Raw genomic sequence first — 72,089 nt, 5'->3', positions numbered from 1 at the left:
ACCAGAGTAATGTTTATGAAATTTGTAATTAAATACTTTATGATTTACAATCTAAAATCTTAATTTTAGTTTAGAAAGAAAAAAGAGGATAACTATTCTGAATAATAAATCTGGAAGGACAAGTGGGCACAAACTGGAGACAGTGAGTGGATGATCTGGGGTAAAGTAAGGAATATTTTCTCACATGTAGGGAAATGTGAGCTGTATAGACACACCTAGTAGCATTTGATGCCATGAGCTTTAATATTAACAATACATTTCCTACAAAAAATCTCATAATGTCTAGTATTTAAGTTGATAGTTCATTGTAAGTTCTAGGGTGATGATAAAATAATCTGATTCTTCATCAACAGATGTGCAAATTGTTTTTTTTTTTTCCTGAGGCCAAAAAACAGATTTACAAACAAAATTTAACTCTATGATTATTAGTGGCTAATGAAAACAGTGAAACATAAATAAGGATCAGCTGCATTGTTATTTTTTTCTGACTGTGACAGAGTCACTAAGGGAGAATCCAGAAATAAAGCAGATGAATCTGCACTTGAATTTAAGGATGTTTTTGAATTGGTTCTGGGTTGTTAGACACACACAGAAACACACACACACACACACTCACACACACACACACACACACACACACACACACACGCACGCACGCACGCACGCACGCACACACGCACACACACACACACACACACACACACACACACACACACACACACACACACAGACGTGCACTCACAAAGACTGGAACTAGTTTTGTTACTGGATTGAAATCCTAAAGAATTAAGTGACTGATGAAAAGGTATGGTTGCTCTGTATAAAAGAGCCTGCTGGATGTGCTGAATGCATTATTAGAAGTAAAGGAAGTGGAACTGTGGAAAAAGGACAGTGGTGGAGAATGGTAAATGAATAACATCAGGAAGGGAGATGGTATTGGGCATATGAGACTCAATGGTACTTCATGCAGAGAGGGTGAAAGACCTAGAATGCATTGCACAAGGCAGCTGTACAGTATAAGGCATTAATGATGGCTTCAAAGATGCTGAAGATATAACAAGGTAAAGATGGACCTTTAGCACAGGAAAGTCAGACTGTATTAGGTATGTAGACTTGATGGAAGAGAAGCCTTCTACTGTTAGCATTTTTATAAGTATGTTCATCACTTGAAATATATCAGTGAAGCATGTAGACTCTTGTGGCAAATCCTTACTCAAAGCTTTCAGAGCTTTAAGGTGACATACTGGCATCTCAGGCATCCTTGGTGTTATAATGTACTTATCAATTACTCTGGACAAGCACCTGATATTGAAACTGGTACACAGAGTAAAATGTTATTAATTGGCAGTCTAGAGGCCTGCATTTCTTTAGAGATACCCTTTGTCGTTCCAGACATATTAGGATTTCTAAGTTGTTCTTGGACTCTTACAGTTACTAGTAATAGCTCACAAAATAATATTATTCTCCGGTCTGTTAGGCATCCCTCACATCCTCTGCCACCAACAGTTCTGTAAATTACAACACAGATCCAACTTCAAGAGTCTGTAGAAGTGGAAAAATGGCAAATGGAAAGAAATAAACTGAAACGAAAGGATCTAGAGCTCTGTGAAATTTAAAAATAATGTTATTTTAGTGTGTTGTAGGCTTCAGTATAATGGTGTACCTAGTTTAAAAGCTACTACAAAATATAAAAATTATGACTGAGTCACCGATCATAACCTACTTATTATGTGTTAAGACATGGAGAAATAGAAGTTCACATAGAGAGCGAAGAGAACTTTGTTTTTAATGTAAAACTGGCACACTTTGATTTTTTTGGCACAAAACATTAGGAAAATGAAAAACAGAGCAGTTGATTCCACAATATGACAATAAAATCCCTTTGTTCTCAATACCTTAACCAGCAAGTACTTTCATCTGTAACGTTAAGACTTATTCTTAAACACTGTCTTAAAATTGATGTGATCATTTAGACCTGGTAGTACAGAGGCATTTAACAAAACTTGACAATAATAGTCTGTACAATCCAAATGGTTGATCAAATGGCTATCTCACTTAAGAGAAGAGAAAAAGAAATTCCCTTCACCCATATTCCTTAGACTATAAGTTAAAAGGGGAAGACCTGACCTACTTCTTGTAGATTACCACAGGCTAACCACATACAAAGCAAAGAAAAGAAAATGCATCTTACTGAGTGAGTGCATATAAAGTGTTTTTTTTTAACATATGCAAACAGAATATACATTTTCATAAATATGTTTCTTAGTAGCATAATTGTTTACCTATGTCAGTGTCTCAGTGATAATGGCTGATATATTTTCTGTGTTTTTTTATTGGTTCCATAAAACATCATGTCTCAAAGCTATGTAATTCCATTAAATATATCAGCCAGTTCATTAAGCAATAGATAACTAATTAAGCAAGTCTGTCACTATTATCAGCAAAATACACTGCTATTGTACTGCTAACCTTACCATAAGATGATGTCCTGCATTGTCTAAGACCTATCATATGAAGATGAAAACTTTCATTCTGATGTATTAGAGTGATATAACTTTATCGAACTCTCCTTATGATTCTTTTTTTCTTTTGCCACCTACAAGCTCAAATATTTCTTAATATAACTGAGTCTGGAATGTCATTTTATAGTTTTTTTTAAATGCATGGCATAGAGAAATTGCTTACATTTTCTGTATAGCAGTGTCAAGACATCAAAACCTGGACTTACACCTGAATGGTGGTATGTTTTGTGTAATCACTTCCTTGAGCACAATGGACTGGACAAATCTATTTTATCTTCTGTGTATCATTCTCATTCAACAAACAAAAACAATGCTTGATATTCATCATTGTTTTGTAGAAAACATCTAAGATACTGCAACATAAAATTCTTTGCAACTATGTGCGCGTGCGCGCGAGTGTGTGTTTGTGTGTGTCTGCATGCACTTTCGCAGTGCACTAAAGGGTTTCCAATGGTTACCAGTTCATAGTAGAACTAAAATATTACTCAACATGCTGCTATTTAGAATTGTAATATTTAGGTAATACTCAACACTAATGTCTTCTTTGTCCATGACAGATCTATCCTACTCTCTCAAGGAGACTCAAGACGGTGGCATTACTCTGGTTAGACAAGGTTTTTGGCACAGTAGTAGGTGAGGGGTATTCATTAAACGTGCTATAGCACCGTAGAATCATATTCCAATAATAAGATCCCAGAAAACATTAGACTGCATCAAGACAAAAACTGAAAATATATCTTCAAGAAGAGGTTAGTTGTTTTTTGCTTTCATGATGCCAGATAATTTCCATGACGCCACATCTATTCTGCTAAACCACTTTGATAATTGCATGCTTAGAACTGTTTAGCTGAAATTCTAATAATTCTTTTGAATATTGTAGATGTCTTCTCCTATTATACAGTTTATATATATTATTGTTTATACAATGAATATAAAAAGTTTACACACCCCTGTTAAAAATGCCAGGTTTTTGTGCTATAAAAAAACGAGACCACAATAAATCATTTCAAAACTTTTCCCACCTTTAATGTGACCTATAACCTGTACAATTCAATTGAAAAAACAAACAAATCTGTTAGGGAAAAATATAAAAAATAAAAAATGTACAATAAATCCACAAAAAAAAGATAAAGGACCCTTGGATGAAAAAACGACCCCATTCACGAGCACTCTAGCTGGGATCCAACTCTGAAATCTTCCCCTTGCTGTCTAGGCCCTTAAATCATTGATGTGAGCCATGAGGAACACAGGAAAAGGAAGTACAGCCTGGGTAGGAACCAAAAATGAACTGCTGTTTCCGATGCACGAATATAGGAAGGAAGTTCCCTCTGGGATATTGGCTTGCAAATTCAGTCCCCCTAGGCTTTTGAGGGCTTCATTAAGAACAGTCAGACAAAATGGATTTCAGCAAGCTCCAAAGGATTTTACTGCCTGAAAAATGAAAATTGATCTGCACCAGCTAAAAGAAGAAAGCTGCACCATAGATGTCAACCAACCTGCAAGCAAAACCTTGAAGAAATAAGGTACTGTTGAACTGAACCATTCACTAAAACAGTACACCCAGTACTGTGTAGGTGAATGAAACTCCAGCCTTAAATAATAGGCAAGAAATAAACTGTCAGAATTATGCTAGCTCATAGATTAATATTGGGAAAAAAGGGAAAAAATTGTTAAATGTTTTATGTAAATACTAGAAATGTGTTAAAAGATCCTGGAGAGAAGTAATCTCAGGAAATTAGTAAAATAACCTAATAATCCTGGGATAATGTAAATATAGCCTTAATATGTCAACTATAACAGAAGGGCTGTTTGGCTAAGCTGTTGTTTTTTTTTTCTCTCTCTATACTTCCTACTTCTGTTAAATAGGTGCCAAGTATATATTTTATAACCCACACAGATTGATGTGGAAAAACATCACTATAGGCACCAAAGAAGGCCGAAATCTGAATAAGTAAAGGGGAGGAAAAAGAAGTCAAATGAGAGAAAAATGTAAAAATGGCAAGACTGATTGTTTAACAATATTACTATGGTACACATATTGCTATAATTTACTGAGGAATGTATATTAATATGCTGTTTTAAAAATACTATTAGAAAGAATTAGTCACAAGACAAAAGCAATACATGCTGTACCTTAAATGCAATACCATCACTGTATAAATAATATGTTGGAAGAGGCTAGGGATATTAAGTAGCAGTGTTTGTTGAGGGAACTAGTTTGTTCAGCTTTGTCCACATTGTATATAGTAACACAGGGGGGATACTATGGAGTAAATCTATATCTAAAAAGAAAACACATTCCAAGATTAGGCGTAAAGGTAAACCATATAATGAACCTTCATCCTCCCCTGATTATTCCTGGTCCAGGGATATAGTGGTTAGGCACAGTGTAGGGATGGGGATAAATAGATGCTTTCCTAAACCATCACACAGTAACACATACAAAACTAACAAAACAAAACTAATATACATGGCATATCTAAGGAATACACCTAATAAATAAATGTGGGAAATAGAATCATGGAATGTTATAGGGCTCCAAAACAAGAAGAAAAGAAAACTATTCTTACACCTTACATTAAAAACCACAGCCAACCTCATACTAATACAAGAAACGCACTTGACTGCAGATCAATGGGCAGAAATTAGCAGAAAGAAATGGATAAGTCAAATCATAGCTTCAGAGGGGAAAACAAACAGTGCTGGGGCTGCCATAATAATTAAAAACCAATTTAAGGAAAAAATACTTAAAACCAAAGCTGACAAGGAGGGAAGATGCTGCTATGTAACATTTAATAGTCCTACAATACCAAAACCTATAATGGTACTCAATGTATACGCACCCTGTAATAACTAACAACACTTTTTTATGTCATTATACCCAACCTTAAACCAATTTAAAGATCACTACCTAGTGATTGGAGGTGACTGGAATACATATCAAAACCCAGAAAAGGATAAATCTAATCTGACCAAATCACATAATAAACAAGCCACATTAGCCCTTAATGAACTCAAACAAGATTTCAAACTATATGACCCTTTTAAATATGGGAACAGTGCAGATAAAACAGGGAAATTCACATTCTATTCGCAATGCCACAAAATGTGGTCAAGAATAGACTTCTTCTTAATCTCTGACATATTCATTAACATGGACCCAACAATAACTATACATACCAGGTTCTTTTCAGATCACTCCAAAATCACACTGAACATTAACTGGGACAAAAAGATATATATAGAGAATAGGGGTCATAATTGGTCATTAAACCCTAATTTACTTTCCAAAATGGATGTAATAAAAGAAACAGAAGCAATACTAAAAATAGCTCTTACAAATATCACTAACTCCCAAGTACCAACTGACATAGAATGGGCTGCAACCAAAGCACAAATCAGAGGATTGTTTATCAAAAAAGCAGCATACTATAAAAAAATACAACTGAAAGAGGAGCATATGCTGAAAGGGAAAATAGAGCATCTTGAAAAAGAACTAATAAATAACCCTAAGAACCAAACAGAAGCAGAACTTTTAAAACTGCAAAGGGATCTATATATGTTAGAAACCAGGAACCTATCTTTCTATGAAGCCAGAATGTTGGCCACTTACACAGAAGAAGCTCATATACCATCTAGAGCTCTGGCCAGAATTATCTGCCAACACAAAAATGCCTCCAATATATCACAAATAAACTACAGAGACAAAAACTACACAAAAAATGAAGACATTATTAAAACATTTGAACAAATATACTCTCAAATATATGGAGCACAAATACTACAAACCTCAAAGGAAGATAGAACTCTTTTTCTTCAAAAACTGAAATTCCCTAAACTCAATTTAGACCAACAAAAAAAACTAACTGAGCCGATATCCATCAGTGAAATTATTACAACAATCAAACACTTAAAAGTGCATAAGGCTCCGGGTCCGGATGGACTCACATCAGAATTTTACAAAGCATTTTCCCCCTTGATAGCCAAACTACTATACACTGGATTACACAATAAACTATAAAATAAATGATATCCACTTTAATGCCTCTAAAACTATATTTATATTAAAAGAACACACAGACTCCAAAAACCCTGACAGCTATAGACCCATCTTCCTCTTAAATATAGATACTAAAATATTTACCTCTATACTTGCAAACAGAATGAAAAATCTGGTAGAAAAAATCCTCTCCCCAGAACAATCCGGTTTTACACCACATAGACAGACTAGTGACAATACATTAACATTAGATGCACTAATATCCTACGCTAACCGATACAATATCAACATCTACACAATGGTAGTGGATGCCCACAAGGCATTTGATAGGGTTAATCTAGAATTCTTACTCCAAACACTACCCTACTTTAATATACCCAATAACTTCATTCAGATCATCCAAACTCTCTATAGCAACCCATACACATCTCTGTATATAAATAAAACTTGGTCAAATAGGATCCTAATAAAAAATGGAACAAGACAAGGATGCCTATTATCACCCTTCCTGTTTAACCTATACCTAGAACCACTCTTTCTATACATTAAACAAAATACATATCACAATCCTCCATCAATACACAACTTCAAAATATACCTCACTGCATTTGCAGATGATCTGAACATATACTGCACTACACCAAATTCAGATATAAACAAAATAATAGCTGCAATTGAACATTTCTCGACTATGTCTAACTACAAACTAAACCTTAATAAAACTAATATTTTCCCCCTAAAAACACCCAGACTCATCTCACTAATACCATTGTTAAACACAATAAAAATAAAAGAAGAAACTAAATACCTGGGAATCACCTTTTTCCAGAGTAACAAAGACTTCTACCAACACAATGTAAACCTTAAATGGCAAAATATAATGCAAGACTGCAAAAGATGGAACAACCTAAAACTACCATTCTTGGCCAAAGTATCAATAATCAAAATGAACATTTTACCTAGACTAATGTACATATTCATGACATCACAGACAACAATACATAATAAATTCTTCAAACAAATTCATACCTTCCTAGCAAAATTTATTTGGAACCCAAAAAAACCAGAATCTCCTATCCAAAATTAACACTCCCCAAAAGCAAAGGAGGACTAAATCTACAAGATTTTAAAATGTACTACTCGATCATTAACACTAACAGAATATTGAGAATAGCTGAACATAACCCGTCAATGGAAAATTGGTCTCCTCTCTGGGTGACAATATATTATAGATATATTAAAGCTCTAGGTTTCAATCCCAAAGCACTTCCATTCCTGAAGCAGAAAGAAATACAAACTTATAACATTATAGAGCCCTTAAAACATTCTATCAACCTAGCACAAAAACTCTTTCAATTCTTGAACCTTAGACATGCCATGACAATACTGCAACCCCTCCATAAAAACCCAAATTTAAAAATAAACAATAAGATGCTGGACTTAGTCCCTTTTCCCAGACTGAAAGATAAAACAATCCAAGATATCTATCCCTACCTTAACTGTTCAACACAAGAAATGAGGACCAACTTAAACCTCCCTAAATCACACATAATAATCCTAAGACAAATCAAAGAACTGTGTTCCAGTTATCTCCAAAATGTTACTATGACCAATAGTGACATAGAAACTTGTAGCAGGCTTTGGAAAACTATTATCACAACAAAGAAAACTTTTACTAATTCATATAAAATGATAAATGAAATCAAATACCAGAAAGACCTCCTCTTCTCTAACTACTGGAGAAAAATGAAACGATCCATAGATGATCAGCAAATAAGCCAGGCAATCAATCTAACACCGAAGATTTTACCCCTCAAAAAGTTAGCATACACTCAGCTCATGATCAATAATAATGCTTATTTTACACCTGCAATCCTACACAAATTTAACACATCAAAATCACCTTTCTGCCCACACTGTAAGGACCAGATAGCTGACTTAATCCATGTATTTTGGAGATGTAAATGTGTCTATAAACTCTGGAACTCTCTCAAGGTACAATTACAAAAAACGGGTTATCAAACATCAACATTAACTTGGGAATTCACTCTGTTACACATTCTCCCACCCAACATCCCAAGAAAACAAGCAAATAAACTTTTAACAATTTTCCTACTAATGAAACTGTATATAGCTTTTAAATGGCTAGATACGATAAATATCTCTTGGGAGGGTTTTAAACAAGTAGCTATACAACACCTTTTAGCTCATAAAATAGTAATAGATAAAAGAAACAAAAACATGAAATCCAGAGAAATTTGGGAACAAATCTTTAACATCATATTAGCATAATTCATCACACAGCAACTTAGAAATACACTATAATGGAACCAAATAACACATACAAGTTCAGATATTAAATAATAACTTTGATATTTACGAATGTATATACTGTCTATATAACTGTGAAATTAACAATGAAAGCATCTATGTACATAGTGTAAATAGATATGTTGTACGACCTATATCCTGTGGTATTTGACATCAATGTATAACATATGCATATGTGTGTATGTATATGTATGTATATATATATATATATATATATATATATATATATATATATATATATATATATATGTATATATGTATATATATATATACATGTATGTATATGTATGTCTGTATGTGTATATATGTATATATATGCACACGGTCATGTTGTAAAATGGTTTTTATTTGTGACATTTATTAATGTAAAAATAAAAATAAAAATTATTGAAAAAAAAATGTACAATAAGCTGGTTGCATAAGTGTGCACACCCTGAAACTAATACTTTGTTGAAGCAACTTTTGATTTAATTACTGCATTCAGTCTTCTTGGGTACACACCTGCCATCAATTAAAGAGACTCTGATTAACCCCAAATACAGTTCAGCTGTCCTAGTAGGATTTTCCTGACAAAGTCATGAGTGTTTATTTTAAGTGGATATCATTTATGTGGCAGGTTTGTGAGAGTTTCTGTTCCCCAAACTATACAATGTTACATTTTTTGCTATTCATCTTTAGATTATTATTTTGACACCACATGTTTGCTCACATTACATCCACTCAGAGGATCTGAATTTTTTAGGGGAGTTGATGATAACTCCAATCTTGCAGTTGTCTAAGAACATTGTCAGCTGGTGGCCTTTAGTGTCAGATTTGACATCGGAGAGCCTTGGGGTACACCACTGGTAACAAGTCTCTTGGAGAATAGCGTGTCATTAACTTTAATGGAGTGGTATCGATTGATGAGGCAGTTGATAAGCCAATTGATTAGATAGGAATTCATATTGAATTGAACACTTTGTCAATGTTAGAGTGGTCTATAGTATTAATTATACAATAATGGCTCATTGCATTTAAAAATGTACAACCTAATTGGACAGCTTAACCAGTGTGCCTATTGTAAATCAAGCATATATCAATATCAAAATGTCTGGCCACTGAAGTATCATTGAGTGGCCAGACTTTTCTATTGATGTATACTTAGAGGACAGAGCGGAATACAAGAAAAATCAATAAAGAAATTAATTGTATTTCTGTGCTGCCCCTCCTAAAGTCTTGTCAAACTCTCATACCTCTTAGCTGTCCAGATTTTCACAGAATGTCCAGATTTTTGTCTTATAGTTTTGGTCGTTTCCTCATATAAAATGTAATTTTCTGTCAAGCCACTGCAGACTGAAGTTAAGTAATGACAGACATTTGAGGTTTACACTGCTTCATATCCTTCAGAAAAATGCCCACTAACACAAGACATTCTATTGCAAAAACTTTCTAAGTTTATAAGAGCAATAAAAAATCTATCCATATTTTGGACCTTGGTAACCCCCAGTATGTTGGGCTTTGTCTAGTTTTCTTGAATTAAGAGCCCATAATGGCAGGGGGAGGAGAATAAAAAACATAGCAACAGAGATTCTCTTTTCTCCATTGCTTTTCCTTAACAGCACTCATGTACTGTACAAGTGTGGGAATGTAAGTCCTATTCACATGGGCAGTACTTCAACAAACATGGAAGAATGCAGAGGAACACTACAGCATGGTAATACAAAGACATTATTTAAGAAAGTTAAGCAACTTCTTTCTTAAATAATGTCATTGTATAATTGCAATAAACCATGACTGGGTGTGGGTTTCACAGAATTAACTGACTGCTGGCTTTGCTTAATCATTTGGGCTTGGTTATATCCGGCAGTGTTTGCTATAGGGTTATCAAAAGATGTGGTCTATTAAACTGTCTGAAGTCATCTTTGAACATGAAGAAAATGGCCTTATAAAAATCTTTAAAGATGATTGGTTTGGACATTAACCTGTACAGGGACTGTGTGGTAAATAAAACAGTGGGGTAATCTGATATGACCAGTGAGGATATGGCAATGGGTCAGGAACAAGCAGGGGGTCTGCTGCTGAGGACAAGATCAAGTACCTTGGTACTTCTTGTGGGGAAGAGTACTATTTGATAAATGGTGTATGCAGTGATAACATCAAGGAAGCCTTGAGCTTGTTTGCTTGTAGAGATGTAGTTTATGGAGGGATAGTTTAAGTCCTCTAGAAAAATGGTGCTTCAATTACTAGCGATTGACTGCAGTTTATTAAATGGTACATGGCCTTTCTTCCTAATATTAGGGTATGAAGTCGTTTCATTTCAGTATCCTAGCCATAATGCTGTTTTTGATAAAGACAGCCATTCCACCAGCAGCATTACTGCTATCCACAGTAGGAGACCTAAATAAGTGGTAGGCAGAGAAGTCCAGTAAGGAGAGAGTGATGATACTGTTCTAGAACCAAGTTTCAGTGGCAACATAAATATCCATATTATCCAGAGTTAGACCCAGCTCTGTGGGCAAAGGGGGATGAAGTCATGACTATGACCCAGGAGAAACAAGTATGAGTGGTGACTGAGGTATTGGTTGGTGTTGGTGAGGGAATGAACAGCTTTGTAGGCTTACCTCTCCTCTGGGACAAGGTGTGGGAGTGCATGCCAAGGATGCATGTTCCCATGGTTGAATCCCAGGTGGATGCTGAAGTCCCTCCTGCAATAAATGGCTTCCAGGGGGCAGGGCTGTCCTGAGGGGTGACATCACTGGGAAAAGTGAGCGACATGACCTCACTTGTATTCATGCATGCTGAACCCCGGGTGCGTCACTGGGCATGCCCAATGAGGATAGAGCTATAAAAGAGAAAAAAAAAATGAACCCCTGATGGCTGCCTAAAATATAGCCTCTCTCAGTAATTTTTCACTATGGTGGACTTTAAGAGGGTATGATGATTGGCAGGCAGTGGGGCTAAAAAGGCAAAAAAAAAAAATTAAAGAGTTAGGAAGGCCTCAAGAGAGGGAGTTTTCTTATTTAGACTCCTAGGGTTGACAGTGCTACACTGATATTTTCTATTTTCCATATTTAAATTTGTGTTAATTAGGATAGTAGCATGTTTAGAATGACATTACCTAAAAAGCACTGTGAGGGCCATCTAAATGAGAAAGCAATGAGGATAGAAGTGCAAGCCATCCTTGGTGAAACAGGCAGGAATATCTTCATCTTCCTCAATGCTGACACTCATTTGGCCCCTTCAGAGTGACAACAATTTATACACCATTTTGTTTATACTGTAGCATCATTTTCATTGATGGTAAAATGTTACTTAGGTCTAGTGTCCTTCCAGCCTACATACTTAATCAGAAATTTCCATCATGTCCCTCTTCATTAAGTCTAAGGGATACATCGCAACTCATTCATGCCCACATGAATAGTGACCATGTCATATTCATACTTGGATTGAGGGGACTTGAATACCCTGTTGATATTGTGGATTAGTACTGGGGAGGTAATTGCCCATTGCCTGTCTTTGCTTGGCCTTGTGATTGGTGCAACAGTGTGCCATACTATAGCAATAACCTACGCCTGGGTGTGGATAATGCTGGATTTACCCACGGTTGGCGTGGTTTGGTCATGAGGGCGAAGCCTGAGTGGCCAAACAAAGCCAACCGTGGTAATCAGCATTACCCACCCAGGCGTGAGTTATTATTATAATGACATTATTTAAGAAAAAAAATAATTACTTTTCTTAAATAATGGCATTGTATAATGCCTCCTTGCTGCCCTTCTGCAGCTGTCTGGTATTCTGCGGCAGTTCTGATGTACTGCGCATGCGTATACCTATGCAGTACATCAGAACTGTGGGTAAAAGCAACGGAGAAAGTAAGATCTCCGTTGCTTTTTACAAACTGTTTTTGCTATGTTAAATGGGTTTAACATAGTGAGACAGCTTTAAAAAAAGCAACGGAGACTCTCCGTTGCTTTTTTTAAAGCTGTCTCGGTATGTTAAAGGAGTTTAACATAGAGAGACAGCTTTAAAAAAGCAACAGAGAATCTCCGTTGCTTTTTTAAAAGCTGTCTTGCTATATTAAACTTGTTTAACATAGCGAAGCAGTGAGAAGAAAGAGTTACAGTAATGGAAAAAGTCCGGGCGACCGGACCTTTTTCCATTACTATAACTCTGATTTACAACGTGCATGCTGACCAATCAGCGTGCACGTTTTTGAATATTAATGGGGGGAGTTGTATAATATGGATTCACCTATAACAAGTGTATTACCATAAAGATTGGACTCCTGTTGTAGTTTGAAGGGCTTGTAGAAACCACTATGGTGATTCTTGCCAGTGGTAGTAATGGAAGCAGCTATATGTGTTATGGAATAGGTGTTAGTGTGTTTTTGAGGTCTGATTCGGGTGCATATGTTTGCAGTACCACATCCAGCAGGACTTTGTAGTTTTAGAAGTTTTAGAAGTTAATGTAGTTTTAGAAGTTTTAGAAGTTAATTTTGGGCAGCTTAGCATAGGAAAATTGTATGGTTGTCTTGCAGTGTGTAGGTATGGTGTTTGTATGGGTGCTGAGAACCAGTTTGTGTGAGAAGTTTGCCTGAATTTATAATAAGTATTTGTACCTCTCACATGTGGACTCATGCTGTGGTAATAGAAAATGGTTGTCAGTAAGCATGTGGCAATTTATACACTGCCTCATCATTCCTAGTGTTAGTAGGCTAGCAACAAATGTGGCAAAGATAGTTTGTTGCTAATGACTGATCTAGAAATGAGAGGTGGCATACATTAATCAATATTATGGAATTTGATGACCCTGGTCTATCTAGAAGGAGGGAGAGATGTATGATGCCTTCTGTGCGGAGTCTGCATGTCCTTCCTGCATCTGCGTGGGTTTCCTCTGGGTGCTCCGGTTTCCTCCCACATTCCAAAGACATGCGTCTGGAGCATTTCTCCCTGGGCCTCCTCTGAAAATGGGCTCTGTCCCAGTCAGACTTTCCCAGTAAACAAACATTAAATAAATAAATAAATAAATAAATATGTAGATGGGCAATACTACTTGTATTTTTCTAAATATGTAGATGGATAATAGTGGAAAATAGTAAAACACAGTATAATATAACATAATACGGTAGAGCTAGGCTATATAAGGGGACGGTGAAAACAGTTACAAGGCAGTACAAAACAGTGCAAAGTTGTACAGCATAGCATAGTATAGGATAATATAAAACTGTAGAATAAAGTGTTACTCAATATAGCTTAATACAGTAGAGCACAGACATAACTTAACAGCAGACACACATATTATAGCACAATAAATAAAGAGATTTTTAGTAAAGTGATAGTTTAAAAATGCCAGAGCAGTAGGCAGGGAAATTACAGTGTGGTAATCGATGTAGTACCAATTTATTAGTGTAAACTGAGTAGCAGGAATGGATGCTACAACAGAGTAATTCGGAAACCAAAGATACAACTATTTCCAAGACTTGGTAGCTGATACAACATGCAAAATATCCCAAGATACCCTGAGGTGGAGAATGCAATGGGCAAAGCATTAAAAGAGGTATTAGGTACAAGAGACATAATGCCACAGTACAGTACTTAAGGCATCAGCCAAAGGCTCAGATGCAACACTAATAAATGCAGTTCAGAAAAGTACAAGTAAGTCAGTATGGTAATGTGTACTATCACAGAATGAATACCACCACAGAAAGAATAATATATATATATATATATATATATATATATATATATATATATATATATATATATATATATATAGGTTCATAGGTGTTTACTAGGCTAATGACCACAAGGGCCTTTTTAAGCCTAGCCATGCATCCAAATCCCTGACAAGTTCTGATACCCTTGGTAAGTGTAAAAAGGGGATTGGGAGACGAAACATTTACAAGCAGGGGCTTAGGAGATGAACCGTTTACACGTTGCCTGTGTTCATTAGAGACATAGATGCCAAACCAGGGATGAGTTTCCTGTTTCCCATCCAATTGTCCAAGTTGCACTTGAACTGGGTTAGGGAGGAACTCTGCTTCACATGGATAGGGACCCTGTTCTATAGATACAGTAGTCTCTGGAATAAAGACAATGAAAAAACTCCAAAAATGAATGAACTAGTAAAACTGAAGTAAACAACAGCACTCCAAAAGCAAAATAAAAGAATTTAATGTAAAGCGCTTTTCGTTTGGTGTTATACACAAACTTCTTCAGACAAGTAAAACTTCCTACAACGGAAGTATAAATACAACCTAATTAAACAACTTAATTATGATGGGTTGTCAGTTTGTCTCAACTTTTAAGTTGTTAGTCAGGGCTCCTGAAGTTATTTTTAAACTACATCTAGTTTTAATACTGAGTAGTGTTTTTTCCTTATACGAATGTGTATTGAGTATTATATATATTTTTCATATTTTTTACTGTTTTTATGTGTTGTTTAAACTTAGTAAGTTGTATGAAGATGGTAGTATGCTTTTTAGTTTAAATGATTATAACTGATTAATCTATTATCTAATTAAGTTGTTTAATTAGGTTGTATTTATACTTCCGGTGTATGAAGTTTTACTTGTCTGAAGAAGTTTGTGTATAACACCAAACGAAAAGCGCTTTACATTAAATTCTTTTATTTTGCTTTTGGAGTGCCGTTGTTTACTTCAGTTTTACTAGTCTCTGGAATACATACCTGTATCTCCAGCAGGTCCTATTTATATCACAGGCAAGGTTTAAGTCTTTAGAATGGGTAATTCTGGTGCTGTTTGTTTTGTGGATATGCAGGAGGTCCATCAGAGTCAGGTCTGACAATGCCCTGTATGCCAGACATAGATCTCCCCTCAAAAGCCTGTAGGAGACAGAATACTGGGATAGGCCCTTGAGGAGGTCTGCATAGGACATTTTACTTACACCTTGTATTCTTTTAGTGAGGAACCTCTGTGGATGTTCCAACTGTTGGATATACCTGGTTAGGTACAAACCAAAGGGAGCATTGTACTCAGTGATAGGTCTGATGAATACCGAACACAGTAGAACAATGGCTCCTTGGACTTAGATGCCATACCTTTGTTTATCAGTTGTGCAACATAAACTGATTTCCTCACTACTGTAGACATGTGATGGCCAAAGGTTATATTACTATCTATGTGTGTCCCTAAGTCCCTGACTACTAGGTCAACTCTAAGGGGTGTACTGTCAATATGATAGCCACCAGGGATGGATGACTTCCCAAAGGATATTACAATGCATTTACTGGCATTTAGTTTTAGTCCATGGCTCTGACACCAGTTGTTTGTCTGTGTCAGCCCCTCCTGGAGAACATTTATGTCAGTGTGGGATTCAATGACAGCTCCTAATTTGCAATAGATTCATAGGTTCATAGGTACATAGGTTCATAGGATGATACTAGGCTGTTGGCCCAGAGGCCCTTCTAAGTCTAACCAAGAATTTTGCCCATGTTCCCTCAAAGTCAGCACCTGTTTCCCCTGTCCAGCAGGGACACAGGTGGGATCCCAGGGGTATATTTTCTGTTTCCCATCCAAGTCGTCCAGTCGTCCAGATTCCTCTTAAAGAGAGCTAGACAGGTACTCTGCTTGACATGGAGACAGAGTCTATTCCACAGACGGGGGAGTCTTTGGGACACAAATATGGTGCTGTAGCATAGTGGTGAAGTGCTGGTTTAGCATGTAATGCATGCAGGGTTTGAATCCCTCCTCTGCCTAATCTAATTTTAATCTATCCCATCAACAAGTTCTATTAATGTCACAGACCAGGTCAAGGCCTTGCATACGGGTTGAATGAGTTGAGTTTGTCTTATGGATATGCAGCAACTCCATCAAGGCTGGGTCTGAAATGGCCTTATATGCCAGACACAGGTCACCTCTGAGCAGTCTGTATGAGACTGAGTAGAGGGACAGGGCTTTTAGCCTATCTGTATAGAATAGGTGTTTGAGAGCCTGGATTTTCCTGGTCAGGAACCTATGTAGTCTCTCTAACTGCTGCATGTGTTTGGCAAGGTACATGCCGGAGGGCGTATTGTACTTGATAATGGGTCTGATGAGGGAGGAATATAGGGATGTTATGACCTCCTTGTTTCTGGATGAAATACCCTTATTTATGAGGTGGGCCATGTAGAAAGCCTTCTGTACAACATAGGCAATGTGGTGGTCAAAAGTCAGGTTGCTATCAACGTGGGTGCCCAAGTCCCTCACGACTGATTGCATGCTTAGTACATTGTTATTAATGTGATAATTAGTGGAGATGACATTTTTCCCAAAGGGGATAATAATGCATTTCTTGGCATTCAGTTTGAGGCCATGCTTCTGGCACCAGTCATTAGTTTGGGTAAGGCCCTCTTGGAGGATGTTCACATCACTAGGGGGATTTAAGACAGCACCCAGCTTGCAGTCTTCTGTAAACTTGGTCAGCTACAGACCACTGGTTTTGGCTTGCACCTCAGAAAAGTATATCTCAAACAGTAGAGGCCCCAAGACTGATCTTTGGGGTACACCTCTCGTTATGGGTCTACTACTAGAGGTGGCTTCCCCTACTTTGACTGAGTGGGTTCTGTCAGTGAGCCAGTTAGCTACACATCTGGTTACATACGGGTTGAAGCCTACCTGGGAGAGTTTATCTATTATGCCTGAATGGGGAATAGTGTCAAAGGCTTTGGCTAGGTCAAGGTAGGTGGTGTGCACCATCTTCTCCTCGTCCATGGCTTTGGTGACTGTTTCAAAGAAGTCTACCAAGTTTAACAGGCATGATCTCCCTTTGACAAAACCAAACTGTGTGGGGGTCAAGCATTTAGAGGTTGCCATTGTCCATGTTTATAAGGTCCATGATAATGCATTCCATGGCCTTGCAGATCAGGCTAGTTAGACTGATGGGCCTATAATTGCCTGGGTCAGTGGATGCTCCACCTTTGTGTAGAGGGATGACAGTGGCTGGGATGAAGCTGGTGCTCAGGATTTGGTTGAATAGGGTGTCTAATGGAACTGAGACCCCATGCCTGAGTTCATGTAGGATACAGCCAGAGGTGTTATCGGGTCCCATGGAGACTGTATTTTTTGCCTTTGAAAGGGCATTAAGGACCTGCTCCCTGGTGATGAGGGGTGGGGGGCAGGTGCTGGAGATGTCCTGGTTTACTGATGGGGGGGGACAGTGGGGTGAAGTTTTCACTGAACCTGTCTGCCAGCAGGTTGGCTATATCTATGGCATTTGTGTATGTGGTGTTATTGACCACCAGTTCAGAGCAGATTTGGGTGTTGCCTTCGAGATTGCAGACATATGTCAAGAATGCTTGTGACTGTCCTTGGTGGATGTGGCCAGTTTGGACTCAAAGTTAGCCTTAGAGAATTTCACCAGTGACCTCATTTGCTTGTGTAGACAAAGGAGAGATTGCTTCCAACTTGGCATCTGCTCCTTCTTGGCCCTGGACAGCAATTTTTTTGTTCTATTATAGAGTTTGTTTATTGCTGCTGTCCACCAGACAGGTTTACACTTCCTTGAGGAAGTTGATTTGGTCCTGTCAGGTATTGCTGAGTCCATACAGCTATGTAGGTGCTCATATAGTTTTTTGGTGTAGGCTTGGACATTAGTGCTAGTTCCAACTGAAGGGATGGTGGCTGTGAAGCTGCTTATACCTGCTCTGAGGAGAATGTAGTCAGCTTTGGAAAAGTTTTTTCATTTGACCCTGATTTGGGGGGGGGGGGGGCAGGGGAGATGGTGACTTCAAAAGTGATTGCTTTATGGTCGGATTTTGCTAAGGAGGATGACATTGTAGGAGTGCTACAGTGGCTACTCATGTTGGTTAGGATCAGGTCCAGGATATTTTCATTTCTCATAGGGGTGTCAACCAGCTGATCCAATGCACTGACATTGACGAAGTTGAGGAATCTCTGGGCATTCATGTTTGGGCTAGAATAGGTCTTCCACTCTATAGTTGGGTAGTTAAAGTTACCCAGGATCAGGGTAGAGGGTTGAATCTTGATAGATTTAAGTAAGTCCAGATAGGTGGAGTGGGTGTCCTGAGTCATGGTTGGGGGTCTGTAGCTAGCTATGATTTGAATAGGTGTTTTGTCAACAGTTAACTGCACTTAGAGTATCTCCTGTGCATAATACCGTATGACCAGCCTGGAGGTGTGTATGTCTTTGATAAATATTGAAACTCCACCTCTTTGGCTTTGTAGCCCTCCGTTTGGGGTCTGAAAGTATGGTAGGATGAGTAACCTGGTAAGGCTGAGGTGCTTTCCACAGCTTTGAGCCAGGTTTCAGTGACTGCACAAATGTCAGCATCCTCCAGGGAAAGGAATGATTGCAATGAGTGTAGTTTCATGCTTAGACTCCTAGCATTTAGCAGCATGATCTTTAAATTTCATTTATAAGAATTTTTCATGTTGATAATTTTGTGCTCATGACTTTGCCTAAAAAAAAAGCAAATTTAGTCAGCCAGAGACCACTGACATTGGCATTGACTTCAGAGAAGTAAATGCCAAAAAAGAGGCTTTGGAATACTGGCAAAGACACTTGCCTCCCCCATAATGCCTCTTTTAGGCAATACCAGAACAACAAACTTCTGACATAACAAAAATCCACTACAGACAAACTCAAGGTTATGCTGCTTAATGCTAGGAGTCTAAACAGGAAACTGCACTCCCTGGAAGATGCTGATGTCTGTGCCGTCACCGAGACATGGTTCAAGGCCACAGAGAGCACTCAGGCTGTGCTAGGCTACAATGCTTTTCACATGTTCAGACCTCAAAACAAGTATGAAAGAACTAAAGGTGGAGGTGTCTCCAGCTTCATTAAATCCAAATACATCTCGAGACTGGTTAAACAGTACGACTCTCTTGAGCTACTCCAGATTGAAATAACTATAGGGAAAACACCCTACCACATCATTGCTAGCTAGAGGTCACCCACCATGAACCAGGAGAAGCAAACTTAGGATTGACAGCTGTCCAGTTTTTGACCGGACTGTTCATTTTTTGACAAATTGTCCGGTTACAAATTTCATTCATAACCGGACATGTGAAGTCCAGGTTTTGTGCCACTATGTAGCTTTTTCCAGATTTACTTACAGAGTGTGGTAGTAAAAACAAAATACATTTCCCAGTAATGCTTCACAACTGTTTCTGGTTGGTCTGGCACTACTAATCTGCGACACTGTTTGGAAAGTGACTGTGATATGGGGAATTTGTATCATGGCACGAGAAGTTAAACTAGTTCATAGGTTCATAGGTTCATGGGTAGGTACTAGGCTATCTGCCCGAGGGCATTTATAAGCCTAGCCAGAGTGTGTCAGCTTTTGCCGCCCCATTGATTAATTAACTGATCCTTTGTCAATCAGAGCCAATGAAGTGATCCCAGGGGTGTATTTTCTGTTACCCATCCATTCGTCAAGGTTTCTCTTGAAGAGTGTTAGTGAGGGGCTCTGCCTGATGTAATTTGGAATTTTGTTCCAAAGCATGGGAAGTCTCTGTGACAGGAATCTATCCCTGCAGCATGTTCTATTTATTGTTGTGGCGAGGTTTAGCTCACTAGAGCGTGTGGCTCACAGTGACTTGGATTTCTTTAGGTGGAGCATGTCTATCAATTCTGAGTTGGACATGGCTTTGTAAGTCAGGCAGAGATCCCCTCTGAGTAAGCGATATGCCACTGAGTACAGCTGGAGTACATATGAAAAGGAAATATTTGTCTTTATCTGTTTCTGCTTGTTATTCAGAGGTATGTTTTATGAAGAATAGACAGATGATGTTCAGGTTTAGAGGGAATTGGTTTGATATTTTTGGTGTTTCTTGTTGCAAAGTATTGTATATATTTAGAAGTATGTTCACATCTCTGTACATCTTGTGTAGCATTTGAACATGATTTGTGTGTATTTAAGAGCTGCAGTATTAAAAACTTATGTTGTTAGGCTGCTGTCTGTGCTTCTGCTTTAAAGCACATGGCACATCCTGCTACTCTGCATCTTTGTAAATGTTGAAACTTGGTTTCGTGTTTGAATTTTTCATACTTTATTTTTGTTGTGTTATGGGTTCAGCTTATCTCTGTCTTTTATGTGAAGGTATCATTTAATGACGACTGTCACTGAGTGCTTAATTTTTAGGGTAGTATGTGTGTGGTGTATAATCTACATGACTAGGATGTCAAAGGCAGTTCAGTGGAACATCGTGGTAACTTTTAGTTAAATATAAAGTAGTTTCTTAACCATATTTTGAATATTGCATCTTTACGGCACAGCTCTAGGATATCTGGAAAAAAAATTACTTATTTTTGATATTTGTTAACCGGGAAAGTCTGACTGGATCAGAAACCCATTTTTAACGGAGGCCCGGGGAGAAAAGCTCCACACAAATCAGACTTTTTGACAATTAACAGTTGTCTATACACATTATATGCTCTTACAGAACATTACATTTTAACTTTAATACAAGAGCTGACTAGTGCTGAAAAGCTTGGCTGTGTAGCTTTACAACATGTAGGACGGTTGTCCTGGCATTTGCACCCAGCAGTTTTTGCAGCTCTGATATATAAAACAAATATCGCTTCATTAAAGCTAGACCTGTAACTCTCAACCTTTCATTTTTATTTTTATTTATTTATTTTATTTTATTTTAAATTTGTTGACCGGGCTAGTCTAGCTGGATATATGTCCATTTTCAGTAGAGGCCCGGGGAGATAAGCTCCAACATTCAAAATGAGATTACATTAAAAAAAACATGTGAAAAAACTTTACAGCAGTACATGAACATAGGCAAATAAAGATAACATTTTAACTGGTGACAAAGTTATAAAGTACAAATTTCAGAAAGTAGAACATTTAGATAAGAATATTATTACAAAATATTGCTTAAAGTGGTATTTATGGTGAATACTAGCATAATGTATAGTAATAGAGGATACAGGATAGTATGAAGAAACCTGGCAGATATGTTAGTATATCATGTGGTATAAGAAGTGGAAAGAATACATATATATAGAAATAACTATATATGTATATATATATATATATATATATATATATATACATATATATATATATACATATACATATATATATATATATATATATATATATATATATATATATATATATACATACATACATACATATATATACACATATATACACACACACACACACACACACACACACACACACACACACACACACACACACACACACACACACACACACACACACACACACACACACACACACACACACACACATATATAAATCCCCATATGTAGATAGTGAGAAGGAGATATAGAATCAGTGGATGTAAATATGAGGTAGATACAGTAGTCTAAAAGATATAGAATGTAGTCAGGTGTCGGGGGCTAAAGTTAGTCAGGATTACTACAGGGGCACAGCCATTGTGATTTAAGGTAGAGTTTAAGTTTCTTTTTAAAGAGAGATTTTGAGGGAATAGAAGAAAGTTCATAGGGGAGGAGGTTCCAGTGTTTTCCAACAGTGTTAGAAAAGAGGGAGTCTCCAGCTTTGTTGTTTGCTTTGTCAATATTTACAAGAAGTTTGTGTGCTGATCTTAGGGAGTTTAGGTTGTGGTAGGGGTGAATAAGAGTTGATAGTATAGGTGTTTTGTTAGGTTGATATAGAAGTTGATGGGTTATGGTTAGTTGATTAATTTTTAGTTGTTGCTGAAATTCTAGCCAACCTAGTTGTTTTAGATTAGTACAGTGGTGGGTTCTAAAAGGGTTGCCTGTGGCAAATCTGGCTATGCTGTGGTAGGAGTTTTCTAGCTTAAACAGATTATTTTTTGATAAGTTAGTATAAGTGGGTGAGGCATAGAGAAGGGGTGAGATAAGATGTGAATGGGCAATAGTTATTCTAGAATCTGGAGTGAGGAAAGGTTTGATTTTGTAAAGAGAGCCTATTTTTTTATTAATATTTTTCAAAGTGTTGCTTATGTGGCTATCGAAGTTAAGGTTGTTGTCAATGGTAACGCCTAGTAGTTTTGTAGTATAATCTTGTGATATAGGTGTGGCATTTTTAGATGTTATTGTAAAGTCTATGTGGGGAGATTTACTGGAAGGTGTGAAGAGGAGAAGTTTGTTTTTTTTTGGGTTTAGTAGGAGACAGCATTGAGAAAACCATTCTTCTACAGAATTAAAAATGTGTTGAGTAAGGGAGTGAAGTTCAGAGACAGATTTTGCTGAGCAAATTAGTGTAGAATCATCTGCATATTGTATGCATGTAGCTTGAGGGACTACTTGTTGGAGGTCATTGATAAATAAAGAGAATAGAAGGGGGCCCAGAATGGACCCTTGGGGGACACCAATGTTAACTGGTAGCTGGGAAGATAGAGTGGAGTTCCAGAGTACTGCTTGATGTCTATTATTTAAGTAGGATTTAAACCAGTTAATAGGTTGAATTTCAAGTGACAAAGATTGAAGAATGTGTGTGAGTATTTGGTGGTTGACCATGTCAAAAGCCTTGGACAGGTCTAAGAAAAGTGCTGAGGAAAGGGTGTTTTGGTTACGATTTTTGTTGATAGTGTCTGTAAAGGAGAGGAGGGCAGTGGTGGTACTATGGGAAGGTCTAAAACCGTGTTGGGTATTAAAGAGTAAGTTATTTTGAAGAAGATGGTCAAGCAGTTGCTTGTGTATACATCTTTCCATAATCTTAGATAAGGGAGAGAGTAGAGCAATAGGGTGGTAGTTGGAAATATCAGTTGAATTTCCACCCTTATGAAGAGGAATAATGTGGGAGATTTTCCAAAGTTTAGGGACGTATCCCTCAGTGATGGTTCTGTTGATCAGTATGGAGACTGGGTAGGCTATTGATTTGGCTGCTAATTGCAGGTATTCTGGAGGTAGTAGGTCAGCAGAGGGAGTACATGGTTTAAGTTTTTTGATAGAGAAAGAATGTAAGATGTTGGAACAGGTTGGAAAAGAAATGGGGGAAGTGGGTTTAAGTGGCTGTTAGGTATGTTTGTGTTTTTGCTGGAGAGTTGACTGGCTAGAGTTTGAATTGTTTCGGTGAAAAAGTAATTAAAGTCATTAGCAATGTGGTTAGGATTCTTTATGTCTGAGCCTTGTGGGTTGGGTGTGACAGGTTTACTTGGCTGTAGTAACTGCTTTATGTTTGCCCAGAACTTTTGTGGGTTATTTTGGCGAGATTGCTGTGGTTTCAGGTAATAGTTTTTTTTATCGGTCATTATTGCTTTTTTGGCCTCATTTCTCAATTGTTTGAAATGTTGGTAATCAGTAGTGTTTTTAGTTAAGTGAGATTTTTTCCAGATTTTATTTCTCAGATTGATTTTTTGTTTAGTTTCTGTTGAGAGCCAGGGGGCAGATTTACTTTTAATTCTAATAGAGCGAGCGGGGGCATGGTAGTTGAGTATGGCCAGAAACTTAGCATTAAAGAAGTCAACAGCTTCATCAAGAGGAAGGTCTTTTAAAGGTGACCAGTTGCATGCTTTCAGTTCTCCTTGAAATAGCTCAAGGTTGAATTTTTTTTTGGTTCTGATTGTTCTAGTTATGTTTTGGGTAGGGGGGTTGGTTTTGAGCCTGATTATGTAAGTTAATATGTGATCACTTATACTATCAGGAAGGATTCCTGTTTCATAAGTATGGAGTTGACTGTTGGTGAGTATCCAGTCTAAGGTACTTTCTTTTTTGTTAGTTTTATTTATTCTAGTGGGGCAGGTGATGTTCTGAGAGAACCCGTGAAGGTTAATATGGTTAGTAGGGAGCTTGTTGTTGCAAGATTGCCAATCAATGTTTAAGTCACCTAGGATTATTGTTTCTTGGGGTAAGTTTAGTGATAGCCAACATAGGATGTTTTCAATGGTAGAAATATTATTACCTGGGGGGACATAGATGCAGATAATAAAGATAGATTTGACTGAGTTTAGTTTAAGTTTGGTAATAAGAATTTCAGCATTAGAGTCCTGAGGAGGTTTTGGTGGAATGTGGTTATTTCAAGGCTTGATTTATATAAGATAGCTATTCCACCACCTTTTTTAGATAGTCTGTCAAGACGCAAGATTTTATAGCCAGGAGGGATGACTTCTGTGTCTTTTGTTGAAGGTTTTAACCAGGTTTCTGTTAGACAAATAATATCAAAGGAGTAGAGTTCTAAGAGAGCATGTAGTTGTGTTGTTTTATTATTAATGCTACGTATGTTGAGGTTAGCTATTGAGAGTGAGTTGTTAGGTTTTTTAAGTAAGAAGTTAGGCGTGAGGTTTTGATAAATGGTCTGATTTATAGAGGAGGTAATAGGACCTGGGTTAGGGTGAATATCTCCACTGTGGAGTGAGTGTAGTAGGGTTAAATATATAGTGTTTGTATATTTACTTTGAGGAGGGGGTAGCCTTCTAGTGCTCAGGTGAACATACTTTATGTGGGTTATCCTATGAAAATGTGGGACACTGCCTCTCGTGCAGGGGTGTAGCTATAAATTTACATTTTGTACTCAAACCTAATGTTGTCCTGCATCCTGCACCCAACTATCATTTTAAAAATTTACCTAGCCTTCAAAATGCTATCCCCAATAAATAGAAGAAGATGACACCTTATTTTCAATTTTTGCCATCTATTCCCATAAAAAGCTATTTTTAGATGTGTATTCCTTTCCTGCAAACATTCTTTGTATACCTTTGTACACTAAATATTTGTTGGCACAGTTCTAAGCTTTCTGTGCTTTTTGAGTGTTGAGGTTTCCAAGAGATTCTCAGAAAAAAGTGTATTTATTTGAGTAAACTGAGTATGTATGCTTAGCTACACCCTTGCTCTCATGATGTGGTATGAATGAAAAAAATGTAGAACATTTACTAACCACTTAACAGCTTCAACTAGGAAGCTCACAGGATGGTTAAAATGTGTATACTTGCAAATCATACCTCTAAACAGAAGAAATTTGGACAAAATCAAAAATAATAGGGGGCAAAGGCCCAAAAATAGGAATATAATATGAATACTGCTCTTAGAAACTTAGAAAGTTGCTAGAATAAACGGTTTTGTTTTACCATGCATTTTATGAAGAATGTGATGTCTGAAACTCAACGTTTGCCTTTATTTAGTGAGCTTGATCCTCACTGATGTGTCAGAAAACCACATATTTTATGAGGAACATACCTAAAATATGATGCAAAAATCTGGATATTCTGTAAAAGTTTAGACAGTTGATAGGTATTTTACAAAATGTTCATTGATGAAATAATTTAGTGTTGTTCAACATGGATATTAATTAAAAAATATATATAACTGTGTGAGGGACTCTTTCAGTGTGGAACAGTTTGAGACGTGGACTTTGTAAGACTCAAAATGATAAAGTTCCTCATAATAAGATGCAGTTGAGAGGTATGGTTAGACTAGGAAGTTGTAACAATTAGGTTGCCTGTCCTGTCATTACATTGTTGGCTGTTCATGCAGCTGTGATATATAAAAAAGATCGTTTTGCAATTGGCACAAAGGATTAAGGCTGTGAACGTTAGCTCTTGTGGTACAGATTTTGATTATTTTAGCCCTCGTTTGCTTACTGTATTCTATTCCTTGAACAAGTTACTTAACCAGGCATTCCTCCCTGGTTGCCCCTAAAAAAGGATGTACATCAGGCCTAACTGGCTAATAAAAAGACAGTGGTGGCATTATTTTACTGAAGCATGTTAAAGTGGTACTTTAAATAAATGACTGTTGAAAAGATCTCTTGTTTAATGTGAGTCAAGGAACCATTAGATCCAAGGATTTAAATTTTGCTTGTGACATAAATAGGCCATGTTGATGAGACACAAATGTGTCTCAGAGGGTCCCCATGCACTGGATCAAGCTTCCCATCCATGTGAAGCAGAGTCCATCCCTAGCCCTATTTAAGCATAACTTTGACCAATAGGTGGGAAATAGGAAATCATCCTGTTGCCACCTATCCATTTTTTTCTGGACTATCCACAAATCAAATCAATTCTCTGGTAGTCAGGAAAACACTTTACAAACTCCAGTATTCTGTTTCACAAAATGAAACAGACTATCAGTGTTTGTTAAATTAGCTGATGTACTATGCTTTTTTTACAGAAAAGCATAGTAAATCGGCTGAAAGCAGGTATCTGGAACAGAAAAAGAGGGCATTCCCATCAGCTGATGTCACCGTGATGTCACAAAATGGGCAGGGCATGGATGGGAAAGGGGGTGGGGATGGCTGGAGTTATGGGTGATGAGAAGGGCATGACCTTAGTCTGGTTTTAGCCACAAAGAAAGCTGGCAACCCTAAGCACACTACCTACCTGAACTTGCTTGAGTCACTCACTATACAGCCATACACCTTGGTCATGGGAGATTTCAACTATCCTTCTATTGAGTGGGCAACCTACATGAGCACAAGGTTCCTGGACTTTGTTAATACAAATGCTCTGGAACTGTTAATTTTCACCCCCAGAAGGGGCTTAAATGTTCTGGGGTTAGTACTCACCAATATGGGGGGGGGGGTCAGTGCACTACCCCCTGTGTTCTGCCCTCCCTAGTAAGGTCAGACAATAAATCTGTCTCGTTTGAAATATTGATCAGACCTGACACCACCACAGGAGCAATAAAAATGACAAACTTCTCCAAAACAAACTACAGCCTACTAAGCAATGGTCTGAAAAGTTTCAGCCCCCCTGCTAACTCAGCCAACAATGACTGCTGTGCAGAGGAGTACACTAACGCCCTGTATAACCACTTAAACAACTATATTGACTCTGCTGTGCCTGACAAAAATCCAAGTCTTCCTGTAAAAACAAGCCACCCTGGTAGACCTTGAGTATAAACAGGTTATATAACAAAAGGAAGAAACTGATATCTAAGAACAAGAGAGAATTTAGTCAGCTGAGAAAGAATACCCCCCCAGAACTTAAACAAGCAAATCAGATATCTGGTAAAATCCTCTAAAGCTACTTATGAGGATAAATTAGCTTTCCTACCTAAAGACAATCCTAAGGCATTATTTAGCTACATCCAAAACCTAAAAGGGAATACCCAGCTATGTGATGAACTCATAGTGGCTGGTACCAATCACACTGACCTTGAGGAAATTATCAACCTATTAGCTGACAGATTTGCTGCAAACTTCACAACCCTGTCCCCACCAGCCATACTCCAAAGCATACCTGACCCCTGTCCTCTCCTCAGTATCTCCAACAAGCAGGTCACATCTGCGCTCTCCAAGGCCAAAAACACAGCCTCTATAAGACCAGATAACATCCCAGGCTGCTTACTAAACTACCTTAAACATGACCTAGTGGAACCACTTGGCACCCTCTCTCTAACCATAGCCTGAGCACTGGCTTTGTTCCAGCAGAGTGGAGAACAGCAACTGTAATCCCCTTGTACAAAGGGGGTCCATCAACTGACCCCGGGAACTATAGACCCATAAGGCTAACCAGCCTTATCTGTAAGGCCATGGAAATAATCATCATGAGCCTTATTAACAAGGACATAGGCAACCTTCAAACTCTTGACTTGACCCAGTTTGGCTTTGTTAAGTCTAGATCATGCTTACTAAACCTGGTGGACTTCTTCAAGAATGTCACCAAAGCCCTGGACAAAGGCAAAGGAGTACATACCACCTATCTTGACTTAGCCAAGGCTTTTGACACAATCCCTCACTCAAGTATCATTGAGAAACTCTCCCAGCTGGGGATTAACCCATATGTCACTAAATGGGTAGCCAATTGGCTCACTGACAGAACTCATACTGTCAAAGTTGGGGAATCCACCTACACCATTGGGGTACCACAAGGTTCTGTGCTGGGCCTTCTACTGTTTGGAAACTATTTCTTGGAAGTCCAGGCAAAAGTAGATGGAATGTGGCTTACCAAGTTCACAAATGACTACAAACTGGGAGCAATCATTGAGTCCCCTAAAGATATTAACATATTACAGGAGGGGTTAACAAAGTCAAATGATTGGTGGCAAAGCCACAGTCTGTTGTTGTCCTCTTTGCAAAGTGGTAGCCCCTGAAAATTACAATATAGGCAGCACCCCCCTAAACACAGTGGTGCATGACTTGGGAACACAAGTTGATATCAGTCTAAACTTTGATGGCCATGTGTCCACAGTGGTAAGGAAAGCCTTTTATGTTGTACACCTCATAAGTAAGGGCATCACATCCAAGACCAAGGATTTTATAACTACTCTGTAGTCCACCCTCATAAGACCACTAATAAAGTACAATGTTCCCTTTCACATGTACCTCACCAGACACCTGCAGCAGCTGGAGAGACCACAGAGGTTCCTGACCAAGAGAATTTAGGGACTCCAAAACATGACCTACATGGAAAGACTGAAAGCTCTGTCACTGCAGTGTACTCTGTGTCTTACATGCTGCTAAGAGGTGACCTGTGCCTGGCTTACAGAGCAGTCTCTGACCCTGTCCTAATGGAAATGCTGCACATCCACAAAGCAAATGGGAAAACAGTCACCTGATCCAGAGATCTCAACCTAGCCTGTGACTTAAAAAAACATGCTGGAGAGATAGATATGTCTCCCAGAGACTACTGCTATTCTGGAATAAACTCCCAATTCACATTAAGCAGAGCTCCTCAATTACGCTATTTAAGCACAACCTGGACAGCTGGATGGGAGACCATAAATTTACCCCTGGGGTGGCATCTATGTCCCTCATTGACAGAGACATCCGGTGCTGATCATAGATTCACTCTGCAAACAATTAAACCATCTAACGATGGTCACTTAGGGAACATGGTTATTACATGGCTAGGCTTGTAAAGGCCTTAGGGGCATTAGCCTAGTAACCCACTATTAACCTATTAATACACACACACACACACACACACACACACACACATATATATATATATATATATATATATATATATGTATATATAAAATTTATTTATTTATTGCATTTGTTAACCGGGAAAGTCCATTGTGCCTAGAAAGAACACATTTTCAGTGGAGGCCCGGGGAGAAAAGCTCCACAAAATTACATACAATGAAAATATTCATAAACATAAAATATTAATATATAATTAATATATATCAATATATTAATATATAATATATATATATATATATATATATATATATATATATATATATATATATAAAACAGGGCAACAAACAGTCAGCCACATTTGAGAAATATATAGTAGGGAATGGCAATAGTCAGGTGTAGATGAGCACTAAGATGTGCTAATCCAAGCAAGGATTGGGAGGAATAGGGAGGTTACCTAGATGAGTACCTGCTACTGCTGCATGCATGCTTGTACTGTGCTATGCTGTATAGACTGCAGACTCACTGTGCTAACTACAGTACTTCCTGGATGATGTAGGACTATTTTTCAAGTCAAATCCAATAGCAGAGTTTAAGGCAGAATGGTTGTGTTGCAGACCAACACAACAGAGTGGTGGCATCCATGAATACAAGAAGTTTAAATCAGACTATTTCAGCACACGGGCCAATTAAAGTTAACACTGTTACTTATAGAATAAAGGATATTAGTGTTCAAAAATGAGCAAGCTGATTAAACAACCCAACCAGTATGCCCATTGTAAATCGAGCATATACAAATAAAAAAAATGATGACTGCTAAAGTGCCATTGAGGGGCCAAGCTTTCTATTTTCTGTTAGTATATTTTGGATAACAGCATTATATAACAAGGATACACTAAAATATTAGAAATCTCAGGTATGTTCTACAAAACTAAAGAAACAGAAATATACCTGATAGTCCTCATGTTTTTTGCAATGTCTCTTGTAAAATTTTCTATTTTTTTAAATAAAAAAATGCAGTGGAGATGTTCCTTTCTTCATTGCTTCTCTTGCACTGATGTCCCATACGCGTGCGCAGTACATTGGCAAAGAGAAGACAACTTGGAAGACTAAAATGCCATTAGACAAGCACATTATTTAAGAAAGTTAAGCAATTTCTTTCTTAATCAATGTTATTAAATAATAACAATAATCCTCTCCTGTGTGTTGGTATGTCCAGATTTTCCCACGGTTGGCTTTATTTAATCACTTGGGCTTCACCCTCATGATTAAACCACACCAACCTGACATACCCAGAGACAGTCAAGGATTATTGCTTAAGTAACCAACAGTACTTTATCCAGAACCATCAGCAGTAGCCCCTTCTTTCATTGGGAGGGAACAAGTTAAACGTGTTGCAGATGCCAAATTACCGCAGCACAAAACCAGACTTTTAACCCAGCACTAGCACTAGCACATTGTAATGTATACAGTAAGAAAAAGGTTTTCTAAATGCGTTATAAAGCTGTGAAACATCACCCCCTTACAATTTATTTTTCTTTCTTTTTTCTAATTTGTCTTGCTAAAGCTCCATGTACTACAAAAAACCCTGTGGTAGCACTAAGTGGGTTGAACGCTGCAGCTTAGCACTCCTACACTTTTTTCTCTTTTCCCTTTAAGCGGAAATACATGAAGCAGGTAAAGCTCCACGTACTGCAAAGAATTATTATTGGGTTTCTCCAATGACAACTAAGTTGCATGTTAAAAAAACAGAGACTAGTAGTCTTAAAACTTTGTTGATGAGCTCAGTCACAATAGTTTCCAAAAATCATGAAACCCAGGTAGTGTTCCAAAGCAACACACCTTCATTTGTCACAGACAAGCAATCCTTTTTGTTACTGAGGATCACTTGTCTGTGATGAATAAAGACTTGTTGCTTTGGAACACTACTTGGGTTTCATGATTTTTGGAAATTATTGTGACTGAGCTCATCAACAAAGTTTTAAGACTACTAGTTTCTTTGTTTTATTATTTTTATTTATTCCTCAACACTCATGGTGGTGAGGTTAGAACTAGACATATTCTTGTGCTTGTTCATTTTTTAAGTTGTTGTGTGTTCTAAAAATGAATGTCAGTATTCATCTCTCAAGCTTTAATTTGTTCTTGAGATAATTGTTTTGACACCCATTTCCCAATCATCTCTAAATTTGGTTATGAATGGAGACCCAATGTTTTCCTCTGTATGTCTACTGTTTTTATGTTTACCTGCCTGACATGTATAAAAGTATGACGTACAAAAAAATTAGTAAAAGGCAAATAACAGTGCCAGGAAAATGACGGTGATTAACTTTTACTATTACGCTACTCAAAGAACTATATCAGCATGGCAGCATCTCAGTTGTAGTGCACCTTTATGCAGTGTAGTCACCAAGAAGCTATTGTCAAAAAAAAAAAAAAAACCCTAAAGAAAAAAAAATGAAGACTGTTTTTATGTAGAAATTTTGATTTGATAATGTTCACCAGTAAATATGTAATCATGCAAATCTGTGGCTGGTTTTCATTTCTTCTTGTTTCTGGTTTTGTTGGGAAAAGACATGTTAAACATTCAAAAAGTGTGAGGTAGCTTTTTAAAAATTGTCGTCCTGCTTTGGATATTGGAGAGTGGATAAATTGCTGAATTTAAGTTTTTTTAGGATGACTAATAAATTGGGATTCTTTTATTTTTTGCTTTCTTTTGCAAATATTAGCATAATTAGCTACAGTACATTGCTGCATTTTTTATTTTAACATAAAAAATAGAAATGTTGATCTTTCCTGAAGTCAGCAGAAGTGAATTGTACAACTGCCAGTGATTAACTTAAGACTAAGAATTTGACCGAAGACATGGCAAAGTTCTGGGGAGGTGGGGTGCGATAACGACAGAGACAGAGAGAAAGAAAGAGAGAGATCATTAATATTTCCAGTGACGATTTTCACACCGCATGGAAAAAAGAATGATAAGGAGTTGTTATATATCACAAGTAAGCTTATATTACAACACAGTAATGGGAATGACAGATGATATTGCACAATCAAGTATGTAATATTCGGCATATATGTTTCTACAGAAGTGTATACAGTTGCACCTGGTTAAAAAAAATGTTGATACACCCCAGTAGATCTACACAATGGCATTGTTGTAGACAGACTGTGTATAGACTGCACTATTAATATAGATAGGCATCTTTGCGGGTTAAAGGTAAATGATCCAGTAAAATCAAGAAGATGTGTTATGCTTTTCACTTGCTAATCACATATAGCACCACAGTAAAAATAGCACAGAAAAAATAGGTGATAAGCAAAACTGTAGCTGGCATGATTATTTCACATCGTAAATAAGCTATGATTTCTCAGTTGACACATCAGTGAACACTAGATTCAAGGACATAAAATACATTTCTTCCTGAATTTTTGTTTTATTGTCTTAGGACCTTTGAAATGAAACTTGGTTAGACTTTAAATCGGATATGTAATTTCATTCAGATTTTAATGAATTTTGAATTTTGAATAAAAATGTAATAAAACCATCTGAGGCCTATAATATGCATGGGTACTGTCACATTGAATTATGATAAAATAAACTATATAGTGTAAATTGCTAATACAATATAGAAGATATCCAACATATTGTGACATTATAGCAGTATTACATATATATATATATATATATATATATATATATATATATATATATATATATATATCTGTATATATATATATATATATATATATATATATATATATATATATATATATATATATATATATATATATGTGTGTGTATGGATCTATTTTATATTGTCAAAAAACAGTTACATGAAATTCACAACTTCGAGACCACTTTACCGAAATGTAATGTTATCAAACACCCGGACATCACAATTTTACTCTGGGAAACTGGTGCACCAACCAGGTCGGCAGCTACATGATGCACCCCCCCTCCTTCTCTAATCATTCAGGTCCCATTTCTGTGCCCTGCCCCCAACCACCCTTTAACTTATTTTACGAAAAAAAAAAAAAAAGTCTTCTTTTAAACCATAGTAAACTGCTTGCTACAAATACAGCAAATAGTTGCTATAGTTTATACCCTTAATGCAAAAAGTGCTATGGTGCTCAGTTTTTAATTTAAAACAAAAAAAAATTTAAACTGTAGCAAACTGCTTGCTACAAATGTAACGATTGCTACAGTTTACACCCTGCCTACACTGAGAGCTACAGCACTTAAGTTTCTAGTTAAAAAAAGGAGAAACTGCAACAAGCTGTTTGCTACAATGTAGCAAGCAGTTGCTGCAGTTTAGACCACACAAAGAGTGCTACAGTGCTCAGGTTTGACCAGAAATGCAATTCTGGCTTTTAAAAGCCAGTATTGCATTAAAGAGCGATCAGGATAAGCTGATAGCACCCCCAACACTTTTGTGCCCAGAGAAGTTGCCCCTCTTACTACAGCTACACTACTGAATACTCCTTGCAGACTGTCCTGGAAGACAGATGCCTTTTCATTCTGTTAGATGTGTATGTTAATGTATGCATTTCCACCCTTTCCTGTGATAACAAGGGTTCTTCTAGGGGATTCAAAAGGACTCTCTAAAGATAATTGTGGTGACCCCCTTTTGGGCTTGGCCACAGTGGATCTCCATTCTTTTGAAAATGGATGCAATAGGCTTCATCACAAAATGGACTCGGTCACACAAGACAGGGGATTTTTGATACATCCCAACATTCAATTTCTACAACTCACTTTCTAGATGATAGACTTTTAGTAACTTTTAGCCACCGTTTTTCCTGAGAACATGCAGTAGGTATTAGAGGAGGCAAAGAACTGCTAGATAATCATATATGGGTAAGTGGAAAATATTTTCTAGTTTTTGACAAAGTAAGAACCAGGACCTTTTTCAGGCCCTGATGCTTTGGTTCAACAACATTTGTCTGAGTTATTCTCCTTTGGCCTTCCTTATTATTCCATAAAGATTCACCTTTCCACCATCTCTGCTTGCCTGCCTACAGAATCCCCCTTTCTACTCAGTCTCAAGTCATACAGTTTCTGAAAGGGGTTTATATTTCCAGCCACATAGAAACCATGCAGCACCTTTTTTGGGTCTTATTTTTGTTATGGAGATGCTTACACTTTTTTTTTTCTATTTGAATTATCTCATGAGGCTGATTTGTAATTCTTGACTTGAATGATAGTGTTACTTCTTACGCTGATTTCTGCAAGAAGAATATCTGAGTTATAAGCTTTTATGGTGAGACAACCTTATCTTTCATAAACCGTATTAATGTAGTGATGTTAAGTGGATAGTGAGAACCTAATGCGGTGAAACCCCTCCTCTGGAAACCACATAAAATTTAAGGCCTGCCAATGACTGTTTCTATTTGTGTAAGGGACCGCTGATAGATTTTATTCTGATTGCAGCAGCCACAGAGAAAGAGATAACAGAAGAAAGCTCAGTAGTCCATCCTCCTAATAGGGAATCCAGGATGACTGCCCGATTTGGAAAGGGGATTACACTTTAGGAACTTTTTCTCTTTGAAAGTTGAATTATGTATCTCATATGATCCTGTTCCAAATGGATGTAGCCAAGCAGAATTTAGATTCCCTTCTAAGACCCCCAACACTGGGCAGAAGGTAGAATACAGAAGCTCAGCTTTTGACCATATTGTATATTATCAACCTGACTATGAGGTTACTATCATGTAGCAGAAACACTAGTATGTCCATAAGGGGTCATTTGCATGACTCCATTGTTCTGCACCTCAGGGGGTTTAAGGTGTTACACAGTGAAACTCTGTCTTGGCTGGGTCTTTCTTATAGTTTATCTAAATTGTTTGCCCATACAAGCTTTTTACCCTTTGGTTTGGGCTTTTTAGAATATCCGATCATCTCTTGAGTTAGTTCCTGAATGAAAAGTTAACAAAAGGTCAGAAAAAACAGTGAATGATACCTCATCTTTATTTTTTTATTTATATAAGCTATTTTTTTTTAAATCTGTGCATCTAATTGTCCTTACCCTCATAGCGCACCCTGTTCTGTTGGTCATTTTTGTATATAAATTAATTTCACCCTCCATTTTTTTAGTCAAAATGACCTACCAGGTCTACAGACACATTTTAGCTTCCAAAGTTACTGTCTAATCAGCAGTGCATGTTCTTTCAGGGCCCAGAGTTTCATCCTGTTTAACTTATATTTCCTACCAAAAAGTTTACCCTAGTGAACACTATGTATAATGGTGCAGTATATGAGATGCATATACATTGCTGTGCATAGATCATCAGTCTCTGTGCTGTGATCCTATGACCCTGACAAAAGATAGTAACCACTTGGATGGAAAAAAACTGTGTTTGCTATGGGTCTGTATTAAAAGCACAAATGTTTACTTACCTGAATACCTAAACGCCGACACGTCTTCATTGAACCGCGAAAACATTGATCGCCCTGAAGTGCGAAATCCAAAACATTGAATTGTCATGGTTGGCCTTTCTGCGGTATAGCTCCGTAAGGTAAGTGTGCGATAGTTACGGACCTTAGGGTTAGGGTGCAGGTTAAGGTAAGTGCATAGATGGTAATGTATGTGAGATTTAGTGTAGGGTTAGAAGTAGGGTTTTGTTAAGTGTATGTGTGTGGATTATTTAGTTTGTTTGAGTATAGCTTCTAAAGGTAAGTGTGCGATAGTTACGGACCTTAGTGTTAGGGTGCGGGTTAAGGTAAGTGCATACATGGTGGTATATGGACGGTTTAGTGTAGGGTTAGAAACAGGGTTTAGTTTAGGGTTAGAAGTAGGGTTTTGGTTAGTGTATGTATGTGGTTTATTTAGTTTGTTTGTGTAGGCAGTATGTAGTGGGCGGTAGGGTGGGACAACTATGACGGTTCGAGTTTTTGAATTTTGTGGTTTAGGGAATTGGGTATATTTGCGGTTCGCGGAATATGTGTCGGCATTTAGGTATTCGGTTAAGTAAACGTTCGTGCTTTTAATATAGACCCATTTCCTATAACCTGTTCTTAAGAATAGAAAGCAGTCTTTCTTAAACCATTCCTCAACTGATGTCAGGCTGCTTCTGAACTAAAGACAGTGTTAATCTGATATGGTAGTGCTTAAAATAGTTAATAGTTTGATTTTAAAGTAGTGAGTTTAATTTGACAATGTCTAAAACTGTATTTAGTATCAACAAAATAGTAGCCACCAGAGCAAATGCAACAAGGCATTTAATCTCATTTTGAGGTTCTGATTGCATACCAATCACTCTGGCTTAATTCCTTATTTATCATCACACTGTCTTGATAAAATATATGTCTTGTTACCTAGGATGTGAAAGCTATTTTCTATTAATAATTATGCAACCATCATAAAATCTTATAAAACTGTATGATCAGTGGACAGTTATTTTCAAACATTCATATGTTTAAGCTGCATCGACATGTCTGCTTTGACTTTTGAAGCACACTGCAAGCACTGACAGGGGCTGTCAGTGAATGCTCCCTTCATATCAGAAATGATTTAAATTAAATTTGCCTTCACTCGCTTTTTCATTACTGACTTTATAACCAGTCAAACATATATTTGTCTGCAATCTCAGTGTTTACACTTGGCTGAACAATAAAAGAACAATAAATGTTATAAAAAGCTCAAGTGATGGGAAACTGCTTAGGGAATGGTAGTCCAGTATGAAAGTCATAAATTTGCTTGTATGGTCATGACATTGTCAGCTAATTTTTATGAAAAGCCATCACAATATATGGCATCAAAGTGTTGTGATTATTGACATGTCACCCGCCTTGCTTCCCTTGATTACAAAATGGAAAATGCATCAGAAATGATGCTACAAACATCAAATTTATATTAAAGCTTTCAGTGTATGCAGTAGCATTTCCTAGCTGACCCTATTGTTCACCTGAACTTTAAATTAATCATTTTAATACTGGTTTTGTGGGGAATACCCACTGGTACTTTTATGAAAGTGAAGATCAGATGGGAAAAGGGGAAGTATATCATTAAATATGACACATTTGATTGGCTAATATTGTGCAGTCTAAACTTTAAAATGATGTGTCAGCAGATCAGACTAATCAAATGGAAAAGTGATTTTTAAATCAGTTTTACACCACTTTAACAATTGATTTTTTATATTAACCTGTCTGATGATCTTCATGCATTAAATGAAACTCCCCACCAGAGTATAAAGGCAGTACGGTATAAAATAAAACGTGAAAGAAGAGCAGAGTGAATTTTGTTGAAGTCAGTGTTTATAATCTCATGTGCATTTTTTGGCCTTGTGTTCATTTCTGTTCCTGTGTCTGAAGTCAAAGCTACTGCAATGTCCACCCTGATGTGGTTGCCACTGTCACATGTAGTTCAACCCCTACTGGCCTAGATTAACTTTCCAAATAAATGCAGTTGTTTTTTGGGAATTGAACATATGGACTAAAGACTGCTTCTTTAAGTTGTGAAATGAAAAGATTTTTTACTCTCCCTTGTCTTTTCTGTGTACCATATATTTGAATAATTGTATTGGTGCTGGCTTTAAAGTAAATTACAAAAAGATATAGCAGTGCAACCACATATTGCAGATTTTTTTTGTGTTGACTTTCTACATGAAACATTTTTCACGAAACAGGAAAGAGGCTTGAATCATGTGCCTCCTTGGTGCAATACAACTACTTATAATCTTCTTTAACTTTATAGGAAAAAAAAAAAATATATATATATATATATATATATATATATATATATATATATCTATATCTATATATATATATATATATATATATATAGTGGCCGTGGTGATGCAACTGTTAGCGTTGTTACCTCACAGCAAGAGGTTCTCCGGTTTGATTCTCGGCCGTGGTGCCTTCTGTGCGAAGTTTGCATGGCCTCCCTATGGTCACGTGGGTTTCCTTTGGGTGCTCTTGTTTCTTCCCACATTCTAAAAGACATGTGGTAGGATGATTGGATGTTCTAAATTGGCCATAGGTGAGAGTGTGTGTGTGAGTGAGTGATGTGAATGAACTACCACTGCAAGGCTAGCCACCTGGCAGTGTAAACTTTGGCTTGAGATGATTGCCACTGCTGAAGTGATACCCTGACCCAAAGGGGGTTGAGGATGTATGCATATAAATATATATATATATATATATATATATATATATATATATATTTTTTTAAATTCATATGTTCCTTATTTCTTTAAGACAAGATAGAGTGTCCACTCCAATGCCATAGAGAATAAATCCCTGACTACATTCTAGATGATCCAAGTTGTATTACCAACTAGGATCCCTGCTGGAGCTAGGTTTACCACCTCTTCCTCAGTTTGCAGGACAGAATCTTTTGAGGTACTTCTGTCCTGCAAAAAACATGCAGAATGGCAAATGTCCTAAGATTTTAGGACAACAAATTTTATGTTTTATTTACTAATTGCATAAAGCAATTATTATGTCTCTGAATCACGTTAATGTTATATGAAACAACAGAAATGACTGAAATTCTACAAGAATTATATTTTATTTAGAGAGAAAAATGAAGTCCAGTTCTTTGCAATGACTGTGAATACAGTTTAACTGGAAAATATCAGATTCCTTAAAAAATGTCCTGCTTTAAGCATTTTAGAAGGTGGCAACGCTAGCTGGAGTTAGTGTGGAAGAGGAGAAGAAGAGTGACACAGCTTTCCTGACTTGTTAATCATAGGGTTAGGTTGCAGGTGTGCATGTCCAGGTTGTACATTTTCCTGACTGAATCCCAGATGGAGACCAGAGACCCCGCAGGGTTGCTGTCTTCAAGGGGGGAGCAGTGCTGCTCTGAGGGGTTACATCACTTGCGGAAGTGGGTGGTGTGCCCTTTCTGATGTTTATTGCACACCAAACCCTGACTGTGCTACTGACATGCAATGAGGCTACTCTAAATAACAAAAACCTGAATCATCTCTGATGGCTCCCTCAGTGATGGCCACTCTTGGTCAGCTCTCACTTTGGTGGATGAGGAACAAATGGGCCAGATGGCCAAGAGAGGGTCTGCTGGATGGCAGACAGCAGAGGCAAAAAAAAAAAAAAGAAAAGAGGAATACATTAATGCATCTTAACACTACAAATTAATTTATAGAATTAAAACGAATGAAAAGAGAACTCAGTAATTCAGAGCATCTACATATTTAATCAATGTTTGCGTCTTTCAGCTTTTCCCGGTTAGGGGTCGCCACAGTGGAACTCCAGTCCACTAATGTTTGGTAGTTGATTTTTACGTGCCGAGTTACCAGCCCTGATGCACAACCTTCAACAAAGGTACGCCCATTCACGCATGTCTCCACACAGAAGATGCTCTAGCTGAGAATCGAACCGGACAATGTCTTACTGTGAGGTGACAACTCTACCGCAGCACCACCACCGCGGAATACATGTTTAATCAATGTAAGGGTGGTTATTTAAAATCAGTATGAAATGTTTACTATGAGCTTATACATTATTTTTACTTTAGTGGTCTCTGAGGATTTTAGTGAGTACACAGTTTTCTTAATTATGTCCACAGTGGCTTTGGTTATCTGTACTGCATAGTATTGTTATATAGTCTGAGCTGTATGACCAGTTGGAATGTCTAAGGTCTGATGTATTAGTGGGTAAATGAAGAAGTGCTTGAGTACCCTTTCATCTCATTTACTGTGCCTATAGAAATGTACTTAAAATGAGATATTGTTGTCAAAAGTCATACTTTTGACAAACAACTGTAGCTGTAACATTTTGCTCCAGCTATAAATACATGCCACATTTAAGCTCTCTTTTAATGGATCAGTCATTGTTAACATGTTTTTGATAAAACAGAGAGCTACAGAAGCACCTGAATTAGCTCCGAGGGGCAGATGGATGCTAACATGATGACGCTTTCCTTGTCTCAGAGTGCAAGTACCGGTACCTTTTTCTAGAATTCCTATAGTCTCTGCCCATCAGTCTGCCTACCTCACAGGATACACATACAGAGTATGTGTCCCCTGTCCAATTAATGTCCAAAGGTGTGGGTGGGGTGAGCAGAGAAATGAAAGTTAGAATGAACACAATCCTCTAGCAACATAATGACAACTGATGTGTTTTGGACCCTTAACTTGTGATCACTTATGAGTTGTACATCTGTATGGTATTGCCATGTATGGGAGAAGCAACCTCTCACTTCAGATAAATATGCAAATACATATGTGCTATACACTTGAAGCTAGGGCTTATCACCAACTTCTATTCATTCATTCATTCATTTTCTGAAGCCCACTTTATCCTCCGGAGGGTATTGGTAGAACAAGGGCCTATACCAACAAGCAACAGGCATAATGCATACAATCAGTCCTAAACAGAATGCCAGCACCCTCCCCATACACACACACACACACACACACACACACACACACACACACACACACACACACACACACACACACATATACACATGTTCATAGATACTCATATAAGGATGTCATTTTATGGGCAGTTTGGAAAACCACCATCTTACCTACTAGTAAGCCTTTTGGAATGTGCAGGGAAACTGGAGACCCAGGTAATAACCCATATGAACGCACGCAGGACATTTAAACTCTGAACAGAAGGTATCCCAGCTGGGAATCACAAAAGACAGTAAACAGTGTGTGGCAGGAAATCTGACTGTTGCACCACTGTGTCATCCTTCTAACTTATGTATTATGGCTAAAAGAAGTCACCAAAGACCCAGTTGTGGGAGACAGCTACTGGTGTTTTCATTTATATTGGCTGTGATTGTTGGCACCCAGATTGTAAAATTCATTGTGAGGAAGTCTCTGGCATGGACAAAAGTGCTTAAACTAAATTTAAGGAAAAAGATCAGCACTTAGCTCAGACAAGTGGCCTTTGGTGTGTCCTTTTTCAGCTGTTATTAGTTGTTTTATACACCTATTTTTTTGCACTGTTATTTTTTATATGCAATACTATATTAAGCTGAAATATCTGAACTTTAATCAAACTAATTCTGTACAAACAGTCACGTGAGCATGTATGCTTGCAAAGCCACAATCAGACAAATGACAGCCATGCAGTGGTTTATCCTGTTTGTTAGTTCTAAAAGATTTTCATGTTGAATGGCTTAAGGACTGTAGAAATGTGAGAGATGGAATGTAACTAAAATGACTGGTAATATTTTGGTCACATATGTTGCTAGAACATTGCTACTATTATTTATACAGCCTTATTTGCAATGCTTTTCTGTAAACCCTCAATGAAAAAATATTAAATGTTTGACACGTTATTGCATTTTTTGCAATGAACACTTACTTTTTGCATTTATTTGAGTAAAACTAATGGCATTCATCATGATAGCACAATCATTTAACTCCCCAGCCAGACAACTGGCTACTTATATAGAACATTTGCAATGTTTTCACCCTCCTTTTTAAATTTTAGTAACAGAAACAAATCTGAAATATTCAGATTTACGATTGTATTTAGAAACTAAGTTATATTTTTAACTATGTGAAGTGGTGTATTTATACTGGAAGTTTGGTATTTATATACTATGTTTTCAGTATGCTGCTTAGAATGGATTAATTTTGCACAATTGTGGGACACGTAGTAGTGGTTCTTTTTCCATATTAAGTATTCCTAACATTAATTTCCTCACTTTGTATTCCTTTTTTTTTCATTCTCAGATAACACATTCTTCCAAATCCTTCTTTTTTCCTCTTAACTCAGTTCTACATGGGTCTCATTTTCCCATTCTTTATTCCACAGTCTGCAATCGTATTCTACATTCTGCATTTAGAACAATCCCAGTGCTTGCACAAATGCCTAAAATACTCAGAGAATGTAGGCAAATGTGTCAGATGCTATCAGTATTTGGATAAAAAAAAACTCAAATGCTCACAGGATTATGGTTTGGCTATTTGTTCAAATGCCCAGAGGGCACTGATTATTTACCAGCCCTGTATGGTTCATTTATACAAATGCTTGCATTCAAAATGCACTCTGCATTTAAACAGCCCATTCAAATTTATTGTACATTTGTACAGATGCTGCAAATGCATAGGGGATTCAGGAAACTGCTCTAAAGAATGCTTATTTAGACAAATCATTCAGATGTTCTATGGTTTACTTATACATATGACTGATCAGTTAAACAAATGTATGGGCCTTTTTAGAAATGTTCTCAGATACCCAAAGCATTCATAAAACTGATCTGAAAATTCACACTTGGAAACTATCCCACTCACAAACACACGTGAGCAGATGTATGATTTTGTATAATACAGTTTTGTGACCATGTAAGAAAATCACACCCCACACCACCTGCAAATTAAATGCACTAACTCCAAGATCACACAAAATCAGAGAGTGGGAATATTCCCAAACCCTGAGAATTGCGTGATCTTGCACATCTGCTGACCATCTGTTTAGCTGACCAAAAGCAGTTGACTAGACAGATGCTGACCATTGTCGACCGAAGCATCTGCAACCACACACACACACACACACACACACACACACACACACACACACACACACACACACACACACACACACACACACACACACACACACAGTTCACAGCTCCACAACTATGACCAAAGTGAATTTAATACTACAATGCTATACATGACTAAATGCATCTGACTCTCTCAGCATTCAACAAATTGTGGCTGAGATTAATCATACCATCAACAAGTTGCACATTCAGTGATCTGAAGTGCCTGACATCCATTACCAAACACATAGCAACATATATGCCCACACACAGACACACTCAGAAACACAAACTTAGACACATACGCACACACACACACACACACACACACACACACACACACACACACACACACACACACACACACACACACACACACACAGGTCTAAGACTTCATATTGGGTGTCTCAACACATTGAAAGTGAAGTAACACAAAATTGAAAACTTACCATTACAACTTGTTTTCTTGCAGAAGGGTTTCATCCCTATTACTTTCTGTTGTGGTGGGCTGCACTTCATACCCTCTACTACTTCAGTGTTTTTTCTACCTCGGAGTAGGAGAAATACACTGAAATGCTGCAAATGGATTTAGTACGCATTCCTCTTAAATTGCATTTAAGAGTCCAATACTTCTGATGATTGTAGTTATTGTCCTTGGAACTTCAACAGGTACCCATATAAAAAGAATGCTATCCAGAATATTATACTCAAGTTGGGGTGGCCAATGAAGGATTCCAAAAAGGAGATTCTCTGCTTTGACAAAGTGGGAAAGTGATCACAGATTCATAATTTACAGAACACTCTTTTCACTGGATTTTCTTACTTATATTTTTTACTTATTTTGACTTAATATCTACCTATGGGCATGATATTTATTTACTTATTTTGACTTAATATCTACCTATGGGTATGTTGCTCAAGACAAGAACTCCCCCATTCAACAAGTGGGGAATAGATTCATAGTACTGTGATAATTCTAAATATGTTATCAAAATGTAGAATGACACTAAAAATCAAACTGGTCATATTTAGAAAGGCTTAATACATGGTCAGTGAACCTAATACAGCAAGCAAAACAAATACAAATGCTGTCACAGACACCAGTTGTTTCTTGCAATGGGAAAGAGAGAAGAAAAATTGCACTTCTGTGTCATTTATTTTTGGGAGACAGGCATAACAGCACATGCCTAAGGTATATGTTCCTGTGGTAGAATGTCCAGTATAGATCAGGGAACAAATAGGAGTTCTGGCTTCAAGGTGACAGGGAGGTCTTCAAAAGTTACATTACTCAGTGGAGGTGAATAACATTCCTTACTGAAGCCCATTGCACCTGAGGGTGTTACTGGAATAAACTGTTGTGTTAGGGCTTAGGTAGGAAAACCTTTATCTCCTGTTCATATGTTGGCATCACTCCCGTAAAAGGACTGGCATTCTTGGATAATGAATTTAATAGGGGAGTTGCTGGAGCAGAAAAAAGTACAAATGCAAGCTTGACAGATACTGGATCATTGGAACAAAAATGCATTAGTAATGACTGCAAATTTTGAGCCAAAGGCATACTAACTGAACTCCTAATTGGCATCTGTGAATTAAGCATATGAAGGTATTGATAATGCTCTTGCTAGCAGGTAAAAATAATGTAGTATTAAAGGCAACTATACAAAATAGGACATCGACAAGACTGAATCTGGAAACTCACTCAGATTGCCTCATGATAAAAGCTGCAAGACATTTAAAAGCATGCAGAGATTCACTAAATAAAGAATACTGCAGCTTATTTTAAATCATGCATTTGCATATCATCTAGGAGCAGATAATTCTTTTTTCAGGTATTGCTTATAAGAAGAAAGAAGTCAAGATACCTGTGATGTCCCCACACTGGGAAAGTAATCAAAGAGCCTGAATCCTCACCACTGACACTGGAAAGGGAAGTGCACTTGGAATACAAATGGATACACTCATTATTTCCAAATGCAGACCTCTCTGCATTAAGCACAGTTTCCCTTATGAACACACAAGGCACACACTCAACCCGGGGTCTGGGTGTCTCTATCTGCCTTTCCCCAGGTCCCCAATAAGGCTCCACACTCACACTGTGAAACCATTGCTTCATGTCCCTGCCACATGTAGCTGACACACACACTGTTTGAGATTTAATTTTCACACACACATGGGAAAGGCTAGCACAGATTACCTGCTCTACCAACTTTGCCCAGACTATAAGGTAGATTCACTGCCACCAATCTTTTGCTATAAGGCTGTTAAAAGGGTATCCAATTATGCTGAGTGAAGTTAATATTAATACAAATGGTAATGTTGACTAAACAGCAAGGCTTTCAGGAGTGTCCAGAGTTATCACCAAACAAATATGTGTAAATACTCTCAAAGCTTAAATATTTTCTAAAAAGGACCAGCCACAATGAAATTTTTAAATGCATTTAATAATAAATAATAAAAGAACAAGAAAATACTAAATATATAGTTACAGTAAACCAATGAGTTAAAATCATAGGAAATACTGAAAATAACTTTGATGGATAGACTCATACAAATAAAGAAAAGCAATCTCTAAACTAAGCTTCACTATATTCCTGACTGAACCTATGAGAATTGTTATCCCTTAATAACTTACTTGATAGAGCAAGGCACAGTGAAATATGTGAGCAGTCTGTCTAGTCAGGTTCCCCAAAACAGAATACTCAATACTCAGAGATTACTTCCTGTCAAATATAATATCCAGGATGACTTGCAGAATGACTTCATCTGGCCACCTGCCTCTAGGTTCTCACAGTATCCCCCTTTGAAGCTGAGACAGGAATTTAGCATAGACAGCTACAATACACATCTAAATGTTTATGGCAGTGCCTGAGGCTTCCCCTATTTTTACTGAGCTAATGAACAAAGGCTTCTTCCAGACCCACTGTCTCCAGTCCTGTTCAGCACTGTGGTGTGCCATTTTAATGGTTTAACAGCTCATTTACATTTCCCTTATTTTTCTTAAACTAAGCTAGCTGGCTAACCTCTGCTGTCCTAGTATCCTCTATTAAAACATATAAATTTAATTCAGTTAGAATAAAACATGCACATTTCTTTTCATTCCAGCATGGTGCACTGTTGATATTTTTTAACAGAAGCAAAGCTCGCAAATACAATTTCAGCACAAGCATCTGCATAAATCAGTTTGATATACAAATGACATATAATAATTTACAAATTTCAAGCTAGCTATACTGGCGCAGGTCATACATCCACTGCCCTACTTCTCCTGGCAAGGCTGGCACTACCTCCTATCATCACAATACCTGTTTAGGTTTATATAGTATGTAAGTAGGAGTTTTAGGAGATTCAGACTCAGGTTTCTTGTTTTATATGTCATCATCATTACAACAAGGCAAAATTTCATAATCTTTTCCAGGATAAATGGGTAAAATTCCAGGTAGGATTGTACATCATGGGAAAAAGCAGAAAACAACAAGCAAAGAGGGCATTCTTATCCAGACAAAATGATCTAAAGGGAGAACTGCTTGATTTGATACAATAAATAGATTAATTAGGATAGATCAAAGAGATTATGGAAAATATATAAAACACAGCATGTTAGAAGACTGATAAAACAGATGAGCACAATATTTGGAACCACTAAGATGGATCTATTCGATATGATCAAAATAAACTGAATACACTACTGTACTGCTAGCAGTAATAACATAGGTTCATAGTTTATTACTAAGCTAACTGCCCTTGCGAGCCATTTTAAGCCTAGCCAATTATCCCTTGTGAGACTCAAACCCTGCACCTTGGGTTTTTAAGGCAAACACTTTAGCCATTAAGCTACCCTCCCAACATGTAAAGGATTTCCAAGAAAATATAAAAAAATAAAGCAACAGAATGGAACAAGTAAAGTGCTGCCATAGAGAGAGCTCTGTAATGCAACTACTACTGCTAGAAGAATATAGAAATGGGAATAGTTCATCAGAAACTCTTAGAAGGGTAGACACAAAACTAAAACAGAAAAAAAAAGTACTACGCAATTTATTGCTCAATAAAAAAGAAGTTTATAGGAAAATGGGAAAGAAAGCAAACAAACATTACTACCACTATCCACAATAGAAGAAATCAATAGATTTTGGAGAAACATCCTTGGAGATTAAAATAGTAAGACATGCCAATGTAGACCAAATGTAGATAAAATTAAGAAAGGCTTCAAAATAGAAAATCCCAAGTCCTGATGCTGTTAACTAACCTCTGGCTAAAGATATTAACAAAATGATTTATCTCTGTGTAAAATTACTTATAGGTGCATCCCTGCACTAATAGCAGTGTGTAAACTACAGGAAAAAACTATACTCCTTCATCCTGAAAACTGAAACAGCTAAGCAATTTGAGAATAATTAACAAATAACTTATCTTCTAACACCATACACATTATATACCAGAATTCATGCTGACAGAGTTTATAATCATGTATTCTGGAATTCAGTCATGCCACTAGAACAGACAGGTAATAAAAGAAAAACAGAGAATAATATTTTACTGTATAAAGCCATAGTAGAGTGCTATAAAAAGGGGTGAAACCCAAGTGTGGAATAGATATATTAATAAAAAAGGAATCTATTCCATATTCATGGATTATAGAATGCTTACATATGTGTAAAATACATCTTATATTGATAAACTGCATATCAATTACTCTGAAACAGTGGCAAAACACTTTTCAAATGAGTTATGAAAAATGGCAAAGTACTACCTCCATCTGGGTATAAAAGTCCAAGCAGAGATATGGGGTGTTTTTTGGAAGCGAATTGATTTGTTATCAACTTTTTCTACTGCATATAGATCTAAGGAAAAATGTTAAACCGACTGTCAGTGACAGTGGAGCTTTTCTTTTTTTTCTACGGTTATTTGACTTTAGCATATGTATTTTTAAGTTTAGAGGTGTGAGGGGGTATTCCCCAACCTGGGGGTGCAGAGGGGCTTGTTTTCCTGCAAAAAAAAAGTTACCTCAGAGGTCACCAATAGTTGTTTGAGCACAGTTTTTTTTATCTACCAGCATTCTCTCTCTCCTCAGCTGCCCATAACTATAGGAGTCCCACAGGGTTCTATCTTAGGACCACTACTATTCACAGTCTTCACAAATAACCTCCACACCTCCACACAGCATGCATCTATAATTCAGTATGCAGATGACACTACCTTAATCTGTGCTGCACAAAACATTCCCACCCTCCTGCAAACAACTCAACTAGCATTCTCTGACGTTGAAAACTACCTTACCAAAGCCCAACTTATCCTCAATCCAAAGAAAACTCAGCTTATGATTATAACCAGTTCTAACAAAAACACTAACAGTCAATTCACTATCTACTCCACAAATGCTACTCCAATTGCTCCAGTGCCACAGGCTAAGCTATTGGGAATAACCATAGACTCCCACCTAAAATTTGATAGTCATCTGAACTTAACTATTAAAAAAGTACATGCCAAACTGGGGTCACTCTACCGTATCAAACCATTTCTTACCAACAACACAAGATCAGCCATTGCTCACTCCCAACTTCTATCCACCCTACTCTATGCATCTCCCATTCTGACTAATCTCAACAAAACTGAACTAAGCAAAATGGAAGCTTGCTATAACATAATTGCCCATTTTGCTGCAAATTGCTCATATAGAACTCATCATTGTACTGCTTTGAGACAGCTCCACTGGCTTGAACTGCCCAACCTCCTAACCTACAATCAGCTCTGCCTCTGTCATTCTATCTATTACCTCTCCAATAAGTGTCCTGCCCTCAAAAACCTAGTACAACATCACTCAGCCAAAAGGCCTCTTAGATCATCAAGCAAACTACTACTAGAAGTCACCAACAGCTACAATAGCTTTGGAGATGCACTATATAGTAGTTCGGTGGCTAAAAAATGGAACTCTGTCCCTACTAGCATTCAAAACACATCATCCAAAGCCTCCTTTAAAGACCTCATCAGGCAACATCTCAAGCAAAGTTGGCAGTGCCATGATTGCTCCCCAGGCTAGTGAAAGCGGATAACATATGCATACTAAATCTAGAGCAATTTATAATAGTTTTTCAATCAATTTTTATATTACTTACATACTGTCCTACATACATATATATTTTTATATGCTATATAAGTATTTAACATATTGGTTATTTAGTCTCTATTCTTAATATTATAATTAAGGTTTCAATAATTATTGTTTCAGTATGAATAGCAATAGAGTTGTGCTTATATTCATACATACTTATGTTTATACCTTTGTTTTTAACTTTTTGTTTCACCCTAAAGATAGAATTTTATACCAAGATGAGTGCCTTTAGTTTTAAATGTTGGATATGAGGTTTTTTTTTTACTCTGCTATTGTACTTAATTTTATTTTGTAATATACACGAAGTAGGCAGAGGGTGTCGACTTTTGAGGTATTAGTTTGCTTTATTGTAAGAATTTCTCAGTTAATTAATTTAATAATTGAATAATTGATACCCCAGCATTAGTATATAAAGGGCATGGTTCTGTTTTAAAGTTGATCTGAAGAAGCGTACGGCAGCAGTACGCGAAAGCGCTTATCACCTTGTTTTTATCGTGAATAAACTATCTTGTGGATTACAGCCTTGCTTCTTGACTGCATTCCTTCAACGTGGTGGGTACTATAGCATTTATTTTGCTGAGTTTTTCAATCTTACTCACAAACACTGGCTAATCTACAATGTATGTACTGTACCTATGTACTATGTATGTATTCTACCTACATTCCAAAGTTCAGCTGTACACCACACATCTATTACTTACCTTTATTTTTAAAATTAATATCTTTTTTGATTGTTCTCTCCACTGTAACTGTTTGTGCCGCATGCCACTGTAAAAACATGTCTCTTGTAATTTGTGTGTATACTGATTGTCTAAATAACTAAATGTGTCTGTAATTTTTCTTTGTGGAGCTTTTCTCCCCGGGCCTCTGCTGAAAAAGGGCCTTTTCGGCTCAGTCAGACACCCCCGGTTAACAAATGTAAAATAAAATAAATAAAACAATTCATTAGATTGGCTGTCAACAATTTGACATGCTTCCCTTTGTTGTTACCATGTTGTTTTGCCTTACCTTCAGCCCATTAAGATGTTTATTTAACAGATTAGGCTATTACCATAGCTAGAGTTCCAGAAAACAATCTTGCCAAATAACATCACACCTCTTTTTTATGACTGGTTTAAAACTATACTGCTCATTTGACAAGTAACTGCAAGTGGTTATATGTGTGAGTGTATGCAGTGGGATGAGTGGCCTCAGGTGTGTGTGTGTGTGTGTGTGTGTGTGTGTGTGTGTGTGTGTGTGTGTGTGTGTGTGTGTTTGTGGATGCTGTCATACCTCAACACGTCTGCAGACTAATGAGCAAATTTTGTAACATTAGGGAAGATGGACACAGGACACCAGGGATAACTCTTTATATCATACCTTATACACACTTTAATAGAACAGTATTTTGTAATGTTTAGGATTTGGGGTGGGAGCACAATAGATACCAGGGAAACTCTTTACGTTGTGCTATAAAAGCACTTAAAATAATAGAACTCCATTTTGCAACACAAAAAAACATGGAGTGGATGTTACAATAAACATCCGGGATAACTTCTTATACTTTGTCTTACAAGGCTTTAAAGAAATAGTAGAGCATCATTTTGCAGCACTGAAGATGGGTGTGGATGGGGGAAATGCTAAACATCAAGGATACACTTTATATCATGCCATAAAGGCACTTAAAAGGTTCAAACCCTGTACCCTCTGCACTCTTTCACAGATTACTAGCTCTCTGTACCACTGCTAGATACCTGAGACACTTCAATATATTACTTAAGTCTTTGAAAAAAAACATTAAAATAAAAAGGGTGGGGGTTCAAATCATACATCCTTGTTACAGAATGTAGCTTGTTAGCAGGAGCCTTAACCCTGTATACTAACTGAAAACTTAGTGTAAAAGGGTATTTCTTACATAATAACCTGAAAGTCTAATTTCTGGCATTATTCACTGCTTGCAATGGTTTGTGAGTTATGGCAGACAGGGCACATATGAGTGTCAACAGCAGAACTGTCTTGTAAAATTGGGGACAGTTGAGAGGGATGGGGCAGTTAGCATTGCAGTAACAGTCCATTTGTCTGCATCTCTTAATACTATTGGTGGGGTTCTTCCTGAATCCCCTGGAAAATCTAGCCTTGATACATCTGTGAAAGCAGCCTTTATATTAGGAAAACTGAATCATCAAGAAAATATCACATTGGGAGAGAAGATGACTGGAACAAAAAGGACTGCACAACTGACTGGGAATAGATGAATTATCACCAGTACAACACAGGCAAATTCAAAAAAAGGCTTTGTAAGGAATATTTCAGAAGGTCAAAATGAATATTGAAAAATACCTTGACATCTAGGATGAATAAAATTCAAGGTATACATCAGCCTACCCTACATGTTCATACCTAGAGTTCAGTGTGATTGAATGGCACCAAAAAGTGTTAGATCAATTGGCAGGAAAACAAGAAAAAATACTTTCTGTTTATCAAATGATACATAAATACCATTGGAAAGACTGCATATACCCCAGTCTGTGGAAGACAGGGGTCTTCTTGGAACTGACTATATGTACAGATCTGGAGTAGTGGGTCTGCAAAAATATTTGTTGATGTCACCAGATCCAACCAACCACAGTGAAAATTCTAAATCATGAAGAAAACAAATGTAAGATGAAATCTTTACTTGGATTAGCAGAATCATTTCAGGAAGCACTTGGGATGGAAATCAGTGCAGAAGTAGAAAAAAAATAGGCAGCAATAGAAAGTGATAAAAATAAAAAAGTATGTAAAGACTGCAACCTGAAGAAAAGGAAAAACACATGGAAAGCACACAATTATAGTGGCAAGAATAGCAAACTGTAACATAAAAGCCCAATAATATCAGTTCAGTAATGTGGGCTATAGGTTTATTGTTTCGTAAAATGAATCAGAGGAAATTGGAGATATAGACACATGTAGGATCTACAATACAGAGTTAGAAAAAGCTGCACATCTTATTGCTGCTTGCGATAAACATACGTCTGAAGATCTGTATTCTGAAAGTAATGACAAGGCAGTGTGGAAAGTTTGTTGCATTAGGAATTCTGGAAACATTTCAATATACAAACATCAATGGAAACATAAACCACAAAGAATTGTGAAAAACGAAGAAGTGATGATCATATGGGACCATCCGATACTGCAGTTAAGAAAGTAATCTAAATACAGGATTTCAGTGCAAAAAGATAAAAATATAAACTTCTGTAGATAGAATTCAGAAAGACTTCTACAGATACAATATAAAACATAATTCTTAACACAGAATTATACAGAGAGAATGCTAAGCAATAATTCTGCTGACAGAATTCTATGACTAAATTTCTAAACACAGAATTCTACAGCATTATACAGATAGAATTCTATAGCTAAAACTGCAAGCACAGACAGAAGGAAATGTAAGCAAGCAACTGTGTAGACTGGATTTTGCAGAGTTCTAAACATATAATTCTGAACTCTGAGTTTTGTACATTTAATTCTACTAATAGAATTCTAAACACAGTGCTCTAGAGATTTAATTGCAAATACAATACTTCTAGAGGGATCCCCTTTGGAAGCTCGAAGTTTCAAAACTTCGAACTTCAGACATCGAGACCATAAGATTGAAGTTTTGAAACTTCAAATGTTTTGAATGGAGATCGCCATACAGCACAGAATGGGATATTTACCATTTTAGTCACCGTAGTGCAATCTCGGAGTTGGTATATTTATTTATTAGGAGGTGTAGGGTGCAGGGGGGCTTTCCCCCTGCAAAAATGTAAAAAAAAAATGTTGTTTCTATTATTTTTATTTCATTTTCGAAGTTTCAAAACTTCGATCTTCTGGTCTTGGCCATGTGAAGTTCAAAGTTTTGAAACTTCAAGCTTTAGAAGTAGATCCCTTCTAAAGATATTGCTCTAAAGGCAGAATTCTACATTCAGAATTATAAGAATGTAATTACACTGACAGAATTCTAACCACAGCATTTGTTCTACAGACAAAATTCTAAACATGCAATTCTGTAGATTAAATTCTAAACAGAGAGCTGCACAGATAGAATGTTATAGATAGGATTTTAAACAGAATTCTACAGTCAGAAACATAAACACAGAGTTCTATAGACAGCATTCTTAAGAAGAGTTGTAAATGCAAAATTCTAAAGAAAATTCTAGTGAAAAAATTCCACAGACATAATTCAGAACACTGAACTCTACACACAGAATTGTATGCCTAGAATTCTCCAGACAGAATTCTGCATATAGAATTCTAAACACAGAAATTGCAGATAGAATCCTAAATACAGAATCTTGCACATATATTTCAGCAGATAGAATTCTACAGATAAATTCTAAACAAAGAATTCTATACATATAATTATATTCTATAGACAGAGTTCTAAACAGAATTTTATACACACATAACTCTAAACACATTTATCTAATAATATAATTAATAGAGAATTGCCCAGATAAAATTCTGAAGGCAGCATTCAACAAATAAGAGTTCTAATCAATTTTTCTTGATAAAATTATACACATGGAAATATACAGACAGAAATCTACAGGTAGCATTCTATGGATAGAATTTTTAATATACAGCTCTAAACTCAGAATTTTGCATAAAAGATTTATTGATAGAATTGTACACAGAGGAGATTGAACAGATAATATTATAGTTAAAATACCTCAGATAAATTTTATATCCAGAATTCATAACACAGTATTTTATACAGAAAATTCTAAACACAGAATTGTTCAGACAGAATTTTACAGATAGTGTTATAAATTCAGAATTCTACAGATACAACTCTAAACACATAATTCTGAGATAGATATCTAAAATCAGAGCTATGTATACAGAATTTTAAGCATAGAACTATAACCACAGAATCCTGCAGAAAGAATTCTTCACAGAGATTTATTTTTTAGTTTTAATTTTTTTGTTCCCCTCGGACCTCATCCTACTGGCTCAGCCCCCAGTGCCTTAATTTCATACCAGGTCTACAAGCCATCCTCCTACCCCTGGACTATTCTGGTATTGCTGGGGCTGGTTATGGATCTTAAGGTAGTCTTGGGGTCTTGGCCATATGTACTCCCATCTGGAGGTATATACCCTAACTACTCCCTTTGCCTGCTCACATGATCATTGACTACATCTGAGGGCAACTCCCCTCTTTGGACCATGCTTCCCCTTAGGGAGCATCACTGATGAGTGCCCTCTCATCAAGGATGGACACACCCATCCTTCCCTCCTTGCTTGGCTGATAGTAGCCCAAGCTGGTAATTGAACTCAGGTTGCCTGGGCCATCATCAGAGCTTTATCCCTCTTTGCCACTGGGTTTGCTGTTCATAGAGATTTTTATTAGCACTGAATTCAACAGATAAAAATCATTGGCATGTAATGCACAGGTAAGAATTCTAAGCATAGAAAATAATTTTGCTGACCAATTTCAACATGAATTCTAAACAGATAATTCTGCTGATAGAATTTCAAGGACAGAATTCTACAATATAATTTGCACACATAATTCTGCTTATAAAATTCCATAGACAGTATTCTAAACACATTATTCCAAAACATAAAATTCTGAATGCAGACCTATACAGATAGAATTCTAAACACAAAGTTCTAGAGACATACTTAAACACTAGAACTATACAAATCAAATTCTAAACACAGAATTCAACTGATAGAATGAATTCCAAAAACTGAATTAGACAGATAGAATTGTAAAGATAAGACATTAAGCACACAATACTACAATTGGAATATAAAGTTTAACATACAATTTTGCAATGTTTTAAACCACAATTCTACAAAGTGAATTATTAAAACAGAATTTTGCAAGTAGACCTCAATACATGAGGTAAACACAGAATTCTAGAGAGAGAATTCTAGACATTACTCTATAAATATAAATCTATAGCTAGGCTCCACAAGAATTCTACAGGTAAAATTATAAATACAGATTAGTAAACTGAGACTTCTAAACACAGAACTCTAAAGACAAAAATCTACAGATTGAACTCTGCACACAGAATCCTCCAGATATAATTTGAAACACAAAATAAATTTTACAAATAGAAGTCTATGGATAGAATTCCAGAGTTAGAATTTCAAATAGAGCATTATGCAGGTAGACTTGTGCAAATATATTTTAAACACAAAATTCTATACATAATTCTATAGACAGAAGTATACTGTTGGTATTGTAAGCATAATTATAGATACAAAATTCTTAACATAGAACTCTACAGGTAGAGTTACCAACAGAATTCTAAACACACCCTTGCATACAGAAGTCTAGACAACTTTGCAAATATAATTTTGGAAATAGAGCTCTCCCTCTCTCTCTCTCTCTTTATATATATATATATATATATATATATATATATATATACATATATATATTTATATATAACATTCTAAACAGAAAGTTCTAAAATATTTTTTTTAAGAAACAATCACTGAGAATTTCAGAGATGGAATTCTCAAGATAATATTGTAGACACAGATTTCCAAGCACAAAACTCCAAAGATATAATTATAAAAAGAAAAATCTGTAGTATCCCTCAAAGTCTCAGAAAACCTAGTATACAACCTATACTGGGTCAAAAACAAACCAAGCAAAAGCTTTGTAGTGTGGAGGGTGTAAAGTTCACTCCTTGAAATATGTTATGTACCTAGTTCACTAATAAAAATCATACTTTAAAAATATGTACTACAAAATAATAAAATAAAATAGTAGGTAGTCCACAGCTGAGTTAAGAATGGAATATCCTTTATTGAAACACATAAACATGCTGGACTGTATAGACTAAATTCTAGACATAGACCTCTGGATTCAGAAATGGCTACTATAAGCAGTGAGCTCTAAAAAAACTGGCCAACCCCTTATGGCCATCCTTTCTAATTCAGATGCTGACATCGCTGCAGTGGTTGTACATGATTTGAACAATCACTGCAGTGGGCAGTCCCAGTGGCCATGTTACAGGATAATGAGGCAATCTAGGGGAGCAGCTAATGAAAATTAGCCATTCACTCTCCCCATAAATGCCTGCAGTTACCAAATAATGCAGCCAAGTGAGTCACATAATTGCCCAGCTGTATAAATTAATGCAACTGGTTGAGAAAATTATTTCAGTCAAAATACAGTTAGCCATTGTGGTTAATGGGAGAGGCCATGTACTGGTAAGTCTGGCAAAGTTCAGCAGAGAGACAATGGTAGTGGGTATGTGAGTGGCAGTGTGTGTGTGTGTGTGTGTGTGTGTGTGTGTGTGTGTGTGTGTGTGTGTGTGTGTGTGTGTGTGTGTGTGTGTGTGTGTATGTTTCTGTGAGTGTGCACAAATGTCTGAATGTATGTGTTAGAATGTGTGGAAGGTGCTTGTGCCAGTGCTATCTGATGGGATGACATTGGTAATTATTACAGCAAAATTATTTTTGCATTAGCAGTAAAAAGGAGCAATTCAGAGACATGCTAATTAATCGATAATGAAATCTAAATCTTCCTCATTATGTCTAAAGCTATCTCTGAATTATTTACCCAATAATTATGCAAATTTCCTTATCAGCAGTAGGCACTTTACATTATTTAGAGATGGAATTTCTGAATTCCCAGGGAGTTCCAGGGACAGTTCTAATGGGAGAACTATAGGAATAGAATACTAAACAAAGAAATATTTACACTTTTTCCATACAGAATTTGAAACCCAACATTCTGAACATAAAATTATGCAGAGAGAATTCTAAACACATAATTCTTTGGATATACTTCTGAAGACAAACTTCTGCAGAAACAATTCTAAACATAATTATTAACACAGAATTTTACAAATAAAATTCTGAACACTGAAGTCTACTGACAGAATCATAAATGCAGAATTCTGCAGATAGAATTCTAAATATAGCATTTCAGAGTACAGAAATCTATGCAGAAATACAAACATACATACAACATACATAATTCTACAGATTTATCTACTGATAGAATTTTCCAGATAGAAATCTAAACAATGAATTCCATAGATAGAAGTGAAAACTCAAAAATCTCAAACAGAACTATAAACAGAGATATTCTACACCTAGAACTTTACAGACTGAATTCACTACATAGAAATCCAACTCCAGAGCTCTAAAAATGAAAATCTTCAGATGGAGTTCTAAACACTGACTTTTGCAGAAATATTAATTCAGTATTTTATACTATTCTACAAGTAGATGATTTCCTACAGATAGAATTTTAAACTCAGACTTTTACAGATAGAACTGGAAATGCAGAATATTACAGAAAGAATTTTAAATACATAATTTCAAACACAAATTATTACCACTAGCATATGACAGATAAGATTCTAAACACAGAACTCTACAAACTTTTAAACACAAACTTCTGCAAATATATCTTTGTAGAGGCAGAATTCTGAACACAGAATTGTAGATAGAATTCTAAACATCGAATTCCATGTATAAAATTCTATGGCTAAGATTTATAAGAATTCTACAGATGCAATTTTTAACATATAGATCCTGTATTCTTTATTCCATCCATGTGGATGGTTGGGTAATCTTTCATCATGATGGATCCAAACTGGCAATTTTATGTTCAGAAGTTTGTCCAGTGCTCAGGCTTCCCTTTTCTCCATGATTTAGTACACCTCTTTTTGTCTCTCAAATTTCATTTGCTGCTTTTAGCAGTAGACAAAGTCCTCCTGTGTTCATCTTGATGAATACAAGATAAGTGATTTATTCTACTTATTAGTCAACACTTATTACAGTAGTTTGCTATGTACTTTTTTGACCATCTCTTACCGAGAGCGTACATCATAATTGATTCTTCTCTCATCGTCACAGTCTCAGAGGTGTACCTAAACCTTTTCTGAGAAGAAAAATTACTTCCTTTTTATCTCTTTCCTCATCTTTCAGTTCATCAGGTCTTTTCTATTTTCTTCCAAACTTGTTAACATTTTTTTCTGAATAGGATGGTGCAGCGGTGCAGCAGTTAACATTGTTACTCACATAAAGAGATTCTATGGTTCAATTCTCAGCTGGGGTACCTTCTGTGCAGAGTCTGCATGTCCTCCCTGCATTCATGTGGGTTTCCTCTGGATGGTCCAGTTTCCTCCCACATTACAAAGACATGCAGCTGGAGCATTTCTCCCTGGGCCTCCACTAAAAATTGACTCATTTCAAGTTGGATTTTCCCAGTAAACAATTGTTAAATAAAATAAATCTTACAATTTTTGAACTGTTAGTAATGGAATAAGAGCTTTGGGACTTAAAAAAATGTACAAAATAAGGAAACAAATCCCAGCCCAGGATATACTTTGTCCTTATTTACTTATTTTTTCTTCGATGTTCTTCTTTTCATTATTTTGGAGCATCATCAATGTGCCTTGTTGATGCCTTCTGTGTGATTAATGTTCAATCGAACAATAATGCTTCAATCCAAATTAAGAAACCAAATTAAATGCACAGGAGTTATGTAAAGAACTGAAAACACATAAAGACTAGGAGTATAATTATAAATGCTGACTTCTGCTTATAGAATTCATCAAAATATACACACAAAATTCTACATATGTAATTCAAATCAGAATTCTACAGATAGAATTTTACAAACATGGAATTTTGCCGATATAATTCTAACCATATAATTTTTAGAGATAGAATTCTGCACACAAAATTATACAGGTGGAAGTCTATATACATAGTTCTGCAGATATAATTCTGAACACAGAGTTCTAAACATAATTTTGAAGGAAGAAACAAACAAAGAATTCTGTAGATGGAATTCTGTATAGAGAATTTTTCACACAGAATACTGAACATAAAATTCTACAGACAGATTTATATATTAAAACTTCTACAGAAAGAATGCTAAACACAGTTTTTCAGGAAAAAAACTAAACATAAAATTCTACATAAAGAACCCTAAGTACAACCTTTTTAACAGAGAAATTTACATATGTAAGGATGAGCACATGATTCTACTGATATCATTCTTAGAATGTAATTTTAACACAGATTATTCTGCATTTAGAATTCTAAGCAAAATGTTCTAAGTACTGGTGTCTTCACATAATTATAAACAGAATTATGCAAATAGAATTTCCAGCACAGAGTTCTACATATAGAAGTTGAAAGACTGAATTCTATAAAAATACTTTTATTGATAGAAATCTAAAATGGAATTCTACACACAGAATTCTAAACACAAGATTCTACACATAGAATGCAAAACAGGATTTCATAGATAGATTCTAAAAAACAGAATGCAAAACACAGAGTTATACATTTAGAATATTTAGACTCCTTCAAGATTAACGTCTAAGCACAGAATTCTAAAGGAAGAATTCTAAACAAATAATTCGAATGTAAAATTCTACAGATATTAGTCTAAATAAAAAAAATTCTATCTAAAGATTTCTAAACACAAAATTTCACATGCAGAATATTAATGATAAAATTATAAACAGAAAATAATGTCTATGTAAGTCTATACAAGAATCCTATGTATGGAAGGTCTAAGTACAGTAAATAATTCTACAGTATCTTAAAATTGAATCCCACATACAGAATTCTAGAGAAAGAATACTAAACCAAAATCCTGTAGATTGAAGTCTAAAGTAGAATCCTCCTCCGATTGAAATTTAAATAGTGAGTTCTAAACACAGAATTTGTAGACATATTTCAATAGAAAGAATATTTTATGCACAAGATTCTAAATACTGAACTCTGAAAAAGGTTTTCTGGGTATAGAATTCTACAAACTGAATTCTGCACATAGAACTTGGAAGCACTGCATTAAAAAGACAAAATTCCAAGAATTTTAAACTTGGAATTGCAAACACAGAATTCTGCCACTAGAATTTTGCATAGAAAACCCTGCAGATAGAATCCTAACCACAAACTTCTATAGACAAAGTTATAGACACATAATTATACAAATGAGATTCTACATATAAATTTATACATACAGAATTAAACTAACTGAATTCTAAACACACAAGTCTATGGAAAATATCCCAAGCACAGAATTTTGCAGATATTGTTCATAAATTATTCTAGACAAATAATCCCACAGATTGTCTTCAACAGAATTTTATAGATAGAATTATAAATGGATGAATTTGCAGATAGAGACATGCAGACCTAATTCTAATCTCATAATTCTACAGATAAAATTCTAAGTACAGAAATCTACATATAAAACCCTACATGAAAATAATACAGCTAGAAGTCTAAGTAGGGAGTTCTACAGACTGCTTTTTACAGACAGAATTATAAGCACATTAGTCTACAGGTAGAACATTACATTTAGAAATCTAAACACAAATTTTATAAGACTGAATCCTTAAGATGGGACTTTTATACACACACAATTCTGTTTTAATCAATAAGTTTAATCACAGACTTCTATATGCAAAATTCCAAATGAGTAATTTTGCAGAACAGGTTTCTGCAGACAGAGTTTTAAGCCGAGAAGTTCACATAAAACATTCTAGAAAAAGAATTCTAAGCACAGACTCATAAAGAAAGAATTATAGGCAAGCTTCTAAACAGAGGATTATACAGCTTGTATTCTAAATACAGAAGGCTATAGATAGAGTCATAACACAAAATTCTAGAAATTGAATTCTATAAGCAGAATTGTAAACAACAAATTATATGAATTTTAAACACAAAAATCTGTAGATAGCTTTCTACGCCTGGAACTCAGTAGACAATATTCTGCAGACAGAATATTACACATGAAATTCTAAACACATAATTTTATAGAGAGGACTAAATGTGCAAATGTTTCAGACAGAATTCTAAACACATCATTATACAGATAAAATAAAAATACAGAAATGTAGAAAAAGCATTAAGAATAAAGAAATGTATAGATAGAATTCTAAACTTTAAATTATATAGACAGTAATCTAAATATAAAATTCTACACATATAATTGAAAACACTGGGTTCTATGAATAGAATTTAAAACACTAAATTATAAAAAACAATCCAAAAGAACTGCTGCTGACCTGGAATATGCTCGTTACCGTGAAATATAATGACAAATGTAAAAGTAAAATGAACGGAACGAAGCAAAAGCAAGTATTCCACGGTTTTTAAAAATAAAAGTCAAGTAGATCCACGTACAGAAAATCCAGGAATGTTCTAAACTTCCTATTCATCTTGCCTACATAGTAGGCTTGGCAGGAATCACACAGACCTACATAAATCACGTTTTTAGTATTACAATTAGCGAAGCCATAATATCTATAAATTTTGTGTGTGTTAGGATGTTCAAAAATATTTGTGGTGTTAATTAAGTTGCATGCTTTACAAAAGCCGCATTTTCGTGTACCTGTCACCTTATTCCTTCTTGTTGTATTTGTATTCAATTGCCCACCATACTAAAAATGTGATTTATGTAGCTCTGTGTGGTTCCTGCCAAGCCTACTATGTAGGCAAGATGAATAGGAAGTTTAAAGAGCACATTCTGCGACTCCAGCTGGACATAAAAAACAAAATAGACACTAATGCTTTGTACGGACACATACGGGAGTATAATGGGCATAAGTTTACTTTTATGGTGATTTCCCAAGTAAATCCTGGAGTTTGTAAAGGAGATCTTTTCAATAGAATTGAAAAAGAAGAAATGAGGTGGATTATGAACTTAAGAGCTAACTTTCCACCAGGACTGAACCATATTGTACCACTGAAACTGATATTAAAAGAGTGCAGTCTCAATAGGAAATACTAGTGGCATCTTTGTTTGACTTAAAAGAAGGTGTGTTTGATATGGACATTGCTATTGGCCTGCATGGTTCCTTATTGGGATGCAAGACAAAAGGGCGTGTTAATTACTTAATTGAAGTTTTTGGTTGCTCTCAATTTAAATATAAGTAACTCAGAGGATGAAAAACTAAGGATCTGATGAAGATTATACATTGAAAATGCTTATCCATTTTTTCTGGTTTTGGCCTGAAACTTTTTTGAATGCTTTTAAGAACTACATTTTATTAAAGAAGAATTTTATCCTCTCGTTTTGGTGGAAGCCACTTTTTATACTTTTGCACTTTTCTCATGTTTGTTAACTCCCAGAGCCATAGCTGGCTCATTTGGTGCCAAGTACGGCTCCTCTGTCTGGTTCGGTTAAGGAGCAAAAGAAAAATAAAAAATGGTCTATTTTCCAATCTGGCATTCCTTCCCACTTATGGTGGAGTGCCACGTCCTAACTCCCTCCCACTTTGCTCCTGCCCTTGCATTTACATGAGGTGCATAACACTGAAGAAAAAAAAATAGATCTGCAGATTGTGCCTCTGACACATTTCACCTGGTCTGGCTGCCCCTTTCATTCCACCATAGCTATGTTTCTGCTAACGTTTACCCTACCCATAATCTCAATTGTACACACTATGTTACTAAAAAAAAAAGAATTACCTAATAGTACCACTAAGTAAGACAAAGGACCATAGAACACACACAACACATAGGCACAACACTAAATCTATCCACTTAGCTAACCATTACTCTTAGCCTAACTTGCAAACACTCACACATATATAATAACTTTTATAATGCAATGTTGCACATTATTGCAACCCCCACATTTTCAGTCAAACTTTCTTTTTTCTGCACACTCATGTTTACCTACATTATGTAAAGCTTGATTTCAGATATATTTGATTCCCACAAATGAGTATTTACTCATAAAGTCACTCTATTTAACACTCACACAAACTTGTCAACAAAATGAGTTGTCAATCATTTGAATGTTTGAATGACAATAATACGTGCAGGATATATAAGGCAGAACTGTCATACTATAAAGCCATCAGGTTCCTCAGTTGACATAATTCTAAACACAAACTTCTACAGCTAAAGTCCTAGACATGGAATTCTGTAAGAAGACCACTGTACATCAAGATCTATAGCTAGAAATTTAAACATAGAATTCTAAAAGCATAATTCTAAACAAAGAATTCTGTAGACAAAATTCTAGAATATAATTTTGAGCACACAATTTACCACAAAATTCTACAGAGATAGAATTCTATTTTCACATATAGGTCATATGCTATTAGGATGTGATCCAACTGCTCACTGATACTTGTTTGAAAAATCAAGTGCTCCAGCCACTAGTCTGATCTCCCACTTGTTCAAAGCCCACCCCTCACACAACACTATACAACTGTATAGCACTATCCTAACCGTATATCTCTCATGCAATTCCCACCATGAGTCCTCTCTACCTTACTCTAGACCTCCAGTCCTCCTCACTAACCCTAAAGTCTCTGATATCGCCCTAAACCTAGAAATTCAAACTCCTCCCTAAACCTTAACTCCCCAATCAGTCCCAAAGCCTGAAACTCCCCTCCCACTCCCTAAACCTAAAACATCTTCATTCACCATAAAACCCTCTTCCCTGTCCCCAAACCTAAAACTTCCTTTCATTTCCCTTAGCCTAAAAATCTCTCTCCCTAAATTTAAAATCCTCCCTCTGCTTCCAACTCACTGCTGATTGCCTTAACTCATATTCTGAGTTTGACTGCAAGCAGTAGTCTACCTGAGCTATAAGGCACTCAGATTCCTGGCTTTGAGACAATGTTTTTGAGCACTTGGGCTCAAGCTCCTGTAGTTCTCCTCTCTTTACAGCTAGCCTTTATAAACATATTATCCATACAGGCTGCATTCCACCATCATGTGCAGAAATCATATACTAAAACATAACACCTAATGGAAACTGAATATAATACAACATGCCAGTCTGGCACTTTTTAATTCTGATGAATGTCTATTAGCACCACTATCACTACAGAGGTTTATACAAACACACACACACACACACACACACACACACACACACACACACACACACACACACACACACACACACACACACACACACACACACATTATATGTGTGTGTGTGTGTGTGTGTATTATATATTTTTTTATTTAAAGAAGAGTGACAAAGGAAGGGGGGCATTTGTATAATCTATGAAACACATATAATGTGTAACACAGAAATATATAAGTTCTGCTGTATAAAGCTAGAAGCTAACCAACTACATATCTGTGATGTAATATGCTGCTATGTTATAATGTGCTGTCTTTACAAGGTGGATGCAGGTAACCATCTTGACATGTAGCTATTGCATATAACAGTTGTGTTTAGGATAAACAGTCTGCCTATAAAATTCTGGGACAATATGGTGAGTCTGTAACCATCTGCTTGTCTGCACCTATCTTATCTAACAGTTGCAGGTATACAGGTATCAAACTGCAAAGGTCGCACAGAGAAAGAGTAACTGTGTTGCCGATACTCATAATAGCATCTGAACTACACTGAGAATACCTGTACATGTAAATACACCCACACTTATCCAACCAGGGTAGCTCACATGTATGCTTATGTCTGATACTTAAGGCAGAAATATAGATTCTTAACACAATTCTAATTACAGAAAGAGGGTAAATAACATATATATTCCTGTAGCTCAAAAGCTCTTCTATCCTGGTCTGATATAGAATATGATTCTCTTGTATGGCCTCTGGAGCTGTAAAGTAAAATAAAATAAAATATAGCATTTAGTAACATACCCATAAACCATTCTGAACTATACAGGAAAGCTATATTTGTCTGTGTAGTGTAGACAAATACATGCAGTTCATTTCAGATACCTTGACTCTGACCTCTTCTTCCCAGCGACTAAGATCAGGATGGCACATCTGCAAGTTGCTATACTGGTGCCTGCAATGCTCAACAGATCACGGCATCCCAGTGGCATCAAAAAACACTCTGTCAAGACTTTGCCAGGCACATGCTTTATATTCCCAGTGGTTCTTATGCAGCAGATATCATGCAGCCAATATCATTGACTTCTTGCTAGACCACTCGGGTACCCTGCCACACACAATGTCATTTAAAACCATGTCCATTCAGCAGGTCTAATTCTGGTCATGCTACTGAGTTTTTGGTATGTGTCACACTATGTAAGGCATCTTATTAGCATGACCTGTGGCAGGGTATCTATAATGCATTGCATAAAATGGTGGCATGTCAGGGTAGTATAATGGTGTAAAAAGGGGTTGGAGCTGGCATAATGGTTAAGGTGTTTACCTCATGGACTCAGAGTACTAGGATTGATTCTTACATTTGAGGGAAATTGTCCAGGCTTAAAATGTCCTGAAAAGGCAGCTAGTCTAGTACTTACCTTTGAACCTATGAACCTATAAGTGGCAGTAATGTGTCTACTACTTGCAGTATGCCTAAGTATGAGAGTATATTTGCTCTTTAGTGCTACCATCAGCTACAAAAGTAACATGCTGCATGGCATTCCTGTTGGGGTCATTGACCTACCCATATTTGGTGCCTTTCAAATGTAACTGAGTAGCAAAAAAAATTTCTGTGATTTGGCTGGAGCTCTTATAACTTGGGAGGTAGCCAGGTCTGATTTCTGTACTCTCCCCTTTAGGACTTCTGATTTTAAAACTGCAGTTGCTTGCTACAACTTATATTACACAAAATGTGCTGAAGCTCTTCAGTACAACCGAAAAACAGAAGTGAAATTCAGAAATTCTGATATAGAAATGAAAAATAGTGCCACAATAATGAGCATTTGGCATCTTTGTATTGTGTCACCAGCAGCTTACATCTGGGGCAGTTGCCACCTTAACCCTACCCTAGCTATGTTACTGTTTGCAGTCACAGGTGCTCAGGTGAGTGCAGAAGAATGAGACAGCCTCTTAGTATGACTAGGTCCATAGGCATGTCATGTAGAAAGAATGATTCAGTAAACCTTCATGAGTCAGTGTCGCATTAGCATAACCAGTGTGCTCATAGGATTGTAGGACATACAAGGCAAGTTTGGCCAGTGGCCATGCATGTCTTGCCAAAACCGACCCCCAGGCTCTCCCAAATTTTGCAGGAATGGGAGTGCCTGTAGGTCCTGGGCCAAATTTAAAGAGGCCCATCCAGTTGGAGTTACATTTGAAGGATTGCAAGAAATCACATGCTATTCCAGAGGCAATGGGAGGTACTGGGTGAAGAACCCACCTCTCCATCTAGTTTTATTTATTTCTGGATGAAGGCTGTAGTCTTTGATTCTGATATTGGCTGCATGGTTTGACATGTTAAGGAAAAGGAGGTTGAAAATAACTGGATCTCTAAGGTTACAGTTAGCTAGGCATAGGTATCCCCTCAGGAGCCTGTACAACACTTGCAAACAGGGATAAGGACTCCAGCATATTCTGGTAACTAAGGTTTCTGAGACCAAATTTCTGTTTGTTAGCAACTTCTGTGTTTTTTTTCAAGTTTTTAAATGTGACTGGCAAGATATATGCTGAAGGGTGCATTATAGTCTATAATAGTTGTGAGTGGGGCAGAATATAGGTGAAGAATGATTTTCCCGGTTTTAGAAGAGCTACCTTTGGTAATTAACTATTTAACACCCACACCACTTTACACACCCAACTGTAAACATTCCATCCTGACATCAGATGGTTTTCTTATCCAACTGAAAAAAATGTTTCTGATTCTATGACTCTTTCTGTTTAAGAACTGCTTTACAACTCTCTATTCTCAGTTAAATTATTTTCTTCTTCACTTGACAAGTATATACTTTTTTATCACTTATCAGTATCATAATACTTCATTGAAACCAAATATACTAGTATATGTGTAAAATCTGATTTACTTCAATACTATGATAGCTTTTATTTTACTGTGTGATATAAAGTGTCATTTTATTTTACTATGTGTGATGTAAAATGTCATTTTGGGCAACCACGGTGGTACAGAGGTTAGTGTTGTTGCCTCACAGCAAGAGGTTCTCCGGTTCGATCCTCAGCTGGGGTGCCTTCTGTGCGGAGTCTGTATGTCCTCCCTGTAGTCACATGGGTTTCCTCCAGGTGCTCCGGTTTCCTTCCACATCCCAAAGACATGCTGTAGGTGGATTGGACACTCTAAATTGGCCCTAGGTGTCAGTGCGTGCATGTGTGTGCCTTCCATGGAAGGTTGGGCATCGGGTTGGCAACTTGACACTTTAAAACTCTACTGCCAATCATGAGCAGACAGGTGATCCTCAGTGGCAACCCCTAACCGGGAAAAGCTAGAAGAAGATGTAAAATGTCATTTTATTGCACTATGGAAAGAGTTGTATGTGGATGTAAAATGTCATTTTTTTGCACTATGGAATGAGTTGTATGTGGAGCTTTTCTCCCTGGGCCTCCACTGAGAAAGGACCTGTGTCCAATCGAACTTTCCTGTTAACTATATGTAAAATAAATAAATAAAATAAATTAATTAATTAACTGCAAAATTTAAAAGGATTTCCCAACTACAGTAAAAATGTGATGGTCATAGGAGAGCAGCTATCAAAACAAAAGCCGATATCCCTGATCACTGATTTATATGGTAGAGGGCTACTTTCAATGCAGTAGGATGCAGGATGTTTCTGCTTCCCAGAAGGGATGATGCTAATTTCTTGGAGTTTAGTTTGAGTCCTTTTAGTAAGCACCAGGAATTGACTTTAACTAGTTCTTTTTTGGAGGGCATATGTCTCCAAAGTAGATTTTTCAGCCACACCCAACTTGCCGTCATCAGCAAACCTTGTTTACCAAAAATCAGTGTTATTAGTTTGCAGATCCAAAAAGTCCAAAAAATAGATGCCAACCAGGAGAGGGCTGAGTTTTTGCAGTGTTTAGAGTATCAAATGTTAAATGGCTGGCAGTAGGGGTGGTGGTGGTGGTTGTGAATCTGCTGTTACCTTATGATGCTTGGTGTTGATTGATGAAAAGGGCCCTGTTAGGAAGTAAAAAACAGGGCTATGGTAATGTTTTTACAATTTGGACTGTTTGATTTTTATAATAAGACTGTTTGGAGAGTAATAATTTTGAAGTGCTGGAGATACCTAGATAGTATTGTTTAAGAGTTGCTATACAGACTATTTAGCTCATAAATGTGCTGTTTTTTGCAGCCTGTATGGGGTGCTTGTACATCAATGCAGATTGATTAGGCCCAGAATGTAGTTGTGTTTAGCACCTGATGAATGAAAATCAAATGGAAAAATAGTACTGACTGGTGGGAAAAAACGAAGTTGCGCATATGACCTGCTATTCAGCTATACATGCAGTACTCTAAGCACATCTAAGAGCACTACATAACAAGAAAGCGAAACAAGATAACCAATGAAAAACAGGTATAAATTCAAGCTAATAGTACTCAGCTACCTAGGAACAGCACCAATTAATCTACTTCCACTAGAATAACCAACACGTACTCCAAGATGACCCCTCAGACTAGGCTCTGAGGCTTGAATTAATAAAATATAAATCCTGACTGTGTCTGAGATCCTTATTGTGTTATGGAAGATTACCGATGAGTAATCTAATAATCTGCAGACACAAGTGCACTAAATATATTTAACATGAGATATATTTCTTCTTTGTGAATTAAGTTTGAACTTTTTAACTTGGCTCTTAGATGTTCTTCCTCCAGAAGACACTGCTTTGTAATAGTGCTTAGACAATGTGCTGTATGAAAGTATGTGGTAACACTGTAAGCTACAGCTGTACTCAGCTACAGTCATGTCAGGTGTGCCAGTCAAAAAGGGGTTATCGTGTGTGAAATGGTTAGAGGTGAATGAGAAATTCACCATTAAAGGTCCACAGCAAAGATTTTGTATGTTGTTTGTATCAGGTGTTTCTGCTCTCTGCTGTTGTAGTGTGAATCTGTTTGAACAGGTTGTTGTAAAGGCTACAGTACAGGTAGGCTCTGATTAGTTTAGCTGTAGTCCTGCATTTATTCTATGCAGGTTTCATTGGCAGTGAGTTAGGAAAGTTTTCCTGGAGGGGGAGAAACTTGACAGAAATTAAAAGTACAGTATATGGCACCATTATGTAGGACAGGTCTATATAAACTGCAGTGGAGATTAGCCTTAGATGTATGTGGTTTGACTGCTTGTTGCTAGCTGCAGTATAGATTGTCATATAAGAACACACAGACTGCATCATGTGACTGCCCTGAGCAGCAGTACCACTGTAGGATACAAAACACAGCTTATATGTCTCTGTAGCAGCTTGCCACAGCATGTGGCTAAAATATTCAACTGTGTACTACTGGGTGAGGTAACTGTATTGTGCCTGAAGGCAGTCTGCCTTAAGCAGGTTATGTTTCTTTTTTGGACTATTGTTTCTGCTCCTGTACAGACTTAAGTAGCTGCCTATGCATACAACCCTATGCAGTCTAAGGTATGCCATGTGCAACGTCAGCCAAAGTCAATCATCACAGACATGGTGCTTGACAGTGGTGTTTTGTTGGAAGCCATTGCATTGCCTGCACACAACCAAGCTACATGAGCAGTGGGTATTGGTATGAAGACACTACACGCACACACACACACACACACACACACACACACACACACACACACACACACACACACACACACATAAGTGTGTGTGTGTGTATATATATATATATATATATATATATATATGTATATCTATATACTCGTAACAGGAAAAATAAAACACTCAGACCATGTAACCAATAACTCCAAAGAAATAAATGGTCTGGGCACACTGGAACAGGCTATAAATAATTTAATTTAATTGATAAAACAAACTCAAATACAAGAGCTTTCACCCTGCTAAATGATGAGCTTTTTCAAGTAGAATGAAACAGACTGTTACAACTATTACAAGTATAAATACTTCCATTTAAAAAAGGCGCCAAAGCTCCTTAAAGAGGTACACCTTCTTTCTTAACAAAACTTCCCTTAGTTAAAAACATTTAATAAAACATCAAAAGTGTTTGTAATATAATTGGTTATAATAAATACCTGCATGAAAAAACATACTTTATCTTGTTATCCACTAATAAAAAGTATAGAACCATCAATAAAATTCATATAGTTGTACCAAAGAAAATGTATATATACATTTAAAATGTATTGTTCTTGTGTACTCTACTCTTACACTCCTAGTTGTTTTGCCTTTTTAATTAAATATGGTTTAATTGATATGTGGTCATTAAGTCCTAACCCCCTATATATATATACCTTTACAAAGGTGAAACACAGTCATGCGATTGCTCATATGAGTGAATTGTAACCACGAAAAGCAAAACCGTGACAGTTTCCAATGTTCGAAAATCAGCAAATCAGATTTCATACTCAAAAAGTCTTTAATACCGTCGAAACATGGTTCTCTAGTCGATTTCTCTTACTAAACGCTAAAAAAACTAAACTCCTCCTCTTTACCCCCACCTCCAGGACCCCCCCTTTAAACTTCACCATCTCCTCTAACAATGCCACTATCATCTCTCCCGACTCTACCACTAAACTGTTAGGTATTACAATTGATAATAATCTCTCTTTCAACCAACATATTAACAACACCATAAAACTTGTCAATAGGAAAATAGGCTCTTTATATCATATTAGACCATTTCTAACTCCCTCTTCTAGAACTAGGATTGCTCACTCCCATCTTCTTTCCTCTCTTCTTTATGCTTGTCCCATTTTCACCAACCTCAAGCAAAGCAACCTTACCAAATTGACTACCTGCTATAATAACATTGCTCGCTTCGCTACAGGGAACCCCTACAGAACACATCACTATCTCAACCTCAAACTACTAGGCTGGCCAGAATTTCAAAATTATCTTGCAACCCAACAACTCACTATTGCCCATAAAATTCTGTACTAACCAATGAACACCCCTATACTCTTTCAACTCATAATCCCCTATAATAATTTTAACTCTCTCCGCTCCTCCAGTAAACACTGCTGGTGACTCCCTTTTCACCAATTCAGTAGGTAGAAAATGGAATCTACTTCCTAGCAACATAACAAAGATTACATCATTACCTCTTTTCAAACTAAACATTAAACTTCACTTCCAAAATCACTGGCTGTGCACCTGTAGTAAACCTGATTAATCCTTCCACTACTTATACTCTACTTCATTACTATCTCCTACTTCTTACTTACTCTATCATCCACCTGGCTTTCCTCTTCTTCTGCCACTTGTTTTCCTATTACTTCTTTGCTTACGGACTGTCTTACTGGCTTTCTTTGCTTGCTAACTATCCTTCCTACAACTTACCTCTTCTGATTTCTCATATTCTTAGCTCTCATTTCTCTTACTTCCTACCTTATCATTATATTACAAAGTATTTTTTAACTTTATAAGATGTCTTTGAGTTTAACTGTGTGTGGTAGTATTTCTTTCATTTAGTTATCTTTATCAGACTTAGTATCTTATATTTATATAAGTATTTTTTTGTGACTGTAACTATGTGAGACAGTAATTAACTCACTTAGTAATAATGAGTAACTGTAGAATTGTTAGTCTCTGTCTCTTAAAACTTTCTTTAAAACACTAGTATGTTTGCCTTATTGTATTCTCTGTGGAGCTTTTCTCCCCGGGCCTCTACTAAAAATGGAAATATCTCCAGTTAGACTAGCCCGGTCAACAAATGTAAAATAAAAAATAAAATAAATAAATAAATAAAGTATTAAATAATACATTGATGATTAATAAATGTAAGCACATCAAATAAAAATGAATGCACATACTTAATAGGTAAGCGACCATGACCTCCTTCTATTCATTTTTCTGTAGTTGATGAGAAGATTAATAACAATTGTTCATAGGCACAGAGAAGATTGGAGAAGCTAACTGAAGTTGCTCATGAGTATGCAAAGATTAAACACGTTTTTGGAATAAATACGTATGATTAAGCAAAGGATTCTGCTGCACATGAACTAAAAATAATATATTTTTTAATAGTTACAAAATAAGTATTAATGAAATACAACTGCAGAAATACTGTGCTACCATTACAGTAATCTAGAATAATGAATTTTAGTAACATATTGAAGAATGTTTTTTAATATAAATTGTGTTACCATTTCATATCTTAAACCTGCTTATTTGATGCTTATCACTCTCATGCTACA

The sequence above is a fragment of the Protopterus annectens genome, chromosome 14.part0, assembly GCF_019279795.1.
Source record: "Protopterus annectens isolate FY-2018-M chromosome 14.part0, PAN1.0, whole genome shotgun sequence".
NCBI classification, from domain to species: Eukaryota; Metazoa; Chordata; order Ceratodontiformes; family Protopteridae; genus Protopterus; species Protopterus annectens.
Note: the sequence above shows the minus strand (reverse complement) of the source record.